Source organism: Nesoenas mayeri (genome assembly GCF_963082525.1).
Source record: "Nesoenas mayeri genome assembly, chromosome: 3".
Taxonomy (NCBI): domain Eukaryota; kingdom Metazoa; phylum Chordata; class Aves; order Columbiformes; family Columbidae; genus Nesoenas; species Nesoenas mayeri.
The window spans coordinates 4,009,499-4,081,274 of record NC_137544.1 but is presented as its reverse complement, the minus strand read 5'-3'; the positions used below and the strand labels follow the sequence as shown (position 1 = coordinate 4,081,274).

The window sequence follows — 71,776 nt, the reverse complement described above, 5'->3', positions numbered from 1 at the left end:
CTGGAGATGGGAGGTGAGCGGTGTCGGGTTTCATGGATGTTAATTGAAATGGTGATGTTAGGCTGGAACAGGAGTACCCAGGGACTGTCTGATTATGGTTTCTTTATGTAAAGGAAAAGCTAGATTTGCCTTAAAAGATGCTGGGACCATTCCTGATATAGGCAACCCAGTACCACAGTGACCCAAACCTTGCATGAGTTGTTGCTGTTCTTGAACTGGGCCATGTGTGTAAAAAGTGCTTAATACCTCCTTGGACTAAAGGAATAGGTGAGACTTAAAACTTTTGTGAAGTTCTAGAGTCCTGAATTTGGCCTTTGCAACAACTGTGTGTATAATACGATGTGCCACTGTAAATAAAACCAAACATGCAACAGAATAGATGTTACTAGCAGTGTTGCCAGCTTCCCCTGGTGACTGCTGCAAAGCTTTATAGACCCTTCTGGACCAGGTAACCGGGAGGACCAGAAACCTTCCTGCCCAGGAGGGATGTCACACTTGAGTGAGAACGGGGATGAGAACAGGCTGTTTCACCAGGACTCTATGTGGATAATTTTAAGAAATCTCAGTGCTGGCAATATCTTCTTCAAGATCAGCTAACAGCTTTATGATGAAAGATTGAACATGAGCCAGCAATGTGTACTTGCAGCCCAGAAAGTCAATTGAATCTTAGGCTGCATCACAAGGAGCATGAGCAGCAGGTTGAGGTTGGTGATTCTGCCCCTCTGCTCCGCTCTGGTGAGACCCCCTTGCAGTGCTGGTCCAGCTCTGGGTCCTCAGCACAGGACACACATGGACCTACTGGAGAGGGGCCAGAGATGATCCAAGGCTGGAACAGCTCTGCTGGAGGGCAGGCTGAGAGAGTTGGGGTGTTCAGCTGGAGAAGAGGAGCTCCGGGGAGACCTTGGTGCAGCCTTTCTGTACTTAAAAGGGGCCGATAAGAAAGATGGGGATGGACTTCTGAGCAGGGCTTGTTGTGATAGGACAAGGGGTGATGGTTTTAAACTAAAGGAGGGAGATTGAGGCCAGACATGAGGAAGAAATTGTTTACACTGAGGGTGGTGAGAGCCTGGCCCAGGTTGGCCAGAGAGGTGGTGGATGAACCATCCCTGGAGACATCCCAGGCCAGGCTGGACGGGGCTCTGAGCAACCTGAGCTGGTGAAGATGTCCCTGCTCATGACAGGGGTGGCACTGGATGAGCTGGGAAGGTCCCTTCTGAGCCAAACAATTCTATGATTCTAGCTTTGTGTGATTTGTAGTTTCTTTAGTGCCCAGAATGGAAAGGCATCTCAGACGTATACCTTCACTTAATCTAAATCTATGTTTTGGTCCTAGCTGCATTAATTCTCCATGTATGACTTTGCCATACAATTGGCGAAGCACAAAAAAATATTATTACTGCTGCTCTTTAGAGGTAAAGTTGAATTCCTGCTCTCTGATTTGCTGAGCAGCACATTTACCTTTATATTTCAAAGGCTTTAGAGGAAACTGGCAAGTCTTCTGTTTGCTTGTGTGTTCTCTGAGCTTGGGGGTGTCCACAATTGGGAGGCTGCAGCACAGCCAGCATGCCCAGAGGGAGCAAGGGGCAGCTCACTCTGCACAAAACACCAGGCAGCAGCCGTGGCTTCCAGGCAGGTTTTGTCCCACTCATCTCTGGGCAGGTTTCCACAGGGCTGGCCAAGGCCACCCAATGGACAGCAGGGCTGTTCACCAGCTGGATTTCATGTTTGTTGCCAATTGTGGACGTGCCGCAAGGACAAGCGTTGAGCAATTGTACCAAAGGTCTGTCATCCCTTCCTGTCATTTGCACAGAGGACACTGGAATAAGAGGATGGCAGAGGGGAGGTGAAAGTTCTTTGTGGCTTCAAGCTGGCTGAGGACGTCCCATCATCAGAGGTAAGCTGCATCATTATGGAAGCAATATATAGACAGAGGGTTTAACCCAGCTGCCTTCACAAAGACGATTAGGGACCTAGAACAACTTTCTTATGAAGTGTGACCGAGAGAGATGGGGATGTTCAGCTGGAGAAGCTGAGATGGGATTTTATCAATGTTTCTAAATATCTCAAGGTGAGTGTCAAGAGGATGGACCAGACTCTTCTGAGTGGTGCCCAATGACAGGATGAGGGGCAACAGGCACAGACTGAAACACAGGAGGTTCCATCTAAACATGAAGAGAAACTTCTTTACTCTGAGGTGCCAGAGCCCTGGCCCAGGCTGCCCAGGGAGGCTGTGGAGTCTCCTTCTCTGAGACATTCAAACCCACCTGGACACGTTCCTGTGCAATCTACTCTAGGTGTACCTGAGCTAGCAGGTAGGTTGGAGTAGATGATCTCCAGAGGTCCCTTCAACCCCAGCCAGACTGCGATTCACACCAGCATGGAGAGCAATTTATGATGCTCTGAGCTGTTGGAGATCTGCAGCTGGGGAGACCAAACCTTGCTGGAGCAGCCAGGGTGGACAAGGGGGACACAGGGGCATCTCAGGTGACACATGGCAAAATAACTGAGACCTGGATATTCACAGAGGATAGGAGGCTGTGGAATGCTGAATGATAAAATGCCACCTGGGATTTAGAAGAGTCCTTCCACATGTCCATATTAACAACACTATATATATATATATTATATATAATGTGGATTTGCTAGGAGGACTGTGGAGAAACATGAGAGTAAGAAATGCCATCATTATGGAATAAATGTAAATTTCAATAAACTATTACTTAAATTAATCGTGACTATTCTCGAGTAAATCACATATTAGAATATCTGGATTATTCTTCTTTATTGCTATCTTCTTCAGCTAAGATAAAATATAAAGCAGTTTAGAAAATTCAGCTTTTATTTCTCTCAGAATATTTATATATGATGAATATATACATACATATACACAGGCATAAATATATATATATACACATTTATATAAGTGTTTGCATATATTCTCTGTACAAAATAACATGATTTTTAGGGCTCCACACAGTATCCCTTTTATGAGCTTTGGTAGCCAAAACAATATTTAGAGTCAATAATAGTGTACTGTAATTAAAATAACAGATAGTTTAATTACCATATTTAAGAAATTTAAGGTAACTTTACCAACAGGTGTAACAACAGGTACAATTCATTGATTGATTATCATATTCCAGTCTTGATTTATATTTGAGCTTTGATCTGTTTTGTACCCCATTGGGGAGCTAACACAGGCACAAAGTGGGCAACAGGAGGAAATACTCATTTTATCCTATTTTAAGATCCTTTTCAGGATGTGACTTGTCTGTCTTCTGTTTGTCTGAATTTACTGAGGTGAAACAGACCCTAAAAGCTCAGTTCAGAGCTCTATGTTCCTGGAAACACATTTATGGATTTAATGTTCATGGTGTTTATTTCTGTCTTTTTACATTTCATCATTTAATAAATCAATTTCATTATTTAAATTTTTTTTTTTTAAGGAAAAAAAAAAAGCCCAATCATAGAAACAAATGCTGCTGCCTACTGTAAAACACATACACATTCCATCAGTTAAATTATACAGGAATGGGATTTAGTAAAATAACTATATCTGTGCAATTAAAGCGCTTATTTGGATTTTTCTTATCATATCACTTGGGCCCAAGTAAATAGGTTTGCTGGCTCCTGATGATTTTCAAAGGAAACAAATGTCTCCCACCTCCCCGAACACTCATTGTTGCCTGTGTCCAGCTGCCAAGGCAAAGGAAATCCCACACTCCTCCTCCCTGGACCTGCCTCTGTTTATGTGATTTATTTTTCAGAGCGAGGACCAGCATCTTGTCCATTGCTGGTGGCCACAGCAGATTGAAAAACACTGAGGACTTTGAGGTTGGACTGTCAGAAACCATAATTCACTAACATGTCAGTGCTGGGAATCAGAAGACATCAAGATAATTAAGAAGAAAATCCATAAAACCCTGCTGTCAGAACAATTTATGTCCTGTTGACCGAAGAAGGCTGTTGGAGAGAAATTTCAGTCTTAGCTCTTCATTGCCCTCTTCTGGGAGGCAGGTGACCCGGGTAGATGGATGCTGTTTGGATGGCTGTATTACAAGAATGTTGGGTTATTTTCTAGACTCTTAGTAGCATGACAATCAAAACACAACATCTTTTTCTGGGCTCCCCTGGGTGACTTCAAGATCAAAGCAATAATGGTACTGCCACCAGTCATTCTGGTCTAAACCCTCTGGGAGCATGGAGGAGCAGTTTGCCCAAAACGTTTTATAGAAGTTGTTTCTTTTGGCAACCTAGCAAATGGGTGCCTCCCTGAAACTTTAATTATTCAAACAACAGTTATTTCCTCTACAATGAGTAGAATACAGATGTGGTAAATGCAAGAAAATTAAAATATTCTTGGTGCACAGATAAGCATGCTCTTAGAATCATAGAATCATGTTGGTTGGAAGAGGCCCTTAAGATCAAGTCCAAACATTAACCCAACACTGGCACTAACCCACGTCCCTAAGAACCTCATCTCCATCTGTTCAACCCCTCCAGGGATAGTGACTCCAGCACTGCCCTGAACAGTCTGATCCAATGCCTGACAGCCCTTTCTGGGAATAAATTTTTCCCAATATGCAATCTGAACCTCCCCTGGACCAACTTGAGGATGTTTCCTCTTGTCCTATCGCTTGTTACTTGGCAGAAGAGACTGATGCCGTCTTGCTCCAACCTCCTTTCAGATAGCTGTAAAGAGCAAGAAGGTCTCCCCTCAGCCTCCTTTGCTCAGTCTAGACTGTGCAAAAACTGTGCAAAACTTGTGCAAAAACTGAGCTTCTCTAATGTAATGGTTTAGGTGCTGTGGTAGGTACCTCCAGGCTTCAGAGATGACCTGCCTGCAGTCAACACCAGGCACCGTGGCCTTGGGACAGTTCTGTAGGATTAGGTCCACGCTGGAGCCAAACCACCGATTTTCAGTGTATGTCCCAGGATGCTTTTTTCACAGCCCACAATGGATCAATATGTTGTACACAAACCAGGGTGGTGTGAGGTGCTTTTCGGAAGAACCAGCTCATGAGCCAGCGAAAGGGGAAGGAGTTCATGAGTGGTCACCATTTGTCATCAGCTGCTGGGAAGGACATTTCAGCTGCTGGGAATGGCTGTGGCAGCTCTGTTATCAATAGGAATACATATATACCATTTTTGGGGGGCAAGGCATCACTCTGTGAGGTTCCCTATTGAGAGGAGCCAAGTAGGACAGACTGGACACTGTGACCCCTCTCCTGAAGTCCTCTAGGGTGAGTTGAAGGTTTAGTTTCCACATCAGCTGCAGCAGATAAGGAGAAAAATACGTCTTGTTGGTAATCTTTGCTTCTCTAGAAAGCAATTCATCACTCCGAGACATAGAATTTTGCAGCTTAATTAAATCCTCATAAACAACTAAAATGTACAATGCTTGGTATTTCGGTAAGGCTGACTGCTACAGTCAATAATGGTGATTCTGAAGGATTATAGTATTACGTATCATTTTCAAAAATTAATTAGAATCTGCAGGAAGAAATGATGGTGGAGAGATGCTTTGAGGCTTTCAGCTGGCACATATCATAGAGATGTTATGGAGAGAAGGGATAGATGACTCCTTAGCTTCTTCTGTAAAGATGTTTTCGAGGACTTACTACTGCTTTGTATGCTACAAAAGTGGCTAATATTCAAATAAAGTTTCTGAGTGTTTATTATCCAGAGACCCTAGAATAGTTGAAGTCATTATCCACACATATCTGAAGCAAAATATGTGATAATTAAATAAAATGGACATTTTAGTCATTAAGTTAATTGCTACAAAATACAAAGCATGGCACCATATGGGCTGCCATGAAGAAAGTTAACTCCGACCCAGCCAAATCCATTATGGTTACTCAAATAAAAATGGATAAATCTGTCAATGGAAGCATCGATGATTTTGTGCATGTAGCAGCATTATCCATAAGTTATAAAATGGATCTAAGAAAAGTTTGTTTATATTATAATACTTGGATAAATTTAGAGGAAATTAATTCTATTTCTTGCTTTAAAAAAAAATAATATTATATCCAGGACGTATGGGATTCAAATATAGGAGTCTTCACTGGAGCTGGTGCAGGCTTTCTTTGCAGTTGACGGAAAGTCACAATATTAATCTAATTATTTAAAATCTTATAGGTACAAATACATTTTCTTGGTTTTTTTTGCAATGCGCCTTTCAAATATATCTTTCCTCAACTAGATTTGTTCAGCAGATTTATTCTAGAGCATTATTGCATAAATGACAATTTTTATTAATAAAATACATCTTAAATGTCATAAACAGCTTTTGGATTAGGTGATGGCAACTGCAGGACAAATGCATGACCTCTTTCTGTTTTCTTTGTCTTAGTAGCTGTTGTGTTTGGTGACACTGAATTTGGACATGAAGATCCTTTTCCTTTTCTTTCCTGTTCTTCTCTTAGTGCTCCAAGGCACTTTAGGTAAGAGCTACATACAACCAAAAGAAATGCAGAGGAAAGACCATGAGCATGGAGAATGTAAAATAGAACCAAAAATAAGATGAGTTTTACGCCCTTTTCCTCCAAGCCAACTGGTGCTACCAGAGTCCTGGTCACGCCTTAGCAGTGAACAGACACCAAATGGGTCCATTGGACACACTGAACCCTCCCACTTTGGAAAATAAGATAATGTAATGGTATGGATGGGGTCAGCCCAAAGACTGGGCTGTTGCTGCTGCTCTATAACCCCAATTGGTTCTTAGTCTTTTTTGGGAATTAAAATCTGTTTTATTTGTTTGTTAATTTTTGTTTGTTTTTCACAGGTTTCATGCGTGCACCGAATAACAATGAGCAATGCAAACAGGCTGGAGGTACCTGTTCCGCTGACCGCTGTCCTCTACCCAACACAAGACCCTTTGGACGTTGCCAGCAAGCGGTCCCTTGCTGTCGGACAGTGGTGAGTTATGGATTTGGTGAAGATGAAGTGTTTCTTGGGTCAATGGGCTTATTACTCACTTTTACACATCCAGATTGCTCTTTAAATGTGAAATTCCTCTAGTGCAAGCTGGGAAATGAGCAGAGACTCCATATAGTCCAATGTAGGGTTTCCTGAGGATTTCTTCACTAGTTCCCCATGCACCATTAATGACATGAGTGCCTCATGAGAAAGATCACAGTCAAATATCTTTGGCAGAGGTAAGTCATTAGCTAGAAACGAACTCTTTGCTCTGCTGTTCCCATTAGCTGTTTCAGACTGGTCTTGATGAGTAACACTGGCTTCAAAAGATGAGATGAAATAGTCTCAAGTTGTGCTAGGGGAGGTTTAGTTTGGATATTAGGAACTATTTCTTCATGGAAAGGGTTGTCAGGCATTGAAACAGGCTGCCCAGGGGAGTGGTGGAGTCAGCATCCCTGGAGGGGTTTAAAAGATGCGTAGATGAGATTATTAGAGACATGGGTTAGTGACAGTGTTGAGTTAATGGTTGGACTCAATGATCTTGAGGGTTTCTTCTAACCAAAATGATTCTGTGATTCTATGTGCATTGAGCATCGAATCAAACATCTGTACTTCTCCAGGTGGAGGTTGCTATTCAGTGCTTTCTGTGCTTCTTATGCAAATCTTTTCCTGATTACAAGTACAAAATCTGAAAGTTTATTTCCTTTTTTGCAGTACAATTAGTGACTGTTGACATCTCAGCCTGTCTAAAGAAGAGCTTCTGGCAGTTTAGGAGACACATTATCCCATTGGAAAATCTGGAATTTTGAGCTGGAAATATGCAGTTTTCATACACATGCACACACCAAAACATGAACAACATCAGAAAGAAAACAAACTCCTCCACAAACAAAGTTAACAACTTGAAGAAATTCCAAAGCAATTCTTGAACCACCCAGAAAAATAGCAATATTTATCTTTCTTCTCAAGTGTTTTTCTGTTGAATCTATATTGTGGCCAACAACATCTATCCCAAAGAGCAGATCACCACGATGCAGAGACCTATCTCCATGAAAAGATACAGAGCAGGTTCTTCCTTTGGCCTTCAGAACAGATGTTCATGATTTTATTTTCTTTTTGGAGTTAGTAACAATGTGAATAATTCTAGAAGACGAACTCTCCAGGAGATACTGAATGCTCAGCTGGGGTGTTCACATTTCATAGTCTATGTACCTCAATAAATTTTAATAAACTTGCTTTAGAATACTTGTGTTTGATCCTTAGATCTGTGAGGAGTTTTCTTGGTGTTTGTTTTTACTGGAGGTTCTGTCTTGTCTCACCTGGGGTCAGCATGAGATGTGACTTGTAATAAAATTCTCCAAGAAGAGGAGAAGAAACCAAACCCGTGTATCATCAGGAATATGTCCTGGTTCTATTATTATTAGGATGACCAGTAACAGTAATAAATATCTTCTCCAAATGGACTGTGATTAGCCTAGTAGCAATCTGCCACAAACTGGCCGTGTTCAGGGCCCATGGCTGCGTTAAAACCATCCATAGCAGCTCGTGTCATGGAGAACATGGACACTTTTAGTCATCCCTTATTTCAAATCCTTTTGGGCTTTGCATTAGCTCTCTGGGATGTTAGAGATGGGGAATGGAAAAGAAGGGGGGGATGTATCTAGACCTTGTAATAGCAGGTGCAGGGACTCCGGGTTGATGGATGTTCAACCAACTACCTCCAGACATCATGATGTAGTGATAAATACTGATAGTTTGAGTAGTTTAGGATCCAGAGAAGTAAAATCCCATTGACGTGATGCTGGTCCAGACTAAATAAAGGCATCAGGAGTAGAATGATAGAAGTGTGATGAGATGGGTTCAAGACTTAAGAAGTTGCCATTCTGCCACTCCAGGTTTCTTTACATTACCATTCCCAGCACTTCATGCTGGGTTAGAAGATGAAACCCTGTAGAGGAGCGGAGGAGTGATCCCGTCTCCCAAACCCCAGCCTGGTGCCCTAGACTAGGATGGCAGAGAGACTGAGTTCTAGGGCTTTTTCATTTATTAATAAATATGTTGCCACACAAATCACTGCAATGCAGACACTCTTCAGGGCGATTTAACAGGACTCAATGACACATGCACTTAAATTAATTTAGTTAAATAAACTTCACTTACAGGTTGATTTTTACAGACAATAAAAAATAGCAAAAAAAACATATATATAAGCAAATGTCAGTAATGTGGTTTCTCAGTGACTTGCTTTTATTATAATTGAAGCTGCAAATCTCTTTATAGGGGTGCAAGAACTCCTCCTCTTGATCTTCTCGTGCTCCTAAGAGTCTTTACCCCCATGGGAAGGCTCCCCAGGTTTGCACCGAGGCTGGGATCCATCGATGTGAAAAATGGGAGATGTCTCAGATGCCCAGAGCTCTCATTTGTGTGATCAGTGAGGTATCAGTTTTAGGAAGTAGGTGTCCTGCAAAGAAAAATCAGGTGCTTAGATAGTCCACTTATCTCCATCCAAACAGGTAAATTATACCTGGCCATCTCAGATTACCATAGACATAAGATGACAAATAGGCCATGGGAGGTTTAGATTGGATATCAGGGAAAATCTCGTCCCAGAAAGGGTTGTTGGGCATTGGAACAGGCTGCCCAGGGCAGTGGTGGAGTCACCATCCCTGGAGGGGTTTAAAAGACACATAATTGAGGTTCTCAGAGACACGAGTTAGTGCCATTTTGAGGTTACTTGTTGGACTCAATGATCTTGAGGATCTTTTCCAACCAGAATGATTCTGTGATTTTATGATTCTAGGAAAGATCACCAGAGATCCTTTTCATCTGGATCACTGACCTGTGTTTCTGGCTGTAAGACAACCCAGATACAACACAGGATGTGAATGCACACACCACAGCTATCCAGCTACAACTGCTGATGACCCAGAGTACTTGACAGGGTAGAATTCAAGAATAAGACTTTTTTAGAAATAAGGAGCTGCACTGGACAAAGTGGCTGATCCTCTCACTTACCTCCATGCTTTTTTTCTATGAAAAAGGGTGACAAGGTTTCTCACTTCTTTTTTTGTATCCTTCATCATGTTTCATAGAAACCCAATTAGATTAAGTATAACAATAATAATAATAATAATAATAATAATAATAATAATAATAATAACAACAACTTAATGAGGTCCCAAAAGCATAGTTCTGTTATAGCTCCTTTGGTATGAAATGACACCAACCACAGAGCTGGACCACAGCATATTGCAGAATCACTCTGCATGGGATATCTCCTACCTGTGTGGGTTGAGTGGGAGACATCAGGGGTGACTGTCTCATGTCACTTGTGTCTACCCTGCTTTGTACAGGGAGAGTTTGACCATGATCTAGTTCTGCCCTGGTACCAGACTCGTGTTGGAAGAAGTTATCAGTGATAATTAGTGATTAGTGTTCAGACTGGAGAAGAGAAGGCTTCGTTGATACTATATTGCAGCCTTCTGTACTTAAAAGAGGCCTGCAAGAAAGATGGGGACAGACTTTTGAGCAGGGTCTGTTGTGATAGGACACGGGGTGATGGTTTTAAACTAAAGGAGGGAGATTCAGGCCGAACATGAGGAAGAAATTGTTTACAGTGAGGGTGATGAGAGCCTATCCCAGGTTGGCCAGAGAGGTGGTGGATGAACCATCCTTGGAGACATCCCAGGCCAGGCTGGACGGGGCTCTGAGCAACCTGAGCTGGTGAAGATGTCCCTGATCATGGCAGGGGTGGCACCAGGGGAGCTTTGGAGGTCCCTTCCAACCCAAACTATTGTATAATTCTATGATATATGGTATGTTATTAGCAATATTAGATGTGCAAAGTCCATGTTCCTCCTTGCTCATCATCAGCTTCTCCTTGCGGTTTTTCAGAGAAGGCAGACTGGTATTTTTGACACCACAAGGCCCAGCAATTAAAGGGTTTTTCTGGGGGGATATAGGAGGCTGGAGGAGGTGACCTGTTTCATCCCAAAAGGGGGAAAAGCCCAGTGAGCCTACTTGATGCAGTGACACGTTTCAGGACAAATTAATCTTACCATTTGCAACACCTCAGTTTCCCAGCGCGGCAGGTGCCAATGTTAACAGTGGGACCAGAGCATGCGACATAGGAGCAGGAACCCCGGTTCTGCCGGCATGCGATGGTGTCGGCATCTTCTTGGCTGTAAGCTGAAAGAAGAACCCGACGGAAAAATTCATATTCGTTTGTGAAGGGACAGGATTGGAGAGTTATAGCATCAGATTTAGCTCCTGTGGTGTGTGGTTTCCTGCCACAGTGTCTATTTTGTGATTGGGGTAACCTGGTCACACCTTCTTAAGGTCTCTTCATCCATAAGAAATGCAAACTAGGCAGAAAAACAGGTTGTAATGCTAGATAACTGCCGGCTTCCTTAGCATTCCTCCTGGAGACACGTGCTTGTCATTCCAGTTATGCACAGACACACTATGTTATATGAAAAAGCCATAGGAGACACAGAAAAATTGTATTTTAAAAATTAATCTCACATTAATCTCAGGAAAAAAAAAAAAAAAGTGGTGATATTAAAATTAAAATGTCCTGAGTTTCTTCAAACTTTCAGTTCAATTTCAGCAAATGTGAAGCACATTTATGACTCATAACCATTATCTACTACTTTAAGTATCTTTCTTGCAGGAAGTATTGAGCATTGTGATAATGAGCAGCATGCTCACAGGAAACCTGTGCCCTGTGTTACCATGTAAAATATTGTACAGTTAACACAGATGGCATAAAGCTTTACAAAACCCAACTTTTAATCACAGTCGAACCATTGGAACTGACATTTGCTTGACTAAAGTACATTATACACTTAAATATACACTGTAAAATAAAGTCAGTGACTTGTTGCTGGTGCTGCATATGGTTTAGTGAGATGCTATGCTGGTTCTACTGTGTTGGTATGTTCAGAACTGAAGAGCCAAATGTTCTGGTGGTGGCAAAGGCTGCAGCTGCATCATCATCAGGCAACTGCCTGGGCTTATTCCAGCTGAAAAAATAGCCCTAAGTCTTAGAATTTCTTGTTCATTACCATCAAACATTACTTGTTCCTACTGGGATGTTCAGCCCGAGATTCAAATTGTGTTATTTTTGCGTGGTTTAAATCTGGTTTTTATATCACCCAGAGCCTTGTATATCTATGCCCTTATCAGCTGCCCCAACTTCTTGCCAACCTTCTGTGCCAACCTCAATTCGCAGCTACCATTGTACTGGACTCTATCGATAATTTGAAAGGCATGCAAATTGATCTACCTCATTTCAACCAATTCGTCCTGGTGGTTCTCAAGTCTTTTATCTTAATCACATCTTATTCAAGCATTTTGTGTTGCTGATTTAACTCAGCTGGTTTTAAAGAAATCATTAGACATTTGTTTTCCTTGTCTCCCCAGTTAAAAAGCTCTAAAGTGTTATGGGTCTTTTCTGTGTATAGGTCTTTATGAAGAGATATTAAATAACTTATTGTCTTTTCCCAGAATCTCTGCTGGAATTACACCAGCCCTGCAGCCACCCCAGGGGCCACAGTTTGCTTTGAAATCAAGAATTATTTCTGGGATGTATAAAACAAAACAAGCAAAGAAAGCATCCCAGAAGCACGCAGTGCAGACTTTATCTAAAGCTCCTACCAGCACTTGCTTTTGGCTTAAGTGGTTCTACATTTCTGCATTAAGTAGAAAGACATTTGCTTGTCTAGGAGATTAAGTAATTTGAGTGTATTGCAAACCAAATCAGGGATGGAGATAGTTGAAACTTCTGTGAAGTCCCCCAAATGGCCTGGAATTATACAGGTAATCCAAACTCTCTTAATGCAAATGGACAGTATAGAGTCCAGGCAAAGCCTCACCATCACAACTACATTTTTTTCCAAAAATACAGGAAGTCTACTGATCTAGAAAACATAGTAAGGAGGTGGGGGTGTGAATGTGAGAAGACAAAGCTTTCACGTTGCAGGATGGTGTCCTAATTATCAGCCTAAGAATTGCATGAGTACGCAGGAGCATCTTTTTTCCACCACATCATCATGTGATGGGAATGCAAGATTTTAGAAAGAGACCATCAAGAAGACTGCCAAGGAACTCAACTCATTAGATTAGAGATTAGGACTATGACTAGGAAAGAGGACTTCTAATATGAAAGTCATGGAGTCCAATAGCACAAGGGTTATCTGAACCTCAGCACTGGGCTTTAATGGGCTGCTCTGGGCATGCACCTTTTTAGTCTTCATCTCATCTATTTTCAGTCGTTACCTGGAGCAGCCTGGAAGAGGAAGAAGAGAACAGCAATGAAGAAGAAAAGGATCCTCATGACTGCCAGCTGTCAGTGGTGTGAAGACACTCGAAGATGGACAGAAGCTGATGCTTGAGGCAGAAGATGCCCAGTCTCTGTATTTATAAAGGCTTTGGGATGGAGCAGTGCAGAGAACTAGGGGGGTGGAGGAGTTATTGTCTGAAAAATAGCGAGTTCATTGCCCTATTACTATAGAGACCAATGATGTAAAAAGATGTTGCAACCCAACACATTTGAAGATTCCTGGAGCTACGCAATGACCAAATTGCACTGGCTGACCTGAGCAGCCAAATCCCTCCGTGTTTGCACATCCTGTGCCAGCTGGTGGGCTGCACCCGGGGAGGACACGGGATTGGAGGACAATGGAGGTGGGTTCCTGTGATCTGCAATACTGTCAACTGTGCAGATCTGCTGATGCCCTGTGGCTCTTCGCCATGGCCTTGTGTCAGCCAGTCCTCTTGCCATCCGCCAGGCACGGTGAGCGTAGTTTTTTGCATTTGATGATCTTAAAGGTCTTTTCCAACCAAAATGATTCTGTGATTCTATGATTCTAAAGGCACGGCAGCTGATCTGCAAGGCTGCGTGAAACAAGGAGGCAACAAACCCTCCTCCTTGAATGCAGAAAGGGATCAGAGCTTTAGTCCTTGCTCTTCAGTCTTCTTGCTCTTCAGTCTTGGAGTTATAGGGCTGCAACTGAAGAAGGCAGGGTAGGAGTGAAAGTGTGTATATTCCCCATCCTGCCTATGAAATCTGCAGACATGGTAGTAGCTCCAGTCTCCCAGATGTTCCTCTAGAATGACTCAGAGCTCCATTGCTCTCCACATCTTACGTTTGTGACTTTAGCCATGGAATTGTACCAAAACTTGCAGAAGAAGTCATTAGACAGAAAAGACTGGAAGGGACAGTAGTGTGTGCTGTGCTACACTGTCATAGGAGACTACATCCCAATTCCCTTTTGGCAATCAACTAAGCTCTGTCCTGAAATGGTGAGGTTGTGTGGCTCCCTGCTGCTACAGTCACTGAATTCCCATACCCTACTCTGGTGGTCTGAACCTTCTTCCAAAGTCTAGCTTTTGTGGAGAGTCTAAATCTCCTCATTCTTTGCCCAAAAGGATTTCGACTTAATAACATTTTTCATCTCTGCTAGTCACCTTCCTGACCTGGTTATGAAGATACTCACATCTCTTTCTGATTTCGTAGATTCAACGTACTAAGTCTAGTTGTGTGTGGTGTCTCCACATCTCTTATCACCTTGTAATCTTTTCAGTATCTGAAAAAAAGGAAAAAAATTAGATTTTTTTTTTCGTGCCTGTGAAGGACCAGATGTATATAAGATGGATCAGAGAAAGTGTCACCAGAGTTCCACTCCTGAGACATGCGAGAACTGCAAGAGTGTGTTAGTGTGTTGATTTGGTGTTTTTCCAGACAAACCGTATAAGCCAAGAATAGTTAATGAAATCAAGTCATGAGGGTGCTTAATTTTTTACCACTTCAGTGAGGGCAGCAGATTGAAACAACGGAGAATAACGGCAGGAGGTGAGCATAGTCTGTGCACAGAGGGCAGAGAGGTCTCTGTCTGGCAAATCAACCACAACAAATTGGGTGTAGGGCATGAAATGGGTGCTTCAGTCTCTGAAAAAACACATTAGTTCATTCTGTCACAACTTGGATTTAGAAAGAAGCAAACATTTTCTTTACAGCAAAGGGCAGGTGAGGAGGTTGAGGAGGGTCAAGAGGATGCAGGTGGAAAGGAGGTGAATTCTCCTCCATGCTTCATAAGCATTTATCCCTGCTTAGCAGGTTGGGCGACTATGTAATACTGGTAGAACAGACAGAATGGGCACCATGGCCCCTGAGGTCCAAAGGAAGGAGGGGGAGCCTCAGATCCATCTGTCTCGTGTGATGGGCACAACACCCAGAAGATGTCTGGGGGTCTCAAGGACACATCTCCCTCCCTTTGTACCTCCCAGATTGCCAGGCGGCGGTTGCTGTGATGAAGTTCTTGGGGAACATGATGAGAAAATGAAGCTTCAGAGCTCTGCCAGGGAGCTGTGAGAACTGGGGTGGGCAGTGGTGGGCTGTTGCCTTTACAGTTGGCATCTTTACCAACCCCATACATGCAGATGAGGGGTACAGGAGATGGAATAATGTGCACCTCATACTCTGTACTGTGTTGCCTGCAGCTTTTGCTTCAGACAGGCAATAGGGAAGGAATTCTATATCATCTCTCCTCTGTTTTCTTTCTGAACATGGGAAAATAAGTTTTGAGGAGTCAGTCTTTGATGTTAAAATGTTCTATGTCTGTGTGTGTGCTGGGAATTAATTTTAAGCAGGACAAAAGGAACATTGACGAGCTCTCTGATTTCTGATCTGTGATCTAGGGCATAGACACAACCCCACAACCCAAGACACCTGCTCAAGGTTTCAGATAGGCACCTCATCCACATGCACCCTCAGTATCACTTTTGAAAACAGAGCATAGCCAGAAAAAGGGAAAGAAATGGGCTGTCCATGATCATGAAACATGGCCAGCCACACAGAAACCATCAAGGGTGAAGCTTGCTTGCAAAAATAATAGGATTTAGTGGAGAAGGAAAATGCACCTGTCTACTCCTTGCATAATTCTCCTCCTGTCTGTCCCAGGTGGCATGAAGGGCAGGGTTGTTTGTTTTGAGGAGTGAAACTGCTGATCTTAACCTGCTGGGGCTGGCTCATGCCATCAGACATTGTTTAATGTTATTTGGAAGCAAACAATATCAGGGAGATGGAAAGAAAGGGGGAACATCTCCATCCTCATCACCTCCTTCCCCCAGCTCTGGCTGGAGAGCAGCAGCGTCAGTGCTTGTCCTGGGTCCAGGTTCCCTCCAAGGAAAGGTAAATACACCCAGGGCCATGACAGCCCCCTTGAAGACTGCTTGATACCGGGGAATGGGAGCCTGAGCAAGGTGCCCCATTCTGCACTGGTGTGGCCTCACCTGGAGCACTATGGGCAGTTTTGGGCCCCATGGTATAAAAAAAATATATAAAGCTACTGGAGAGTGTCCAGAAGAGACTATGAAGTTGGTGAAGGGTTTGTAGGGGAAGCCGTGTGAGGAGCGGTTGAAGTCACTTGGCTTGTTCAGTCTGGAGAAGAGGAGACTGAGGGGAGAGCTCGTGGTGGCTGCAGCTTCATCACAAGGGGAGCAGGAGGAGCAGGGCTGAGCTCTTCTCTTTGGTGACCAGTGACAGAACCCCAGGGAATGGCAGGAAGATGTGCCAGGGAAGGGTCAGTTGGACATGAGGAAAAGGTTCTTCACCCAGAGGTGCTGGACACTGAACAGGCTCCCCAGGGAGGTGTCACGGCACCAAGCCTGACAGTGTTCAAGAAGACTGGACAACGTCCTCAGACACACGGTGTGACCTGTGGGGTTGTCCTGTGCAGGGACAGGAGTTGGACTCCATGATCCTTGTGGGTCCTGTCCAACTCAGGACATCCTATGGTTCTATGAGTCTATGATTCCATAATTCTTCTGTCTCCTTGAGCAGTAGGAGAAGATGCTGGCAAAGAGTCATCAGCATGCAGAGAAAGCAGTAGGGCTGTTATTGATGGGAAGGTCTTGGCATGTCTGTTGGAGTTAATATTTGACCTAGTAGCAAAGGAGTGGGTGTGGGATTTCGTATGGGATCTGTCCTTGTGAAAAAATGGCAATTTGTCACCCAGAAAGAGTAAATTCATCACTTTGTCTCACTGTTCGTTCAGGAGGTTGTTGGCTTGCTGTTTGCCTTTTCAATTTGGGAAATCACCATTCGTGGTCTGTTATCTGGGTTGCAGGGCATCAAGTGCAAATGTCACTGGACTTGAAGGAGAGTCACTGATTTTAATTGCAACTGATGGGCAACTAATCTGCCAGAACAGATGGGGAGAATTAATTCAGTGAAAATTTCCTATGGTCCAGGAGTAAACAAAAAGGTGGAAAGATCAGTGGTGTTGAACTCCCCTGTCCCAAAGTTAAATACAAGTAAAAAAATGATGGTGAGAGGCACAGATGTTTACAGACAGTGGGTGGAAGGTACATGATGTTCGTTCCCCTTGATGAAGCACTTGACAGAGGCTGCTCATGCATGAAACTGGGTTTCAGTGGGAGAACTTCAGAATTAGTGACTGAAAGGTCATGAGAACCTCTCCAATCTGACTCCCTGCTGTGGAAGAGAGCTGTGAGAGGAAGAATCCACTGATCAGTAAATGTTTGGAAGGTCTTCATCCCAACCACCATTTTGAAAACAATTCTATTCTTCAGGTGCTCAATTAGGAGGTTTTCTGAGGTCCTGCATTAGCTTTGGAAGGTGTACGTCAATCAAGAGATCTCTTTTCTGCCATATGTTGAGCCGCACTATCAAACAGTTTGGGATCACTCACCTTTCTGTCAGCTCTCCAAGGGAAAAAAACACAATTATGTCCTAGGGGGGAAGTTCTCAGTAAACGCAAAATGAAGAGCTTATTGGGAAGAACTCTCAGTGTTCAGTGCATGAGAGAGAAAAGCCAGCAAACTAGGGCAGGAGAAGCAGTTCTCTGTAGGGTAAGTGACACAGGAGAGCTGTGTGATCCATCCTGCATGAGACCAACCCCAGGCTCCACTCAGGGGACTTGGGAAGTGCAGGAGTGAGAAAGAGACTCCATAGGTTCCATGGAACTTGGGCAGAAAGAGGAAAGTGAGCCTGAAATTACCCATGTATGGCAATGAGAATGGTTGCTGAGGTGAAACAAAGACCTTGATGGACATGAGGTGAAACATCTAGAGACAGAAGTGGAGACTACCTCATTTGGATTAACACCTTTATGACTTAAGCACTAGAGATGTGTTTTGTTGGGACAGTAAGGAAATATGAGGCTCAGTCCATCCTAAATTCATCCAGAAATTATTTTCAGGAGTAACTCGAGGGATGGAGAACAGATCATCTATATTTGTAGTAGTAAGTGAACAGGTCCAGGTTATGGGCAGTGAGATGTGCTTGCTAAATGGTTAGCAATGGTTGTTTAAATGTTATCAGGAAATTTGTTTGGGTTAGCCAAACATCTTTGTGGACAAATCTTGGGCATGGTTCAGGGATTAGCATAGACCAAGAACAGCTTTTGGTGCACATCTTGAATACAGCTGTCCTATTTTGGGGGCAAGAAACATAGTGAGTGGTTTTACATTTCACCAGAAAACTGTTTCTGGACTTTATAGTTGCTGATACAAATGTAAGGTTACTCTAGTCAGGCAGATTACTCGAGGCAGCTTCAAGAATGGATTCCTGCTACATCCTCAGACCTTCTCTGTCAAAGAACCCTCAGAAGTAGGTGGAATATGTGGCCCTTCGGTGCCATTTAACACAGAATATGGTATTGTTGTAGGTATTGGTTCAGAAGAAAGTTATCTAACCTCATTTGACAGATCCAAAGCTATGAAGTCAAGAGATTTGTTTTTTCCTTGCACAAATATAGTTTATAGAAACCTGGTACAGGTTATTTCCAACAGCGAAAATTTGAACATGTTATCCTCTTCAGACTAACTGGACAGAAGCATTGTCAAGCTTTCAATAAGGAAGTTAAAACAAGAAGAAGTAAATAAAATGCTGCACAACCTCTGTGGTAATTTGACTTTTTTGTTTTCTCATTACCTTTCTGGGTTTGGTTTGGGTTCTTTTTAGACTCTTCAGATACAAAAAATAAAGAGGCTACCGTTGTGGGGAATGAGCATCTCTTTCTTTGGCTTGATAGAGCTCCAAATTCAGAAACATGGAGATGAATTAAATTTCTTAAAAGTAGGCTACAATGCAGTGGTAAAGTTCCAAGCTTTTTTCTAATGATGACAAAATCAGACGTGTGTTGCCCTAACTTCTTTTCAACATAGATGTAGGAAATGAACTCCAAAAAACGGTCTTGTGGCCTCCATGGCTAGCTGTGATGGGAGAAAAGAAGTTGATTGTGCATCTGTAACTGTTAGATGAAACAATGACAAACATCTTGATTTTGCATTTTTAGCACTATCGGGCTCATGGCTATATCTGTACTACTGAATAAAACACACCATTTAATTTCCTTTTATGACTGCTGCTGAACACAGGTTTGATGTTTTCAAAAACAGCCTATATATCGCCCCAGATCTTGTTTCTGGATGGAGATAGTTCAGCCCCCGTCACTGTGTTTATGAAGTCAGGAATATATGTATACATATGTAAGGTTTGCAATACTGGAGGTGTTTCTTGATTACCGTTTTGTCATCCACTTACTACCAAGAGTTGCTTGTACAGTTCTTCACACTAATTTTTCAGCTTGGTCATCTTGATTATTTTAATATCATCATTAAACCTCATTGCTGTTCTACCCATCCTCTTTTCCAAATCGCTTGGGAATATGGGAGGCTGCATGGACTTATCTGTTTGCAAAGATTACATGACCCAACAAGAGTTAAAACCCCGGAGAAAATTCCTGTTAGTGACAGTAAGAGACAACAGTTCTTGGTTTAAGAAGACATTTATTTTTGTGTGTGAGTAAAATAATAATATATATATTGCTTCACACCCTCCAAGAGCGGCATGAACCGGAACTGATTGAACATCTCTGTGAGGTAGGCTGGAAGAGGTGGCCAAGGTGCCAAAGTGGCTTGTATATTAAAAGCAGAAAAGGGAGTGACTTCAGTGAAGGAAAAACTGGATCTCCAGAAGCAGTGTGCCAACAGGAGTGACCTCTGGAAGCTTCTTTCAATGCTCAATTACAGGAGGGTTTAGATAAGGGAGGAATCCATCAAAATCACCTCTCCAAGGCAAAGGAAATGCTGCTTGTGCAAGAGCACTGACCCAGGAAAGCCTTCTCTTCTTACTTTACCAAAATCCTGTAAGGATACAAAGGATCTTGTTATTTTGCTGAAATGTAGTCTAAGCTCAGTCTGTAAAAGCCTCAATACCCATTAAATAACTTTCAGAATAAATTAACAGGTTGAGTTCAGCCTGCAGGTTTAAAAACCTATATTTAGATGCCAACATGTGTGCTGGGTATCTAGGTCTGCAGATATCCTGTCCATGGGAGCTATGGTCACTGGCAAAGTAGTTGCATTTCCACTAGTAATAAAATTCTGATTCAGATCACCCAAAAATAAAGATCGGAGATTTGATCTAGTTACTTATTCACACAAGTCCAGGGCCATTTGAAGAGCTCTGGGGTATGTGCTTGGACTCCAGACACCTTTTCCGAAAAGCGATGTTTTCCCATGGATCATGAGCTATGTCAGCCAGATTGTGTATATGATTTAAATACTCCAAGGCACCTCAGATGTCACTGAGCATCTCAGTGTAGCTTACTGTATGGAACACTTTGTGTCTAATTTCAAATATTTCTTTTCAGTAGGTTGAACCCTCAGTTGGAAAAAAAAAAATATATATTTTACTTTAGAATACATTGTTGGTTTCAACTTCTACTGCTGTATTGATCAAGTCAGGTATAAATCTAACAGCCCAACGGGAAGAGTTTTAATCCTGAATATTAACATCCATCAATGTCACCTGTGGGTACATTCTTCTAAGAAAGAGTGTTTCTGCAGAAAAATTAACACCTGGAACCAAACCCGAGAGTCATTGTTCCTTTCCCAGCCCCAGTTCTCTTCAGATGATGCCCAACAGATGTTGTTACAGAAGTTTGATGTTGGAGATCTGCCACCTGCTCCTACCCGTCTATTTGCCATCAGTAGAAACTGCTTCTTAAAGAGAAAGTTTGTTCACAGAAAGAGGGATAGAGTCATTCTCTTATGAAACCATCTAATACCAGGCTGGTTCTGTACCATTTACTTTCCTGAGTTCCTAAGTGGATGCTTCCTTAGCATCTTCATCTGCTGGCAACAAACATGTCTTGTTATTGGTTTGATTTGTGTTTCCTGAAACCATTGCTTGGCTCAGAATCCTCATGTGCTGGACAAATGCTACAAAACCTCTTCCCTAGAACAGTCTCATTGCATTTGCTTCAGTTTCTGGGAATATTTAAACCCTGGAAATTTTATAAATAACAGAATAAGGAATTCTGGAAAATTCAGGAATTACGTGTCTGAGTCTTTCCTTTATTTTGAACCAGGCTCTGTCCAGTCACATCAGTGTCTGAGGATCTGCCTGAACGTCTCTTATTATGTCATCACACCTGTCATTTTCACCAAAAGACAGAGAAACCTCTTCTAATTTGCCACTCAATTCAGTGTATGTGATAGTCACTGCAGCTGGCAATGCTTGTCAAGTGGCTATAAGTGGGACAAAATTATTAAGAATTAAATCCTTGAGAAATATGTTTAATTCTAAGCTAAATACATTTGTCAAAATCGCATTCAAAACCTTAAGGAAATAAAAAATCTTTCTACCAGGGAAACTCCACACATCATTAGAAAGTGGCCTCCGAAATCAAAAGTGAAATGCACACCCAGTTTTCTCCAGTCACTAACAAATTCACTCTTCCTCACCTTTCTAGAAGCTGCACAGTGGTGGATGGGAGGAACAAGAGATGAGAGGAGAACAAGAAACAGGGTTTTGTGAACATTATTTCTCCTTTAAAATTTAATTTTCTAGGTAATTTTAGAAATGAAAAGAACAGAGAGAAGGAGGTGACATAGTTTCCATTCATGGGTGAAAATACTGTGAGATATTTTCCTTGCAATTTCTTGGGGGGAAAAAAAAATCCGTATCAGAATTTAAAATAAAGGGAAAAATAAGGAATTCTGGGAAATTTTGACCCTCCTGAACTTCGTATCTCATGCATAACTTCCATCAGAATGAATTGTCTCCTTAAATATTCATCTGTGATGTATACCTGTTCATCCTCCATCTGGACTTGCTCACAAACGGCTGTCCTACACGCTCCACAGAGTTGTGCGTATTATTCAAATAATATGATGAATTGTATCTAGAAACAGTAGATAAAACAGCAGAACAAAAATGCCCTCTGATGCCTTTTGGTCCTGCAGCACTTACTTTGAACAGCAGACCAGCAACCCCCCGTGGCACGACCCTGATACGGTGAAGGTGGGTGGGCATGCTCCAGCACGGCAGAAACTCCCCTGACTCCTGCACGCTGCGGTATCAGGAAAAATAGGATCTGCAGAACCTGTGGGATGGGAAAAACGTCAAAATATTCATTTTCAGCCTAAACTTATAATGGATAAATATGCAATAAATCATGTGTTGCGTTTTAGGAAGACATCCCCCATGAGCACGGATGTTCTTGGTCCCATCGCTGCGTAGCACCATCCCAACACCATCATATTTTGTCTGCTGGGTGGTGAGTGCTTTCTTCCTCCTATGCTCATACTTATGCTTATAAAGCCCTTTCATTCTTTGTAGAATTTATTTTCTTCTCACCTGGAGCAGCCTGGAAGAGGAGGAAAACAGCGAAGAGCAGGTAGAGGATCCTCATGGCTACCAGTTGTTTGTGGACTGCCTTCTCCTGCAAAGCACCTGAAAAACCGATGGAGGATGAAATTTGCTTGTGGAAGAGGTTAGGAAAGGCACTTGGTATTTATAGGGTCTGTGTGATCATGTAAAGTTGATGGCTGAGTGGTTTGTCAATCAGTAACTATGATCAACCTTCCAGAAAGCAGAATGGTGATCCCCCTGATCGCAGGTTGCAATAAAATGTGTGGCGAACATGTTGCAACCCCCAAGGGTGAATTTCCACTGGCCATGCTGGTTACATAACGTGACCATCAGCCAAGCCCCAACGAGCTGCACTTGTTCGCATGGATCTTGCAGACCGGTTCCCAACACAGACATGGGGATGGGTGAAGGAGGGGGCATGGGAGCCAGCCAAGGTTGGAGTCTAGTCCCAGTGTTGACCCTGGATCTGTCACTTGCTGACAAGTCACATAACATTTTGTCTTTTTCTCCCCATTTCTGTCACCGGGCAGATGATGTCAAAGGCAGAGGAAAGCATTGGGAAACATTTCAGATGATGTAACTTTGCTTTGTCACTTTTTAAACAGGTTTCAGGACATCCTCCCCCACTGCAGAGGGCTGACACAGAGTCAGACACCAAGCTGGGAGGAGTGGCTGACACTGAAAGCTGTGCCGCCATCAGAGACCTGGACAGGCTGGAGAGCTGGGCAGGGAAAAATTTAATGAAATATAAGAAGGGAAAGTGTAGAGTCTTGTATATAGACAGGAACAACCCCAGGTTCCAGTATAAGTTGGGGAATGACCTATTAGAGAGCGATGTAGGGGAAAGGGACCTGGGGATCCTGGTGAACAGCAGGATGACCATGAACCAGCACTGGGCCTTTGTGGCCAGGAAGGCCAATGGTACCTGGGGTGGATTAGAAGGGGGGTGGTCAGTAGGTCAGAGAGGTTCTCCTGCCCCTCTACTCTGCCCTGGGGAGACCACACCTGGAATCTTGTGTCCAGTTGTGGCCCCTCAGTTCCAGCAGGACAGGGAACTGCTGGAGAGAGTCCAGCGCAGCCACCAAGATGCTGAAGGGAGTGGAGCATCTCCCGTGTGAGGAAAGGCTGAGGGAGCTGGGGCTCTGGAGCTGGACAAGAGGAGACTGAGGGGTGACTCATTCATGGGGATCAATATGGAAAAGGTGAGTGTCAGGAAGATGGAGCCAGGCTCTGCCTGATGACAACCAGTGGTAGGACAGGGGCTAATGGGTACAAACTGGAACACAAGAGGTTCCACTTAAATCTGAGAAGAAACTTCTTCCCAGTGAGGGTGTCAGAGCCTGGCCCAGGCTGCCCAGGGGGATTGTGGAGTCTCCTTCTCTGCAGACGTTCCAACCCGCCTGGACACCTTCCTGTGTAACCTCATCTGGGTGTTCCTGCTCCATGGGGGGATTGCACTGGATGAGCTTTCCAGGTCCCTTCCAATCCCTGACATTCTGAGATTCTGTGATTCTGTCCCTCCTTTAATTCTCACTTACATCCAACCTTGAGTGCTTTGCTTTTTTTCCAGCCTTTGACATCTTCTTTTGTTTCCCCACTTATTGCCCCAAAAGGTTGGGAGAAAGAGCTGATTCCATAAGAATCTAGTCAGACATAATGCCTCGAAGTGCAATATCTTCTTTTTCTTCACTTCAGAGCTGTAAATTTTCTGAGAAGCATTGGTTAGGAGATCATTGTACTGAAGGATTTTCTTCACAAAATCCTGGGCTTGTAGATGTCAAATGACTGCAACAGCTGTGCACCCTTGAGAATCCTCCCTTTGCACATAATAAACAGGTTAATCTCTGTCAAAGCCCAAATGTTTCTTCAGTTCCTAGCTCTGGTATTCTGGTTGAGCGGTTTGCTTCCTTATTACCTCATTTATTATATTTAACTGGAAGTTAATGGTATTTTTGTTCTGAGAATTATTTGTAGGATTAAAACATTACTGTTGTTTATGTTTAATCTGCAAAATAACAAGCAGGCTTAAGCAGCTGAGAAAATACTAACAAGGTGAGTTACCTAAGTGTTCATGCAGCGAATAACAGTAAGATAAACACCGATTTCCCTCTTCCACCCATAAAATCTAAATATCAGAAAAAAATACCAAGCACTCCAGAATGTCCTTTTTTTGTGTGTGTCCTTGCTTAGAAAGAGATTTTTTTTTTCCTGCCAGCAACTCTCCCGCTTTCCCCATTTCTAACAGAGACTTGATTTATCTCTCTTCTGTTTTCTCTTTCAGCAAGGTGTGGGATGCCCTGACAGAGAGACCTGGAAAATGAACATGAAGAAACCAGGAAACAAAACCCTTTGTTTTTTTATGGAGGAAGATCCATGGAAATGTGATTTTCTACCCATCTGCTTTTCATATAGATGGGACAACAGTGTTATGATGTTTTGCAAACAGAAGTGTGTTTTTTGAGTGGTCATTGTCACTCCAGTCTTCAAAAAGGGCAGGAAGGAGGACCTGGATAACTATAGACCAGTCAGCCTCACCTCCATCCCTGGGAAAGTGATGGAATGACTTATCTTTGGTGCCATTTCAAGCCATATCAAGCATAAGAGGGTCATTAGGTACGGTCAACATGGCTTCACCAAGGGGAAGTTGTGCTTGACCAGCCTCATTGACTTTTATGAGGACATAACAAGGTGGATAAATGATGGCAGAGCAGTGGATGTGGTCTAACTTGACTTCAGTAAGGTATTTGACACAGTCTCCCACAGCATCCTCACAGCTAAACTGAGGGAGTCCAGGCTGGATGATCGAGTAGTGAGGTGGACTGTGAACTGGCTGAATGGAAGAGGCCAGAGAGTTGTGGTCAATGGGGCAGAGTCCAGTTGGAGGCCTGGATCCACTGGAGTGCCTCAGGGGTCAGTACTGAGGCCTGTATTATTCAATGTATTCATCAATGATTTGGACGAGGGAATAGAGTGACTGTCAGCAAGTTTGCTGGTGACACCAAGCTGGGAGGAGTGGTGACACTGGAAGCTGTGCTGCCATCAGAGACCTGGACAGGCTGGGGAGTTGGGCAGAGAAAAATTTAATGAAATATAACATGGGAAAGTGTAGAGTCTTGTATATGAGCAGGAACAACCCCAGGTTCCAGTGTAAGTTGGGGAATGACCTATTAGAGAACAGTGTAGGGGAAAGGGACCTGGGGGTCCTGGGGACAGCAGGGTGACCATGAGCCAGCACTGGGCCCTTGTGCCCAGGAAGCCAATGGTACCTGGGGTGGGTTAGAAGGGGGTGGTCAGTAGGTCAGAGAGGTTCTCCTGCCCCTCTACTCTGCCCTGGGGAGACCACACCTGGAATCTTGTGTCCAGTTGTGGCCCCTCAGTTCCAGCAGGACAGGGAACTGCTGCAGAGAGTCCAGCGCAGCCACCAAGATGCTGAAGGGAGTGGAGCATCTCCCGTGTGAGGAAGGGCTGAGGGAGCTGGGGCTCTGGAGCTGGACAAGAGGAGACTGAGGGGGGACTCATTCATGGTGATCAATACGGAAAGGGGGAGCGTCAGAATGATGCAGCCAGGCTCTTCTCAGTGACAACCAATGGTAGGACAAGGGGTAACGGATACAAACTGGAAGACAAGAGGTTCCACTTAAATTTGAGAAGAAACTTCTTCTCAGTGAGGGTGGCAGAGCCTGGCCCAGGCTGCCCAGGGAGGTTGTGGAGTCTCCTTCTCTGCAGACATTCCAACCCGCCTGGACAGCTTCCTGTGTAACCTCATCTGGGTGTTCCTGCTCCATGGGGGGATTGCACTGGATGAGCTTTCCAGGGCCCTTCCAACCCCTCACATTCTGGGATTCTGGGATTCTGTGATTGCTCCCTAAAGAAGCTCATGTTGAGCACAAGTTGTGGTTTCCCCAAATAAAATCAGAATATGGCATTGGGCAAGGTGGTGACCACTCTGCTGTCATGGGCATTATTTGAACAATCTCTGCTTGTTTTCAGGGCTATACTGTTTCCGGTGTGGAACATAACAAAACTATCATCAGAGTTAAATAGTTTAAATTTCGGTGATGCAAATCACCATAGCATTCATGTATCTTGTAAACAACCTTATTTCTTGCAGTTCATTAGGAAAGTGAGGAATACTTTAAACCCTCCTAACTTGTAGTATTCTGAAAATGTCATTCAGAGCTATAGGAAAATTCCATGTCCTTGGGTTGTAGTAAAAATAAAGACAGGTGCAAGCTGTTTGCCACTAAATGGCAATGTGTGCACGGAGCTGTGTCCCACAGTTGTAGGTACCTACCCCCAAAAAATCAAGCTGAGTAAACAGGTGTTTGTGGGACGATACTTAAAACCTTATGTAAGAATACTGCAATGCAAATAAGACATAAAAGATTCCTTGAGTGTATTGGTAGCAAACAAAAGAAAGGGAAGACACACCTGACAGTCAAAAGACATTTAATTTTGCTTTTAAGTTCAGGATGAGAGGGGCATCTTATAATAGCAGAAGCTCCCTTGTCCGTGTTCCAACAGCTGAGTGCAAAGGAGGACTTGGTAGATCAGCAGATCTCTGGATGATCATGAAGGACACAACATCTCAGAATGGTGCTCCCTTCGTTTCTCTCCATTTACTAAGAGGCAAATTTGTAAATCTGTGAAGTGTGAAGAGATATTTATGTTTTGACATTTGCAATCCACTTTTGCTGAATTTTGCCCTAGCAGCACAGCTTTCTGAAGGTGATATTGCAAAGAAGTCTGTAACGTTGAGTGTGACCAGCCCTTGCAAACATCACCTCATCCTGATAAAAGTACATACAATGCCTGAGGAGGTTTCTTGGTCTTCTGCAAGGCAGGCGTTCTTCTTCTCCTCCTCCTTTCTTGGTTGACAACCTCCCATAATAGTTCATAACGAGCACCATACATGGTGTTGATTGCTTTTTGCCTCAACATTTTCTCAAATATATTCTCTAAAGTACAACTTAACAGCTAGTGGCTGACAAAACTTCTTTTTTTCTTTAGAGTCTAAGAACTATTGTACTTTTGAGAACAGTTATTTTTATTGGGGTACATGTATTTGATCACTAGTAGGACCTGATTTTGCCATTTTCACTCCAAGTATGCCTTTAAAACTGCATAGGCACATGGCTATTTAGGAAAGCATATGCTTACATCCCATTAAAACAAAGTTCATGTCAGCACATACTTCAGTATTCTCCTGTTTTTCCTAATTATGGCACAAATCCTTACAACACATGAAGTGTGATTTATGTTTGCAGTGCTTCGTCTTCCATTACTCATGAATAAGTTACTTAATTTAGATAGTACTATGTTCTTCAATTCTGCCCTTTTTTCTGGTGCTTCCAAGAATTAGCAAACAAAATAAAAGAACACAGACTGAAATTTTACATTTGTTTTATCATTATCGCCATGTGCATACAGGGCAATTGTAGTGGGAACACCAGGGCTGTTGTTGCTTCATCCATGGAGTTGACGTAGTGGAAATCTTCTAACAGATACACTTTGCTCTTGTGCAAAATATTCCGACACGTGAGTTGTCAGTAGAGTGTTTTATGCCATTTCACATGGGCTAAATGGGTGCACAAGGCTCAAAGCAAAGACCACCAGGCACATTTAACCCCTCTTCTTCCATCAGTCCTCACTGTGCTTGTGATAGCTCCTCTATTAAACTCCTTACACCTTTTAGAGGAAGAAAAGTACAGCAAAGAGCAGTTAAAGGATCCTGATGTCCAAGAGACTTGCTAGCACCACTGGAAAGGCAAAAAACTGAGGTGGGTAGGAGAGGAGGCTGCAGAGCCTCCGTGAACGTCAGGTTCAGGGATGCTGCAATGCTGAGGTCTGGGAACCAAGGTCAATTACCCTTGGTTGCTTTGATCACAGTTGCATGTGGCCTCATGTTGCAATCTGTACAGTGAGCCAACATTGACTAGGTCTGTACAGGACAATGCTGAAGATCATCGTAATGTAATATCCTCTGTGCCCCTAAAACCTGTGCAAAAGGAAGATTCCTCTGTAAAGATGAGCAGTGAGAAAGAATAATTATCAGTGTTTGAGAGGAAGGCTGGGAGGGAGGATCTCCTGGGTGTTATGGAGAAAAGACCAGTATTTCTCCGGGCTTACACGATGACTTTCCTGATCTGTCACATGGCGCTATTGTTGCTGCAGTGATGCTATTCCTGTAAGGTTCTGAGGCTTCTGCGTGGATGGTATAGGAAATAGCACAGAAGTGTTCATTTTTAGGAATTACTTACTGTGCAGTTGGCTATGATCTAAGAAACCCGAAGTGTTTTCATTAGATGATGAACAGCATCTACATCCTTCTGTCTGTGCAACACCAAAATATCTATTCCTGTGGCGTGTTGGGTGGATTTCTGTTGATTCTAGTACTGTCATCATCAAAACTGAAATCACTGGGGCTCCTTTGTCTCTTGTTGGGTATGAAGCTGCTAATACTGCAGCCACAAGAATTGGAGTCATATATATATATTACAGGTCAGCGTGGCATTGACCATCACCTACATATGAATGCTTGTTTTCATGTGTAATAAAGAAGCCTGTTGTATCTGCTACATCGAAAATCTCCTTATAACCTGTTGAGTTGTACCTAATACAGTTAGCAGAGTCTGAACAGTGATTCAGCTGATCTCTCTGTGTCTGTACAAATAGATTAAAAAGTGCCAGGACAGGAAAGTGCCAGGATCAGTGAAACTTGATCATCCATAAATATTTAATTATTAGAACAGTCCTGGCAGTTTTAGCCTCTGCTAGCTCTGCCAAAAATTCCTGGGCTGTTTCAGTTATTCACCATGGCTAGGAACTGTTCCAGTAGGCAGCCTGATATAGTCACCTTGTTTTGGAGGCTGAGACAGTTGCACCATATGGGCATGGTCACATGCCACAAGATCTCAGGATCTAAAGAAAGGCACTGTTACTAGTAGAGAAACACAGCTTTCCAGTCTGTATTTGCAATTAATCATATTACAGGTATTCATATTTGTCTGGTTTTGTACCAACTTCAAATAAGTTTTTAATAAGGTGTTCCAGCAATCGCCTGCCTTCCCTCTCCCCATAGCTCAGCTGTCTGGAACACCTCTTTGTCTTCGTACTAGCAATATTTCATGTGCTATAAACACTTTGGGATCAAGACAATTTACTCCTACAAAGATTGGTGTCCTGATTAAGGTTTGGAGTGCCACGGGGTTTCCTCCCTGTGCCTGCCACAGTGATGAGGTGTTTGTGAGAGACATCTAAATCCCACATTGGAAGTCAACCATTGCAGATATCTACTTGGACAGATGACACACAGTGAGGGTTAAAGCTAAAAGAAAATGTGTCACTAATCTAACAAACAACATATGTCCATGGAGCTATAAAAGATTACTTCAAATATAATCCTTTAAAGAACGAAGAAAACAAGACACCTGGAGAACTCTTAGTTACTTCATTTCCAGCCCTCTGGAAAGCAGCTCACATCTTCTGAGGTCAATATCACAGGCAAAAAACAGTTGTAGGATCATAGAAAAACAGAATGGTTTGGGTTGAAGGGACCTTCAAAGCTCCCCCAGTGCCACCCCTGCCATGAGCAGGGACATCTTCACCAGCTCAGGTTGCTCAGAGCCCCGTCCAGCCTGGCCTGGGATGTCTCCAGGGATGGGGCATCCACCACCTCTCTGGCCAATCTGGGACAGGCTCTCACCACCCTCATTATAAAATATTTCTTCCTCATGTCTGGCCTGAATCTCCCTCCTTTATTTTATGTAAACCATAATGTAATCAAGTACATAATCAATTTTCAATGAACTAATTAGTGTATTTTGTGATGCACACAAGGGCTGGGGGTGTATGTGGTATTTACTTTCTACCACCTGCTGGGCTACATCTGCTGGGGATGGGAAGAGAAGGGGCAGCACCAGGCTGGGGACCACAAGCACTTTTCTTGTGCCTTCACCACCAATAAGTTTGCTTTCAAATTCCTAGTTTAAGACAATTTTCAGTTAATTTTCTTGCTGCAACTGTGCCCTCAGTGGGTTGAAAACACCTATATATATAGCTATGCCATCTATTAGAGGTCAGAGACAAGACCCTAAGTGTCTCCTTGATATCTGCTGTCTCTGTCTCCTGTATATCTCTATGAGGATAAGGGTAGATAAGCCTCTGGGAGCACCATGTAAATCTGCTCTCTGCCTCTCTCTTTATTCCATTCACCCATCCACGGATGGTGTTTCCCCACCACTTTGGCTCCCATGCTTGGACTGATACTGCAGCATCTGCAGAGGCCAGACTGAAAGAATCCCTCAAAAGGAAAATGAAGCCATTGAGTTGTTCATTTTTGAACTCCCTTGTTCACAGACAACCCTATAGGACATAAGCCAGTCTGATTTTCATCTGCTGAAGCTGACAAAATGCTCAAGGCTGTTTACAGGGACCTAAACCCACCACAACTAAGAAGGTCACTTCCAGCCTTCTGCATAAACGCCTCCACACAGCCACCCACGGCTAATAGCTCCCGCTCCCTTGTGCATGACTTTGCTGGGAAACCATGGCTAGGATGGAATTCCTCCTGGGTAATGAGCCAGACACTGCCAGGCAAATGACCTTTGGAAAGGCCAAGACTTGCTAGCGGCATTACGGGCTGCGTTTCTCAATAGTCCTCTGTACAGTTTTCACGCCCACGTCTTTGCTGGGGGTGTAAAACACAGCTTCACCCACCCTTCAACTTCCTCTCCAGCCCTTCACAGGGGCACTGTGTATGGTATTGTGGGTGTTGGTACAAAGAGCACGTCTAAAGCTTTGGCAAAGAGCCTAACTCCTTATCAGTGCAAAAATATGTCACCCCATGGATCACTGGTCTTTAGGCGGGACCTATGAGGCAGAGTCCTCTGGGCTGCCAAGTCAGACCAGGGCCCACCTGAAGTTCTGTGTCCAGCTCTGGGGTCCTCAGCACAGGACACACATGGAGCTGCTGGAGAGGGGCCAGAGGAGCCCCAGAAATGATCCGAGGCTGGAACAGCTCTGCTGGAGGACAGGCTGAGAGAGTTGGGGTGTTCAGCTGGAGAAGAGAAGCTCCGGGGAGACCTTAGTGTGGCGTTTCTGTACTTAAAAGGGTCAATAAGAAAGATGGGGACAGACTTTTGAGCAGGGCCTGTTGTGATAGGACAAGGGGGGATGGTTTTAAATTAAAAGAGCAGAGATTCAGGGCAGAGATGAGGATGAAATCTTTTACAATGAGTTGCCCAGAGTGGTGGTAGAAGTCCCATCCTGGCCCAGGAGTAGCAGCCTGGACCTGTTTGTGGGAGGACGCACACCTGATGTGGTTACAGCTGGAGAAACTACATTCCTTTTTCCCCTCTACTCATTTCTTGCCTTTCTCATCGTTCCATTGCCTCTTTGCATTATGCCTCCTGTTTATCTCTTTTAAAGTTCACCTTTAAAGTGCCCTTAGAAGAGTTCAGCTACTTTTAATGAAATATAGCCCATATAAAGTCATTCCCATAGCTTTGAGTAGCTTTTTTTTTCTTTTCTTTTTCTTTTTTTTTTTTTTTTTCCAGCCCTCCATCCCCTCTGTCCATCTCACCAAGAAATACGTGTGGAACCAGAAACAGAGTAGGTACAGAGTTAAAGATCCTTATGACTTGTCCCGACGGCTCGTTTTCACTTCCTCACAGCCAGGTGTTTCAACAGAATCAACAAAAAGACACTGAAGTAGTGAAGTAAGTCCAGTGAGTGACACCGAGGTAGTGGGGGGCTTGGGTACTTGAGATATGAGGAGAGGTGAAAACAGTTGATTCCATTCAGAGCAGGGAAGAATACGCAAAAGGATCCTATCCCAACCTTCAACCACCCAACAGCAGTGTATGTAGCAGATGGACCTAGACTTTTCTCAAAGTGCCCAGTGGTAAGATGGAGGGCAAGAAAACACAAATGTCAACAAGATAACATGTTGTCACGGAGTAATGAGCTCACAAAGGCCAGTGCTGCAATGGGTAATGTGCCCTGCTATGGATCAGCAGACTGCAGGTTGGGCTTTTTGTAGAAATCCTCTTTTGGAGTCAGATGCCCTTGCCTTTCTGGAGGGGGATCAGGAGAAGTGGTACCCATATGTGGAGCCATAGCTGAGGTGTCCACTAATCCTGTCTGCTTTGCAGACATAGCATGAGGGATGGCTGAAGCTATCCAGATACTTCCCAACAGTGGTCCAGCAAGGAAAGACCACTCTGCCATGGCTCATTTACTGCCCTTCATCAGGGCTGTGAAGTACAGAGTGGGAGGGCAAAAAGCATTGCCCATGAGATGTCCACCTCACAATGCTACTCCAGGGAGATGGGACATCCTGACCCCGGTGTGATTTGAACACACAGCCTTCTGATCTGGAGTCAGACGCGCTACCATTGCGCCACGAGGTCATGGCTGTGAGATGCTTTGTCCAAATATCATCCTGGACTTTATGGCCATAGCATCTTCATTGAGGGGACTTTCAGTTAATCTGATATGGGAGTGGGAGCATCTCCTTCAGTTGCCTTTCTAAGCCTGCAAGGAGGGCTCACAATGAGGTACTGCAGAGGAGGAAGGCCAGAAAATGCAATTTCCCAAAGCAACCCTGCAGGGTTCCTCCCAGGAGAAAAAGAGACCTGAGCGTGGTGTCTCCAGAGGACCAGTAGAGATGGCAGCCCACCACCTTCTTGGACAGAGAGGCCCCATTGACCTGGCAGATGCACAGAATCCATCTCAACCCTGTGGCAGGATGGACTCTCACAACTTTTGCACAACGTGGCTGGGATCAGCTTCCACCTAACAGGAGGATGGAGTGTGGTTTGAGTTCAGCTGCCTGCACATATCCTGGACACATGCCATTCACTCTGTGCCTCTGCCCCATCCATCCCTGGCCTTTCTCCCCCACAGCCAGGTCACCTGTCTTCTCTACCTCCCATAGCACTTCCTGGGTCTCTTCAGTTTGGAGAAGAAGAAATGGAGGGGTCACCTCATTCATGTTTACAAATATATAAAGGGTGAATGTCAGGAGGATAGAGCCAGGCTTTTCTTAGTGACAACCAATGGTAGGACAAGGTTTAATGGGTTCAAACTGGAAAACAGGAGGTTCCACTTAAATTTGAGAAGAAACTTCTTCCCAGTGAGGGTGTCAGAGCCTGGCCCAGGCTGCCCAGGGAGGTTGTGGAGTCTCCTTCTGTGCAGACATTCCAACCCACCTGGACACCTTCCTGTGTAACCTCATCTGGGTGTTCCCGCTCCATGGGGGGATTGCACTGTATGAGCTTTCCAGGTCCCTTCCAATCCCTGACATTCTGGGATTCTGTGATTCTCTTGTGGTCCCTGGACACCCTGGGATGCTCCTCATGGAGAAGACATCTCCACCACCCAGGCCAGGCTCCATATTGGAGAGTTTTATCCTCCCACCCTGACCTCGTGGCGCAAGGGCAGCGCGTCTGACTCCAGATCAGAAGGTTGTGTGTTCAAATCACACCGGAGTCAGCCTTGGGCCACCACTGCCCACCCCCTCAATTGCCTCTGTTTTTCTGGGGGCCTCCTCTGGACCAGGGCCAGGGTTCTGCAAGGCTTTGGCCAACTCTAGTAGGGCATCTCAGGTGGGCAACATGATGCCCAGAGCATTGCTTTGAGCCTGGCGGTATGTTTCTTGTTGAGAGGTTATGGGTCATGAGCAGAGTGGAGGCCAACACAGGGAGGTATTGTGATGGGTGTCTGCCACAGTTTCATAGAATCATTTTGGTTGAAAAAGACCTTTAAGATCACAGAGTGCAATCATCAGCAGTTTGCCTCATTGAGAAGATGAAGGAAGTGAAGTTTCCTCAAGAAAGTGCAAGAAGCTCCATAACTGCATGCTCAGTCACTCCTAGGGGACCTGGAAGTATCCCTGTGCGATATTTGCCTAAGGGGGTAACATAAGGTTGTAGAGTCAGACCAGGGGTCTTCTGGAGGGAGTCAAGGGCAATTACCCAATGAAAGATCACAGTAATAGGGAGAGGTTTCTGATGAATGATGTGAGATGTTTATTCAATAATATTAGGGAGGATCTGGGGATCTCTAGTCTGGTCGGAGATTAGAAATCTTGCCTCAAAGCCCACATTAAGACTATGGAAGAAATACTCCTGAAAGCCTTACCCAAATGAAGGAAGCACGTGATGATGGCTGGAAACAGTGACCATGGATTTGACAAGGGCAGACCACTCTTGGCCAGTGTGATAGGTTTCTTTGAAGAGATGACTTCCACAGTGGCCAAGAGGAGTTCAGGGAACATCACTGATCTTGACTTTGGTTTGACCTCTGCCGGCTTCTCCCAGACTTATCACTGTAGCAGGACACAGAGACGAGTCGCCTCAGTTGAATTACAAGGCAAAGCGAAGTGGCTGGACCAGGGGTCTGAGGGGGTTGTGGTCAGTGGTTGGCAGTCCAGCTGGTGTTCCTCACCATTTGATATTGCATTGGATGTTCTTTGATGTCTAAGTGGTGTTTGCAGATGTTCTACAGAATGAGGACATGGGCCGCCAGTCAGGGCCATGGGGCAAGTGAGGGGACAGGGCCAGTGGCGCAATGGATAACGCGCCTGACTACGGATCAGGAGATTGCAGGTTCGACTCCTGCCTTGCTCGACACTTTTAGCCTGGCAGCTGTTCCTCCTGCTCCCTAGGGGAGCACCTTCCTTCTCCTGCCCATCATACATCCTCCCAGACCTTCTGCAGGGCAAAAGTGCTGGCTTGTCCTCTTGCCCTGTGAGAAGGAAAGGGTTTCTCCAGACCTTACAGTGGAGCTGAGACCCATGCCACAGCCAGGGACAGCACAGCAAATTTCACAGCACAACTAAGAAGCCTCCTGAGCTACAGCCCTGTAGGCTGGACAGACTCAGCACCCTCAGGCTCTCATGGCACATCATGACCTTTTTCCACCCACCCTTTACTCACAGTTACTAATGGGGTTTAGGTATCTTTCATTCAGTGGTGCTCAGGATGCCAAAGACATCTGCATGGGTTTTATGAAGAAAACACACACTAAGAGACCTCAGGAGCAATCTCTCTGCTCAGCAGCTTAGAAATTCAGCAGGTGAGGCCAAAAAGGACTTGAGCAGTGGTGGCTTTTCAAGCAGGTGGCACACTCACAGCTTTGATGCAGCCTGCCCCAGAATGATGCTCCTGTAATGCTGATGCCAGGCAGATGGACAGAAAGTCTGAAAGGGTAAGGATCTCATGAAGACAACTGTCCCTTGTCACCTCCACAGCATTCAGACAGCCTCAGGATGAGCCAGGCAGGAGTTGAACCTGCAATGTCCTGATCCATAGTCAGATGCTGATCCATAGTCAGGCGCATTGTCCATTGTGCCACTGTCCCCAGCCCCTGGTCCCACCTGGTGCCCCCCCTCTGTGCTCTCTGTACCACCTGGGTGTGCTGGTGTTCAAAAGGAGGTAGTGAGTTCTCACCTGGCTCCATCCTGCCCCATCCATGACAGCCTTGACCTACTCGCCTATGGGGGGAGGTCAGTACAAGTCCCACTGGTCCCATCTACCAGGAGAAGTGGTGCCTGTGCTGAGTCAACCCCACAACAAGAGCACATCATAGAATCATAGACTCATTTTGTTTGGAAGAGACCCTCAAGATCATGGAGTCCAACTATTAACCTAACTCTAGCACTAAATCACATCCCTAAGAACATCATCTATGCATCTTTTAAATCCCTCCAAGGATGGTGACTCCACACTGCACTGGGCAGCTTGTTCCAACAACCGACAGCCCTTTCTGGGAAGAAATTTTTCCCAATATCCAATCTAAACCTCTCCTGGTGCAACCTGAGGCCATTTGCTTTTGATGTATTGTTTGCTACCTGGAAGAAGAGAACAACCTTCATGATACAACCTCCTTTCAAGTAGTGGTCTTCAGCCCCTCAGCTGCTCTGGTTGGTTGGAGGAGACATCTTGTTTGCCTCATGGGAAGTGTGGCTACAATTCCCAGCCCACCCAAGGCTTGGAGCAGCCCAGGGCTCTCTGTAGCTGTGGGGTCCAGCTGAGGGTTGAGTTCAACCCAAAGCCACCAATTTTGCCCTCTACTTCCTCCTGCCTGATGACAGATGGCAGGGCAGGTGAGTTGTGGGTCATGAGATCTTGCTTGATGGTCAGCTGGTTTGGGCTAACCTGTACATGGCCAACTTTGACCTTCCTTCTGCAAGCCACCTGCAGGGTGAAGGTACCACAGAGGTTAGTGACAAGCCCATGAGCCTGTCAATGTGGAATGGAGCAACAGAAGAAGATGGAAGCAGGAACATCCTATCAAATAATAGAGTGATTCAGGTGGGAAATTACATGTGGAGGTCTCTAGTCCAAATTTCTACTCAACTTGGGACATGGAGGTCAAGGCCTTGTCTGCTTGAACTCTGAATAGCTCCAGGGATGGAGAGTTCACAGCCTCCCAGGTCCCTCTCTCAGTGATTTACCACCCTCACAGTGAATGCTTTTGCCAATATATGCAGTCAGAGAATCCCCTGATGTGATGGAAGTTTTATTGTGCAAGAAGCCCAGCAAGAAGGGAGAAACATCAGTCAAAGGCAGGCCACCATGGAGGAAGAGGTCCCTTGTCAGCATGGCCGGGCTGTGGGCACGAAAATGCCAAGCCAGGCAGGAGTCGAACCTGCAATCTCCTGATCCGTAGTCAGGTGCGTTGTCCATTGCGCCACTGGCCCTGGTCCTCCTGGAGCTCTGGGGGCTTCCCATCGCTGGATGGGCTTTGTGAGCAGAGCAGGAGATGGTGCAAGAGGATTTAGATCAGTATAGAAAACATTACATTTTACAAGATCCTTGGAAGAGCTCTTCCCCAGGCCAAATAAATACAGTTCCGATGGCTTCTCTTCATTTGGCGAGTGCTCCAACACCACCCCATTTTGGTGGCCTTCTGCTGGTCTTATTCCAGTTACAGAATCACAGCATGCTTAGGGTTGGAAGGAACCTCTGGAGACCATCCAGTCCAACCCACCTGCTAACGCAGGGTCCCCACAGCAGATCACACAGGGTCACGTTCAGGTGGGTTTGAATGTCTCAGAGAAGGAGACTCCACACCCACTCTGGGCAGCCTGGGCCAGGCTCTGGCAACCTCAAAGTAAAGAAGTTTCTTCTCAGTTGATCAGTGTCCTTATAGCATGGGCAACCAAGCTGGGTGCAGTATTCCCAGTCTGGAACATGAGTGAGGAGCAGGAATGGAGGGATGTCAGCGATGACTGGAGGACAGTGATGAGATAAGGTGCCCAGCTCCACTGTAAGGTCTGGAGGAACCCTTTCCTTCCCACAGGGCAAGAGGACAAGCCAGCACTTTTGCCCTGCAGAAGGTCTGGGAGGATGTATGATGGGCAGGAGAAGGAAGGTGCTCCCCTAGGGAGCAGGAGGAACGGCTGCCAGGCTAAAAGTGTCGAGCCAGGCAGGAGTCGAACCTGCAATCTCCTGATCCGTAGTCAGGCGCGTTATCCATTGCGCCACTGGCCCTGTCCCCTCACCTGCCCCATGGCCCTGACCGGCGGCCCATGTCCTCATTCTGTAGAACATCTGCAAACACCACTTAGACATCAAAGAACATCCAATGCAATATCAAATGGTGAGGAACACCAGCTGGACTGCCAATCACTGACCACAACCCCCTCAGACCCCTGGTCCAGCCACTTTGTATTGCCTTATGATTAAACTGAGGTGACTCGTCTCTGCGTCCTGCTACAGTGATAAGTCTGGGAGAAGCCGACAGAGATCAAACCAAAGTCAAGATCAGTGATGTTTCCTGAACTCCTCTTGGCCACTGTGGAAGTCATCTCTTCAAAGAAACCTATCACATCGGCCAAGAGTGGTCTGCCCTTGTCAAATCCATGGTCACCATTTCCAGCCATCATCACATGCTTCCTTCATTTGTGTAAGGCTTTCAGAGATATTTCTTCTGTAGTCTTCATGTGGGCTCTGAGGTGAGGCTGACTAGAGCTCCCTAAATCTTTCTTTTTCCTCTTCTTGAGAACAATCCTCATGTTGTTCATCAGAAAGCTGTCCCTATTTCCATACTCCTACACTGAATAGTTGTCCTTGATCCCTTCCAGAAATCCCTAGGAATGACTGTACCACCCCATGTTACCATCCCAGGCAAATATTGCAGTGGCCAAGAAGTCCGGGTCCTCCAGGAGTGACTGAGTGACTGTACTCATGAAAGTTCTTGTACTTTCCTGAGGAAGCCTTCCATTGCTTCAGTTTTGTCATGAGATCACATGCTGCAGATGCCCATCACAATGTGCCCTTGCAATGGTGTCTACTTTGATCGTGATCTAAAACCTCCACCCAGCACAGCACTGGGCTAAAAGAAAGGTTCTTGGCACCATGTTTCCCCCATAGCCCATTCCTGTGGTGCCTCCCTTGAGCTGGCCAAAGCCTTGCAGAACCCTGCCCCTGACCTAGTCCAGCCCTCCAGAAAAGCAGAGGCAATACAGTGGGTGGACATGGTAGCTCAAAAGGCTGACCCTGGTGTGATTTGAACACACAACCTTCTGATCTGGAGTCAGACGCGCTGCCCTTGCGCCACAAGGTCAAGGTGAAAAGCTAGAGCTCCCTGACATAGAACCCCGATCTGGGTGGTGGGGATGTCTTCTCCATGGAGAGCATCCCAGGGGTGTCCAGGGACTACAGAATCATGGAATCACAGAATGTTGCCAAAATGTCACAGAATGTCATCCAGTGCAATCCCCACGCCGGAGCAGGAACACCCAGGTGAGGTTACACAGGAAGGTGTCCAGGCGGGTTGGAATGTCTGCACAGAAGGAGACTCCACAACCTCCCTGGGCAGCCTGGGCCAGGCTCTGACACCCTCACCAGGAAGAAGTTTCTTCTCAAATTTAAATGGAACCTTCTGTGTTCCAGTTTGCACCCATTGCCCCCTGTCCTACCACTGGTTGTCACCAGAAGAGCCTGGCTCCATCCTCCTGACACTCCCCCTTTCCATATTGATCCACATGAATGAGTCACCCCTCAGTCTCCTCCTCTCCAAGCTCAAGAGCCCCAGCTCCCTCAGCCTTTCCTTATAGAGGAGATTCTCCACACCATCATCTTTGTTGCCCTGCGCTGGTCTCTCTCCATCAGTTCCCTGTCCTTCTGGAACTAAGGGCCCCTGACCCCTCAGCTGCAGATGTGGACGAGAAGAACAGACGAGGCCTGGCTGCACTGAGGAGTCTGGGCTGGAGGATGAACGTGCAGGGTGTGATGGGGTGATCTGCAGGGTCAATGTGGGTAGAAACTGGGCTGCAGGGGAGGACAATGGCCCAGGGTAGAACACAGGGAAGGGCGCAGGTCCCCTCCTGCAGCACAGCCCAAGGTGGGCTCTAAGTATGTTCCCAGAAACTGTGGTGGACAGTGTTAAGAGCAGACTCCCCATAGGCTTAGTCCAGTCACAGATGGACACCACAGTTCTTTTTGTAAGTAGTTAAACCCTATTTTGGCTAAGAATGGCAGCTGGACCTTCTGCAAGGAAGGCAAGATGCCCCACCAGTGCAAGCAAGGTCTCCCAACAGTGCAGGCAAGGTTCACTGTCAATGGTGACTGCCCAGTCCTTTTCCCAAGAGTGGTTAGTCTGAGGTTGTCATGAACAAAGGTGTCAGAGAGGACATGAAGCTTTCCTTCTTCCTCTCCAACTCCATGCCCACCTCAGCATGTTGGAAGAAGTCTTCTGGGAACTAGGATGGCTGGGCAGGAACATGGTGGTGGCACCATACATACAGGAGGTTGGGGACACTTTGCTTGAACTGCATAGCCAGTGAGATACTTGCCCACCATCTGTACATACTGTATGTAAATACGTGAGATACACAATACTTGTTTGGAGGGAAAGACCATGGCTGAATGACATTATATTTTTATTTGTGGGTGATTTTCTGGGAGCAAGTCACAACATTCTCACCTGAACTAGCACTAGAGTACACTTCTACATGGAAAAGTTATTATCTTGCAAAAGCAGAAATCTCAGCAGAAGCTTTTATGAAATTCTGTGTTTTCTGGCTTTTTAAAATGAGTTTTATTTTTAAAATAAATAACTGGCATCATATGGTTACTGCTTTCTGACTGTATCAGGTAACACTGATTAATGAGGCATGAGGGTCTCCTGGGGTGAGATGTTACTTTAGCTACCTGAATGTTTAATGAAGTTTTATAAAGTCATATGGTACATGAAATTCTATGAAGTTATAAAAAACTTACCTTTACAGTTATATGCTTATCTTGAATGTGGGTACTCACTCCAGTCCCTAAAATGTAGTGTCTGCAACCAAAAGCTATCCCTGCTCTCCAAACACAATAATCCTCATGTATTTAATCTGTGGGTTGTCAGTGCTGAAGATGGAGTAAAGAGGCAAATGCTGACCTGTCCATCTGAGCAAATCCTGCCCAAAAGAACTTCTCTGTCCCTCCCAGCATCATCCCCCACGAGAGGGAGCCCTGAACCAGCCCATGGGCAGGATGCAGAGCTTTCCCCATGTGTAAGTATTTGTTCTGTGATTCGTATAAAGTGTCTCTTGCCTGGAATAACCTGAGAGAGGAGGAGAATAAACCAAAGCAAATGAAATGCAGAGGCACGAAGGTAGAATGAGGTGGAGATTCTTTGCTAGGTGGTGAGAGTTCCAGTGTTCATAGGACTTTTGGGAGCAAGAAGGACTGGAAATAGGGATTTTGCTTCAAGGTATATAGTGTAACCCTTGGCCAAAATTGCTGGCTAACACCCCTTTGCATCACAATCACAGGGTCACCTCTGAGTCAGGAGAGCTGATCCCACCTGCTCCAAGCAACAGGAACTCTGGAGAGAAACCCTTTACTAAAGCCAATTTCACTCCAAATCTAAAGGTTTGTTTTGTTTCTTTTTTTTTTCCTGACATAATTTTTAAATCATGATTTGAAGGGAAACATGTTCATATAAATGCTTATCCTGACAGTGAGAAAGTTGTGCAATAGCTGGAAATGATGGGGAAGGATTTTGAATGTAGTATTATTGGACAAGCACTCTTCCTCTACCAGGTCATTAACACACTCGAGATGTTGCATTTGTCCTCCACTTCCACTAAAAAAAGAACAACAAACAAACATTTGCAGTCCATCATGAGGTCCACTTTTTGTAAATTTAAAATTAGCTTTGCAGAATTGGAAAACTGGGTTCATGCTCCATTCTAAGTAGAATTTTGGGTCCTATCTGAGAACTGAGATATTCCCCTTGGTTTCAGCGGGAACCTGAGCTCACCAAAGTTTTCTTGTCAAGGTCTTTGATTCATTTATTGCCCTGGAGTGCCTGAAAATGGACATAAGCAGCTTTTCTGCTGCTTGGCTGCCCAGGACACTCAAAGGTAGCTGCAAATTTGAAATGAAAAACTAACAAAGAAACCAGGAAGGCAGAGAACAATGCACATTGACTAAGAGGAAGGTTTATGTTGTTGATATCAAGACCACTGGGTCAGAACAACATCAGTAAATAATCAGGTGCAGAAACAGGCTCAAATAAGTGGTTTCTTCTGCTCTGAAGGAGGACCTGTGCTGTCAGCTACCATTTCAGTGTGACTATAGCATAATTCAAATACTGTACGGATGAATTCTTATGAAAACTGTATCACAAATCTCACTTTTCCTCTCCTTTTTGTACCTCTGCAAAACAGAGGGTGCTGCTCACGACATCTGCACACTCTGACAATCTGCACCTCGTATCACCCTGCTGTATGTCTTGTGATCCAAACACCGGTTCCCATAAACCAAATAATTTCATTTTGCTTTGTGAAAGGTGTCAAACTATCCTTTGGAAAGCCATAAAAGTGACAAAGCACTTCTTCAGGACTTCCCGGAGCAGAGAGGAGACAAATACTTGTGTCTAGTTTGTGGAAAGCATTTGATGCTGTTTAAGAGAAGAACATAAGCACTCAGGGGTTGAGCGGTGGCTTCAGTCGATAGGTACAGCAACTCACAGTGCTGGTCACTTCTAAGGTGGCAAGATCTTACTTTTTAAGTAGAAAAACAGTGGTTTTAATAATACGCTGTGTTTCATGGAAATACAGTTCTAGCAGCCCGAGTACAATCCAAGACAGTTAGCTCCAGACTCTGAAACACCTTGTTCTCGGGGTAGAGCACCAGCATTTGAGGAATTGAGGCATGGGAAAACAGTGGAACATGCTGACTGGGGAGGCCTTCTGACAATTTTCTCATGCTTTTATTTTAAAACTTTTATTTAAATGCATTATGAAACCAAACAACCTCTCTGTGGAAGTGCAGGTTGATGCATTCTGACTAGCACATGTGTTTTCCATAAGATAACAATGCATTGAAACTGAAACCATGTGAGAAGACCCTTAATTGATCTGCACAGCTTTCCTTAATAACCTGTTAGAATACTTCATATCTGAGGTATAAGTTCTTCTTGGTTCTTTAATATTCAAATGCTTGCTCTGCGTGACGTAAGAGTGGAGATGGGAAATGGCCTGTGGTCTGTGCTGGCTTGATTTGAATGGGTTAATTAACCATCTGGATGTTTTCCAAGGTGTTAGAAAGCAAAATAAGCAAGGGCGGCATCCTGGAAATGTAGTTGCTTTGCCACTCATGAGATCTGTACTTTCAGCTGCAGCCTGAAGATCAGGGTCTGGGACAGATTTGACTTGCAAGGTAGGAAGAATGTGGCATGGTAGGTGGGGAGAGAGGTGGGTAGAGCAGGTACAGGGCACAGGATTTGGCTTGTGTTTCTGGTAGTGTTGGGGATGAGTTAGGAGGATAGTAGGTTTGGGTTTGGAAGGTCAAGACTGTAGAAAAAAAGAGAAGAGCTGAAGGAAAGCAAAGCCAAGACCCCAGGAGAAGAGTTGGATGGTGAAAACCCTTTTTCCTTGCTCCCATACATCCAAGGTTGTGCATGCAGTTGCCATCAATATCCCCATATGTCTCTATAAGATGACGCTCTGTGACACCCCTGCCAGCCCATCATGTACATGACCCTTTGTACCTGTGTATTGCCCTCATAGTCTGCTGCTAAGAGGGGAAGATGGTTCTCATAGTCCCTGATCTGGCAGGGTCCTTAGTGGCAATTAACAGGAACCCTAAAGCAATGGCATGGCAAGGTGGACCTCTCCTCCACCAGTGCAGGTAGATGGATTTTTACAAGGCTGATCCACTGCATAGACTTCTCCTGCAAAAGAGAGGCTTTTCCTTCCCCCTCTTCCACCACCTTCTCATCTGATACTACAAAGCTGCCCTGTCCTGTGACAGACACCTTTATTCCCTTGGAAACAAGATAAGACATTTTCCACACATACACAGTATTGGCGTGGAAAAGCACTTCTAGAGATGTTTCTACCCTACCCTTGATTTAGGAGTCCTTTTTCCCCTTTCACTGCGTACACCACATCCTATAACTGGGATTTTCAAAGTTTCATCAAGAGTCCCTTGCTGTCATGGAATAGAAGTGAAACTTGAGCTCACAGGTTATGGCAGCTTTATGAGGCTATGGATTTCACAGAGCTATTCTGAGATTTTTCATTTGCCTGCTTATACAAACACAGAGACGCCTCATCTCACTCTGTGTATGAAAGCCTCTTTAACTCTGTGCCTTCCCCGAGCCATGGGGACCTCCTCATACCTTTTGATTGCTTTTTTCACCTTAATTTTCCAGCATTTTCAAAGTAAACCTGGGATGGTATTAGAGAACCAATCCTGTCACTACAAGGAAGGTGTCCAAAAGTATCTAGACTACTTAGGAGACTGGTAGGAGCAGGTCTTCAATTGTGCAGAATATAACAGCACCTCTGGCTCCATGGGAAATGAAGTTCAAATGGTATTATGGAATGATTAAGACAGCACCAGGCATCTTTGAAGATCACTGTAAGCAGGCAGTGCATCAAATTAGGAGCACTATTGTGCCCTGTAAGCTTTCTTGCTGAAGACCAACCCATAGCTGTGGCACACTGTGGCATTAAACATTACTTTAGAGTTATCCCATTTCCCCAGGTTGTTACTGGTTTGGGTGCAGATCCTACCAGGAAGTGTTTTCCAGGTTTCAGGAGAACTCCCACTGAATGCTGAGCAGAGGAGAAAGTGCTTCTGGACTACATGGTCCCTCCATGCTTAGAGAACCCACCTGCAAAGTGAAAGAGCTGGAGTAGGATTATGGCTTCCAGAGATCAACAGCTTGACATAAGCACCTGTGTGCGTTGCGATGCCCCAGTGTACCTGAGATATCATCTCATGGGGGTAGATGGGACACAGACCCTGTGGGACAACTGAGACCTTCTAGATGGGCAGCTGGAGTTACCCTGGCCCATCTTGAGCAGTCCTGTACTCCCATATGCAGATACCTCAGTGGATCCCACAGGTTGTACAGCCCATGGTGTCTAGAGACCTACTCAGGAGCTGACGTGTACATCACAGTAAAAGCTGAGCTGAATTGACTCTGCTGACTGCTCTGCCTCAGTCTTCCCAGCAGACTTCATATTCAGGCTTCATGAGGGGAGACCTCATCATGGCCTACAGCTTCCTCACAAGGGCAGGAGTAGGGGCAGGCGCTGATCTTTTCTCTCTGTCAACAAGTGACAGAACCCGAGGGAACGGCAGGAAGACGTGCCAGGGGAGGTTTAGGTTGGACATTAGGAAAAGGTTCTTCACCCAGAGGTGCTGGACACTGAACAGGCTCCTCAGGGAGGTGTCACGGCCCCAACCTGACAGTGTTCAAGAAGAGACTGGACAACGTCCTCAGACACACGGTGTGAACTGTGGGGTGTCCTGTGCAGGGACAGGAGTTGGACTCGATCATCCTTGTGGGTCCTTCCAACTCAGGACATTCTATGGTTCTATGATCTGTGTAAACATAGGCACTTGATGCTGTTAGTGAACCTTCAGCTATCTGGGGTACTCGATACACTTGCACAGAGTGAAGAGATAGAGTATTGGTCAAGTCTTATGCCCAAGGGTGCCCAAACCATCACTAGATGACTGCCACATGGCCACAGAAACTCAGAAATCTAGCTTAACTGGAGATATACCAACAACTACATGGTTGAAGCCCACCCCTGTTTTCTGAGCTGTTCCCTGCAGTTCTTTGATGCAGAAGGAACAGTAGGAGACATCACGAGAGGCTTGCTTCAGAAGAGCCTGTTGGCTAAGGTAATGTCAAAAACTATCAGGAGGGAGTTTTTAACCTAGGTCTGCCATGTTCCTGGGGACTACCTTAGGCCATTAGCCAGCCCAGGGCTGACCCAGGATCCTTTCTTAGTTAAGAAATAGTAAAACCATAGAATCATTTTTGTTGGAAGAGACCCTCAAGATCATCAACCGCTAGCCTAATGCTGTCACTAAGCCACGACACTAAGAAACTCATCTACAATAGTTTGATGCTTGCATGAAGTTTGCAACAATTTGGCCCTGAAGTTGTGAGTTCTTCAAACTGTTTGCAGGTACTAGTTATGTTTATTAAACAATTCTGGAAATAAAACAGCATGGGTGATATTTCAGTTGGAAGTGCTGTTTGTCAGCTGTTTTCTACATGCAGAAGAGAAGCTGGAGTTTGGTTCTTTCTGCTGTTAAAATCAGGCATAAAACTAAGGCAGCACCACTTTATGGGAGGTTTTCTAAAGACAAAACTCTTATTTCTGTGTCTTACGCAACATAGAAAGTTTCATTTCAGTATGAATGGGAATTTTTATGTGAAAGGAAATTATGATTATTTTTTTTTTCAATGGCAATCCCACAGCAGTAATTTGGAGAAGTCCCAGTTCACCCCAGTCCAAATCAAACCCTTTTCTGTTTTCCAGCCTGATGCATCATTCAGAAGCTCAGCTGTGCGTGTGACACAGGCTGTAGATTGCTCACAGGCAACCTAACCACAAACCCATTGATCTGATAACGTTTTGTGCCTGTCCCTTCTCATCAGAGTACAAAATGTTTTCTACGTGCAGGCAGCAGGACTTGGGATGTCTTGGTCTCTTTCTGGTGTGGTCTGAGAGGAGCTGCAGACATTACTGCCACGTAAATGAGTATCTGATTGGAAGCTGCTTCTAGAAAAAATACATATACTGTAATAAATACACAGGAATATCCTATGTTCTCAAAGAATAAAGAAAAAGGAGGCGTGCTTTTAGCTTCAAAAATATATCTGCTCTTTAGCATTCATGATTCTTCAACAAAATTATATTTCTTCTCTTTTAGATGTTGAGTATATGCTTTCCTTGTTTTCCTTCTGGAGTTAACTTTTCACTCTGACAGATGCAATAACTTGGTTTAAAGGGAAAAATTCCAATTTTATCCACTACAGATGTAACAAATTAAGATGCTGTTCTGACAAAGTGCCAGATTTCTGTATTTCACACAAAGGAGGATTCATGTTTTATTAAGATTATGTTTTATTTTGTTAACTAACAGTTTATTGAGTGTCTGTTGTAACTCACGTTCGTCATAATGACTGATGAAAAAATATATAGGTATCATTCATGTAATATTCTCAGTTTGACGAAAGACAATGATGTGCATGATTTAATAATTTTGATTAATGCATAAGATGAATAGTTTGGAAATAGTATCTTATACATTTCACCTTACCAGAAGTTTCAAAGTAATTTCTCAGGTAAGTCCCTTGGAAGAGAAAAAAGCTAAATCAGTTGGATATCTAAATCCGTACATGTTCAGGTATCTGAAACTAGATACCAAACATGAAAATTAGGAGTAGTCGTGCTCTTTACAATTAAATTTGAATTTTGTCACACCAAGGCAGCTGTCGATGCAGCTTGAATTCACTGCAACAATTCATATGGAAGAAAGATTTTCAAGGCTGTTTCATATAATACTGCTGGATAAGACGATGTTATTACTCTTTTGTCTGACAGCTCTGTAGCTATGAGACGTGAGACCTAGCTCCAGTTCTGTTTTATCCTGGGGTACTAAAATCTACTAATGATCCTTTTCAGACTACCAAGAACTAGAGAAAAATGTTCATTTTACTTTCTTGACCGTGTTGTATGTCGTATAAAAACATCCTGTATCTGCTGGAGTAGTAACAGGACCCCAGGTCTCCTGGCTTGCATGGTGGGGTTTGGGACAGGATTCCTCACTATCAGAGGTGCTTTATTTTGTATTAAACTTTTTGATCATTGCATTGCAAAGCAGGGCCTTACAAATTATTCTATAACCTTTTCGTTTGTTTGTTTGTTTTTTTGTTTGTTTTTTCCTATAAAATGACCACAACCAGAAGGTGAAGATTAAGAAAAACATTCAGGAGTTGACCCAGTTGCACGCACATAGAGACTACAGCCATCTGAGAGGTCCCATGACATTAGAAATGTCAATGTCCTCCTGGGGCTGGCAGGTATCATGTAGGAGCTATGGGGGATCTGCACCTTCATGAAGCAGCAGCTGGAGGCAAGGTAGGATCCCTGAGGCATCTTTAATGACAATAGATGCCCCCAGTTCTGGACTTGGCTGGAGAAGTACAAGTATCTATGTGCACATTTCTGCATATATGTTGGCTCCTAAGGTCCCACTGTAGCTAAATAGGTGATTTGAGTCCTAGAACCACTAATTAAACACCTCATGCCTATGCAACCACATTGCAGATGCTTACATTTTAGTACCTGAGTCCAGTTCTGACCACCACTGTTGACCTTCAGTCAGTTGACCACACGAGTGTCTAGTGCCATTTTAAATAAGTTAGGTCATACACATGGCCATCCATTTTCCCCTCTGATCACATACAGATTGTCTCAGAGGTCCTGTGTCTTACTGGGTAGTCCCATGAGATTCTTAGGATACCCTAGGGCAGCCCACAGGAATTAGACCTATATATGTGGGCAACTGAATTGATTCCATAATATCAGCCAATTAATAATTACAGAAAGAAAATGTATTGTTTAGTTGGTTCAATTTTTTTTCTTCAGTTATGGAAATGATGCAAAAAATCATTTATTTCCATTGATGAATGGAGACTGCAAACACTGCAGCAGCACCTTGGACCTCCTGCTACACTCATCATCATTGACAGTCTTCTGGCATTTCCAGGTGCCTTCTCTCCCACCAAAACAATGGCTAATATTCTCTGGGTGGTCCATTATCAACCACCTTGAGCTTTGAAGTAATGATGCCCTCCGGGTGGGTTGGTATTGAGGGGCAGCCTTCCCAGTGGCTGGGCAGGGAGGTATAGTTATATCTCTGCTTGCTTTTGTGATCCTCTGCCATTGTTCAGGTTCAGCCGCGTGCAGCGGTCAAGCTGAACTCTTTACCAAGGTGCCTTGGATAGACAGATCTGTTCCTACAACCCTATAAATGCAAGAGTGCTCACTCTACTCAAAAGATTCTGGTGTTTTGGCCCTGTGTCCACATTGCAACTGAGACCTTCCACCATGAAGCTCTTTTCCTGCCTCATGGCTCTCCTCCTCCTCCAGGCTGTTCCAGGTAAGGGGTAAGACCCATGCTGGCATCTGCACATGTAGGAGGTACAACTAGCTTGTGCAGTGGTGCAGACTGTACTTCTCCGTGCTCTTCAGCTTTTTTCATTAGAGCTGTTCCCTATTTCTCAGTCTAGACATCGAAGTGAAAAATGGACCTGTGGTGATCAGATGTCAAATCAGAACCTGCCCACAGAAACCACTGCCAGGTGTTGGCTCCTTATGACTCTCTGAAGTCTCTTTATGCCACTTTGTGTCACTGTTGGAAGATGGTACCATGGAAATCGTCTACCTCTTCTTATCTCAGGGTCATAAATTGTCTCCTTTTTGTACAGTAAGAGAGAAGCAGAGGCATTCCCTTGCATTACTCAAGTTGAACTACACCAGTGAAGTTTACATTAGCTCTCTGAATATGCTGGTTTTTCTTCCTCATCCCTTCTGCTGCACTGACGCATTCAGTGATTATGCTTTTAGCCTGGCTTTTCTTCATGCTTATTGAAATTCCCTGTCTTGGAGTAAGGCTTCAGAGAAGGAAGGAGCTGGGCAAACCTCTTGTCCCTGTTAATAGGGCCAGATCCCAGCTTTTGGTTGTTTTGAAGTCATAGGGACATCTCAGAGCATACGAACATGATGCTGTTCCTTGCATGACTAGACTGGAGCAGTCCCAGAACTAGAAGCATCCAAGGTCTGAGCTGTCCCTACCCGCAACAACATGCATGCCTAGGATATGTTCAGAAAATTGTTGTCAACAGCTACTTTTTTCTCTAGTTGTACAAAGACCTCACTTGGAGTCCTGTGAGGTCCCATATGGATTCTCAAAACTTTTGGAAAGGTTGTCTTGGGTTTTGGGGGCATTTCTATCAGACCTTTAATTGGGATTCATGGGGTTTCAGCAGGAGGAAGACTATGAGAAATGGACTGATCCTGCAGCATAGCTGGGAATCCCATTCTTCCTGTAGGTCTCGGCTTGCCCAAAGACACCTTACGTTGTCTCCGATACCACGGCTTCTGCTTCCGGTCCAAATCCTGCCCAGAGCCATTTGCTGCGTTTGGAACTTGCTCTTGGCATCAGAAAACCTGCTGCATAGGTATGTGTGAAAACCCTGCCCAGGCAGGCAATGTTTGGAGAGGAGGTTACTAAAGCCAGCAAAACACGCTCTTGATGTGTCTCCAAATGGCCTAGGTCACCTTCTCCTATCTACAAAGATAGACCTGACTGTTCTTCCTTTAATGGCAGCATGGAGACCTTATTGTGGCCTTTTAGTACTTAAAAGGAGTTGATAAGAAAGATGGGGACAGACTTTTTAGCAGGGCCTCTTGTGATAGGACAAGGCATGATGGTTTTAAACTAAAGGAGGGGAAATTCAGGCCAGACACGAGGAAGAAATTTTTTACCCTGAGCATGTTAAGGGCCTGTCTCAGGTTGGCCAGAGAGGTGGTGGATGCCCCATCCCTGGAGACATCCCAGGCCAGGCTGGACGGGGCTCTGAGCAACCTGAGCTGGTGAAGATGTCCCTGCTCATGGCAGGATGGACTGGATGAGCTTTGAAGGTCCCTTCCTACCCAAACTGTTCTATGATTCTGTAGAGCACAGGAACAGCATCACTATTTTGGGCTGGCCAAATACCATGTAGCCCAATGTCTTGTCTCCAAAAGAACAGATACCTAGGGAAAGAAAACAAGAATCGTGGCCCACATAGATTCCTTATTCCTTGATATATCTCCCTATAATCACCTTTTGGGGAGCTGCTGACTGCACCCATGCTGCTGTGTTTAATAGGGGCCAGCTGACCTCTTCCCTGTAAATTTGTCTAATCCTTCCTGGACTTACTTAATTTTTGGAGAACCTCAATAGTTGACATGTATGATTGGGTCAATACATGACTTATAGCTAGCTGTGCTAATCTGATCCAGCGTCACGTATCTGTCTGTGGCCAGAAGTGGATGTTTCTATACAGTTACTGTGTGTGAGTAAAATTACTTAGTGAATGCCACAACCAAATAATTCCACTTCCTTATAAATTCTGCTGGCTTTCATGAATTTGCAGCTCAGGACTTTTAGATTTAAGCATCTTTGTGTTTAAAAGTCCTTACTGGATTTTTCCTCTTTACATTAAGAATTACTTCTGTTTGTTTTGAAATCTCTTCCCTCATAGTTTTATCCAGTATCCCCTATTTCTGTACTGCAGGTGAAAAGTAGTCATTTTGCATTCACCTTCTTCATACCTTTACAATATCCCTCCTTCAATTGTTTCTTTTCCAAGTTTGTGGATCACAAATTCCTCTTTTTACAGAACCCCCATAGTCCTTCTTTGTGTCTTTGCTTTTGGAGACAGAATAACCAGAACTTCATGACACTTCCACGCATGAGTCAGTTCAGATGGTGATGTAATGTTTTCTGTTTTGACTTAAAATCATTTTCGTTCCAGACACGACATCAAACTTCCATACTTGTCAAGATGAGGGAGGTCATTGTGTGCCTCCAGAAATCAAATGTCTGCAAGAACAAGTGGGACTTTGCCCTCATGGAAAATGGAAGTGCTGCACAGAATTGTAATAAAGACCTCACAGAATTGAAGAAAACCACAGAAGTGCATGGACAGGCAAACAAACAAGTTCTCTTCCTAGTGTTGTAGGGAAGACATCTGTTTTTCTCAACATGAGAAGCATATAATTAACTAGAGAAGATATGTTTCTTTATATAAGGTAATAAATACTAAATAAACATGTAAAACCCTTGCATATGTATGGAAAAAGCCAGAATGTCTCTCTAGTATACCTACACACTGAAATCCACAGAAACTTCACTGTAATATCCTTGGAAACCACATCCCCTTGTAATCCAAACTTCACCTCCCTCCATTTTGTCTTTCATTATTCCTTCCTTCATTTCCTTCCCAACAGAAGGAAAGACAATGTCTTTTCCTTCCATTAAAGTGATGGAAATAAGGACTGTTCATTTGTCGTGGTCAGGTCATATCTATACTACTCAAATCCCATTTTCCAGAGCAGGATACCAGTCAAGTCTTCCTCCTCTTCTCCCTATTCCTACCAACAAGTTGCACATCTATGCAAAATCTTTCTGAGCAGCTAGACAAAGCTATCGAAAACAATTTGTTTAAAAGCATTCAGGGCTGAAGTCTTCCTGTGTCTTACGTGTGGAGTCTCACCATTGAGTCTTAGTTTCTTCTTCTTTCTTCTCTTCACTTCTTTTTCCACTATTTTAAGGTGATTTGTGTTGGGTGGTGGCAGTTCATAGTTGTTCACTAATTGATGCAAAATCTCAGCTTCCTTGAATCATGAAGGAGGGTGACATTCAGCTTCAGTACATGGGGAAGACATGCTACAACTAGCAAGTTAATGGCTTGCAGTGAAGATTTCACTGAGGTGCCATCAGATGTAAATCAGCAAAGTATAAAGAACCTGATATTAGCCCCAAATCAGGGCTTGTGTGCAGATAAAGCACACAGGAAAGAATACATAGAATCATATAATAATCTTCACCCAGATCAGGTTGCTCAGAGCCCCGTCCAGCCTGGCCTGGAATGTCTCCAGGGATGGTTCATCCACCAGCTCTCTGCCCAACCTGGGACAGGCTCTCACCACCCTCAGTGTAAAGCATTCCCTCCTCATGTCCAGCCTGAATCTCCTTCCATTAGTTTAAAACCATCACCTCTTGTCCTGTGGCAAGAGGCCCTGCTGAAAAGTCTGTCCCCATCTTCCTTATCAGCCTTTTTTAAGTACTAAAAGGCCACAATAAGGCCTCCCTGGAGCCTTCTGTGCTCCAGGCTGAACACCCCCAACTCTCTCAGCCTTTCCTCATAAGAGAGGTCTCAAAAAATATGTGGTCTGCACAATTCACAAGGAAACCCACAGAGAGACTCACCAAAGTCACCATAACCATGGATGAAAACCCTGTCATGAAAATTATTCACCCACCCACAACGGCACATCGCAAACCGAAAACATGTAGTGACTTGGGGGTGTGACAGAGCCCCATGGCCCAGCAGCTACGTGGGCTGGTGCAGGACAAGGTCCCAGCAGCTGCAGCTGTCCAGCCGAGCATTTATCATTTCTCAGAAGATGCTGGGTCAATGCCAGATGAAAAGGGCTGTGCTCAGAGTTGCAGATGGTGTGCATCCAGTGACTGCTATGTCATCAGGTGGTTTTAAAGCCAGCACCACGTTCCTCCAGCCTTCCTAAGACAGATAGGCATCACTGGCTATTCTCAATGGACCACGGTTATCTGAAGGCAGGGGGAAGGGCTCATTGACGTGTATACCTCAACTCTGCCAAAGAGGTGGAAAGGATCTTGCTTATCCACATAAGTAAAGACTTACTGCCCTCAAAACTCTGTCACTGAGTATCTTGCCTTTGCTATTCCTGTTTTCATAAATAAATGTTTCTCCCTGATCCAGCTACAAAATTTAGCTTCAGTAACCTATGGAATTAACACAAAGGTGCATCTGTGCTAATATGTTGGTCCACCCTTTGCTTTGCATGGAGATATTGGGCACTGGATTGTCTGTACTGCACACAGGACCATTTATACCTCATTTCCACTCTGTAGTGAACCAACTGTGTGCCTGCATGTGGAAAGTCACACACAGAATCGCACATTACGGGCAGGAGCCACGGTGGCCACACTTTAAGCAGGGGGATGGACTGTAGAAGTCATTTCAAACCAGATTTTTAACTGATGATAACAAACCGCAGGTATGTGTGTGCTGTCAGTGGGACAAATCCCTTTTGGGAAGTGCTGTCTCAAAAAGCCAATAATTATCTCACAGAGGCAAAAAGAAAAGAGGTGAGGGGTTCATTTTTGGCAAGACTGCAATGTATCCTGCCCCTTCCATGTTGTCCCATCATAGAGTGTTAGAATCATTGAGTGGTTTGGGCTGGGAAAGACCTATAAGGTCCTTGAGTCCAATGTTAATCTCACACTGCCAAGTCCACCACTAAACCATGTCCCTAAGAACTCCATCTATGTGTCTGTTCAACCCTCCAGGGATGGTGACTCCAGCACTGCCCTGGGCAGCCTGTTCCTATGGCCAACAACACTTTCTGGGAAGAATTTTTTCCTAATATCCAATCTAAACCTCCCCTGGTGCAACTTGAGTCTGTTGCCTCTTGTCCTATTACGTGTTATTCGGGAGAAGAGACCAACACCCCCTCTGGCTCCAAGCTCCTTTCAGGCAGATCAGAGATCAGAAGGTCTCCCCTCAGCTCCTGTTCTCCAGCTGAACCCCCCAGGTCCCTCAGCCGCTCCCATCACACTTGTGCTCCAGCCCCTCACCAGCTCCGTTCCCTTCTCTCCACTCGCTCCAGCACCTCAAGGCCTTTCTCGTCATGAGGGGTGCAAAACATTCAGCCACAAAATATGTCTACATGCCCACCCTCTTTTGCCACGCTAGATCTTAGAAGACTCTCCAAAGACACACTCTCATGGCCCAGGGGCAAGAAAGTTTCTCTTCCAACTCTGGAGTTGTTTAGCTTCCCTGCATCCTTGCTGAGTGGTCCAGCATCTGGGACAGCATGAGAAGGGTCCTGGCCTACCACACACCTTCCAGTCTCAGAGGCAGCAAGGAACAGCAAGAAGTTCTACAAGTCTTTCAAGAGAGGGTACATCTCACTCTCACACAGCAATGAGAAAATGAAGAGAATGTTGCTTGGGGAAAAATCAAGTCCACATCCCTTTCTTGGAGTGGAAATGCACTGAAAAAAGCAATACATCAAAGAATGGCCAGGGGAGAGGAGGTAGAAAAATTCAGTCCTTTGCAAAACCTGAGCAGGCTCATCTGGAAATTGTTATCAGAGTCCGCTGACTTTGCTGTTCCTGTGAGATCAGTATCTGCCTGGCACAAAACGGTCTGTAGCTGCAGTTCATTTGCCAGACTTACCTTGCAGGTTTGCTCACCACCCAGAGGGGCAAGTCCAAACACCATGATGTGCAAACAGTTGGTCTCAAACCAGCTCCTTGCTTTAGACCAGGGGTGTCAAACTTATTTTCACCAGGGGCAACATCAGCCTCACGGTTGCCTTCAAAGGGCTGAATGATATTTTAGGACTGTATAAATATAGAAGTTTTTACATTTATACAGCCTTAAAATTACATTTGTCCCTTTGAAGGCAACTGCAAGGCTGATGTGGCCACCAGTGAAAATGAGTTTGACATCCTTGCTCTAGACCAAAGGGAACAATCTCACTCCTAAGGGATTAGTTCTTGCTCCAAGAGGGTGGCTGGACCTATTTCTGGTCCAGCAGGTGATCGTGGAGTAATCAGAACATTAAGTGGACAAGGAAAATTAAAGGTTTGCCAGCACTACCTTAGATCAGGACTGCTTGCCTTCAAACGACATGCTTTATTCCATCTTAGCCTAGAGACAGACAAAATCTGTCTTTTACCCTTCTTGACTTCAGGGCCAGACTCAGTTGCCCACAGGTGGACATTGGTGTCACTTGGGATGATCGAGGGTATCAGGCTGGGCTTCCAGAGCTTCTTGTCTGCCACTGTCACTCAAACAGAAATCCTGCATACCTACATATCTCAAGTGACATAAATCAAGTTTTTCATGCCTGCTGATCCAGGACAGCAGACTTTGACTCTATTATCTGAACTATGTTTTTTGAGACACAATGGAATTTTTAACCTCTGTCTTTCAACCATCCACTTTAGGATGAATTCACAGACACTGTTATATTAACACAGCTGAAGGGCCAGTAAACAGCAAGACCAGGCAAGGAGCAGCAACCCGGCAAGGGTGGCTGGAATATCACAAGCTGATTTTACAGCAAGAGCTGCACGTCTATCACATAATTACCACCAAGTGGTGCATTACTGAGCTACCTCCTCCACCAGTGCTCTGCGCTCATCACGCTCAGGAATGAAGCCTCCCAGATTCCTTAGGAGCCAAGGCCAGAGTAGCCATTTTGGCAGGAAAAAAATCACACCCAGGTTTCAGCTGGAGAAAATATTCATGTGAGCTCAGATGAGAAATGAGTCACTCCTTGCCTGTGTGGTTCTTCTCCTTGCAGCTCCTCAGGTTTCTTTTTTGCAGGTTGGCACCCTCCCACCCATCAGCATCCTTTGGACTTTGCTGGCTGCAGGTGAAGAGAAGAGGATCCCCTTGAGCCTCTTTTTCCATTGCAGCTGGCACTCTACCAGTACAAAACGCCAATTTCTTGGGAGAGGAATGGAGGAAACCAATAACTGGTGAATGTGAAGGAAGTCAACATTGTTTAGAGCCACAGCACCGGGTCGGAACGACACCGAGGGTTTCTCAGCAACAAATGTTACTCCCAAGACTGGAATATAATTAACTCCTGCCTGCTCTCCCCAGATGCCATCCAGCATGCCAGGCTTCTGCAAAATCTCACGCTCAGCCCTGCGGTTTTCCAGCAGAACCAAAGCAATGGGGATCTTTTGGTTCATTTTCATCTTCATCTCCTTGATTTGTCACGGTAAGATCAGGGAAGCCAAGAGGGGTATACAGAGGAAGGAATAATCTTTCCTCACTGCGTAATCAATCAAAATAATATAGGTAGTGAGGGGGAAAGGTGTCCTCAGGTTTCTGAATGAGATACTGGGTCAGACACTTTGGAAAAAATGCATGATTTAATCCCTTGGGATAACAGAAATATAAGCAGGGAAGATGCTGTAGAAATGAGGCACCTCACTGCCTTTCTAGCAGCAGATGGGTTGGAGAAGCCCTAGAGGAGATGTCCTGCACTCTGAGAAAACGTTTCTGCCTTTTCTCAGGCTGCAGCTGCCTCCTTGGTAGGGTGAGGACAACCACTGTGACCTCCTGATGTCTTTGCCAATGTCCTGAAAAAACAACCGCGTGATAAAATGTTCCTTGAGTGAGGTTGGCTCTGGACCTTGGGTTTTATAACACAGGTGTTTGAAGTTCTCCCTTGGGACAGGGATCCTGGGTGTGTTTTTTGCAGCCGTGCATGCTCAAGCTCTGTGCACACTTGCAGTGCTGGGTTGGGTCACCGGTACCAGAAGAAACCTCATACATTTTACCCACCAATATTCTTCTTCTTTATACAGGAGATGCTCATGGACCAGACAGCTGTAACCATGCAGGGGGCTTGTGCCGAGTTGGAAACTGCGTTTCTGGTGAATATCTGACTGGTTACTGCTTTGAACCCATCATCCTCTGTTGTAGATGGTTATTACCCACTGCCACAAAGAGCTGAAGGTTCTGAAGGAGCAAAATGCAGCTGCAGGCTCCACTAACAAGGAACAAGCTGCTGTTGGGAAGTAAATATCGTGCCTTTCTGTGACTTTTGGGAGAATGCAGCTATGGATTCACTCATGAACTTCTGAACACGTTGCTTTTTGCTTTCCCTGTGACTTTCCAGGAAACACTGTGACAAGGATAAACTGTGGCCATCCGGACTGTGTTTTACCCCTTCTGGCATCTGGTTGTTGCAACAACATCTGGTATCACCTGTCAAACACAGGTGAGAAATTGCTGTTCTCCTTACCTGAAAGCAATAAACCTGAAGTTTAACAGATCAGACAGTGCCTGTCTGTGACTCCTGCTGACACCCAGCAAAGCTGTCAGTGGTGGGGTGCACCAGGAGTGAATAGAGCAGCCCACACCTTCCTAGCAGAGCAGGTAGCTCTGTCCCTTCCCCTTGCCAGGGAAAGCAGCCTTTTTTCCCATCACTTTTGATGCAAAAGCTACGCAGTTTGACATAAAAGTCTGTGTTTCTTGGCAAGCTCCGTGCTATTCTTCATTTCCAGTTTCTTACAGGCACTGGGAATGGCTGGCCAGAGAAATACGGCACAGAAAAGGAGCAGGGAATCCCTGCAAGAATACAGACCCCATTGGCCATGGGGTTCATAGCAGGAATGTACTGTACATAGAATCACAGAATTGTTTGGGTTGAAGGGGTGTCCAAAGCTCCCCCAGTGCCACCCTTGCCATGAGCAGGGACATCTTCACCAGCTCAGGTTGCTCAGAGCCCCGTCTAGCCTGGCCTGGGATGTCTCCAGGGATGGTTCATCCACCACCCCTCTGGCCAACCTGGGACAGGCTCTCACGACCTTCACTGTAAACAATTTCTTCCTCACGTCTGGCCTGAATGTCCCCTCCTTTAGTTTAAAACCATCACCCTTTGTCCTATTGCAACACACCCTGATAAAAAGCCTGTCCCCATCTTTCTTATCAGCCCCTTTTAAGTATGGAAAGGCTCCACTAAGGTCTCCCTGAAGCCTTCTCTTCTGCATCAGCCACCAACTAGACCAGAAAATGCAAAAGCAGGGCTGTCTCAGGTTTATCCCTCTTCCACAATGCAGCAAGACCATGGAATAGCCCAGGCCATGTTTGTTTTAAACACAGGGAGGAAGGGATATGAAAGGTGTGTGCCATTGCCCCGACTGGCTGCTCTCCTCATCCACGGGCTGCATTTCTGGTGCTCCTCCTTGTTTTCTGTAATCACCCAGTAATAATTGCAAATCAAGTAGCATGTTTGCACCTCGCAGCTCTCTGCCTGTGAGCAGCATCAGCCTAAATCCATTAACTGTCCATGTCCACCCTCAGGTTTTTTCAGTATGAAATTTTGACACTGCCCCTGCCTTTGCAGTTAGTTCTTATTCTCCCTTTCCAGGTAAAATATTTCTCTCTGGGTCAATCATTTCTGTGAAAGCAAGAAAACAATGATGTAATGAGAGAGCTATGCCGAGTAGCCGAGGCGTTGGTCAGAGCCAGGGAAAAGTCCTCCCTGGGAGATGAAATTCTTGCTGTGATGAATCAAACAGGAAAATTCCCATTGACCTCACCAGGGTCAGGACTCGTTGCCAGAGATACAACAATTAACTCACCCCAGTAATTCCATTCTCCTGTGGGCAGCCTAGCTCTTCTCCTGGGGTCATCATAACAGTCTGGGACACCAACACATGCAGGGAGATGCCAGTCCATCCTTGGAGATCCCCTGCGGTTGGATGAACCATCAAGAAAGTTTGATTACCCAGAGCTGGCTGTTAGCTTGGGAACCGCCACTGAAAACAGAGATGGGGCTGAATCTGGAGCCAAATTCCTCCCCAGCTCCATCCCGTCTCTCCAAGACACACTGATATATGAGTACAGCATGGGCAGGCTTATAAATCAAGGCACCTTTCCAAATCAAACAGTTTATTTCTCACATTCATCCACAAAGTTTGTGATTCACGCCTCTTATCTAGGGGATGCTCAGCCACCATATTTATAGCCTGGTTTCCTAAGAAAGTGAAACATATGGGCTCATCCAGCTCAACTTGTAAATCTCCCTGTCAGCTCTCGAGTCTATATGCTTTGGAGCTGTTGTCCAGCCAAATTTCAATCAGGGGAGGTGGAAATGCTCAGCCAGTTTATAGGCAACGTTGTCCCTCTGGCAATAATGCAAATGCAAGCTGCTGTTAAATCAGATGGTGCCACTCTCCCCTGGCTGTGTGTTCCCATGATCACTGATCTGGTTGGAAATAACTCTGAAAAAAATCCCCAAAACACAAACTAACAAGAACAACAACAACAACAAAAAACCAACAAAAATCCATCATCCTTTCTGCCTGATGAATAAGATGAAGTGACTTTCCTTCCATTTACCTGGTCTGACATGCAGGGAGGAGGGAGAAAGCAACAAGGACATGGTAGAGGGTGGAGAATGGCGGCCTCCAGTCTATCAACCCTACACAACTGTTTTTTGATGTGGTTTCTTGACCCATTAACTCACCTGGGGCACAGCACCCAGCCAGCAGCACAGCTCATGAGGAGCTGTTTAAACAGCACTATCACAGAAACATAGAATCACAGAACAGTTTGGGTGAGAAGGAACCTTCAAAGTGCATCTAGTCCAACCCTTGCCATGAGCAGGGACATCTTCACCAGCTCAGGTTGCTCAGAGCCCCGTCCAGCCTGGCCTTGGTGGTATGCTTTGGTGTAAGTGCATGATAGGGAATGCTGCTCAGATTAATCACCCCCAGGCTGGTGCATCCCGTAACCCCAGGGAGGAGGAAGCACTGAACTCCTCTGCCTCAGTGACCGTGTTCATCCATTCAACCCAGAGCCGTTCACCTGTGTGTTTTCATTCACCATGAGACCACACTCCTACAGGCTCTCAAACACCACTTTCCAACCCTTTATATCCAAAAGAGAAAAAAATACCCCTTGTTTGAGGCACTCAGTAAAAGTCAACCCCAGTGAGACCTCCCAGAGGCTCTCTACCCATGACCAACAGTCCTGCCCAACTAGGACCTTTTCCAAGTGTGTAGACTGGCATGTGGTCAGTGGAGTTCAACTGAATCCAAGCTTTTACTTGAAGGATTGTGTGTACAAGTAGAGAGGGAAGTCAGAATAGCAGAAGAAATGAGAAGGTGAAGTCTACCATCTCCTAAGAGAATCACAGAATGACAGAATCCCAGAATGTCAGGGATTGGAAGGGACCTGCAAAGCTCATCCAGTGCAATCCCCCCATGGAGCAGGAACACCCAGATGAGGTTACACAGGAAGGTGTCCAGGCGGGTTGGAATGTCTGCACAGAAGGAGACTTCACAACCTCCCTGGGCAGCCTGGGCCAGGCTCTGACACCCTTACCATGAAGAAGTTTCTTCTCAAATTTAAGTGGAACTTCCCATGTTCCAGTTTGAACCCATTACCACTTGTCCTACCATTGGTTGTCACTGAGAAGAGCCTGGCTCCATCCTCCTGACACTCATCCTTTATATATTTGCAAACATTAATGAGGTCACCCCTCAGTCTCCTGTTCTCCAGCTCCAGAGCCCCAGCTCCCTCAGCCTTTCCTTACACGGGAGATGCTCCACTCCCTGCAGCATCTTGGTGGCTGCGCTGGACTCTCTCCAGCAGTTCCCTGTCCTGCTGGGACTGAGGGCCCACAACTTGACACGATATTCCATGTGTGGTCTCCCCAGGGCAGAGCAGAGGGGCAGGAGAACCTCTCTGACCTACTGACCACCCCCTTCTAACCCACTCCAGGTACCATTGGCCTTTCTGGCCACAAGGGCCCGGTGCTGGCTCATGGTCATCCTGCTGTCCCTTGGACCCCCAGGTCCCTTTCACAGAATCACAGAATCAAAAGGCTGGTGAGAATTTAAATCAGATTAGTCGTCAACTCTGAAAAGACATCAAGATTTTGCTTGCACAGGAAAAAGCCAAATGAGGAGGAGAATTTTTATGGTAAAGGCTTGGTTGAGCAATTAAGTCCAGCTACCTGTAACAGACAGACCTCTGATGGCTACAAAAATATGAGTTCTTTGGTACTACCCCAGCAGATCTGTAACATCTCCTAAGGGAGACACAGAAACTTTCCAGATATCTTGGGAGGTAAGAACCCCATGGCAGGGGGTTGGAACTAGATGATCTTTAAGGTCCTTTCCAACCAAACAATTGCATGATTCCATGATATTTTGTGTCTTTGGAGGTACACTTTGCGTCTTTGCAGCCCTAGAGAAAGCCAGAGTAGAGCCCTACCCTCATGCCTCTGTTGACCAGCACAAGCCTCATGAATAACAGGAGACGTTAGTTCATCAAAGCCTGACATAAACATCCCCCTCACTGTAATTTATTTACTGTTCCCAGGCAACAGGCCAGTGTTTGTTTGTCAGAGAGAGACAGATGGAGACTAAATCCTCTGCTTCTGCCCTAAAAACACCATTGTAAAGGGAGCTGTGTAATCAGGAGCAGAATGGTGGTCAGAAGGGTTCCTGCTTGGGGAAGCTGAGATCTCGTAGCCTTGGCCAAGCCCCTTAGATCCAGGTTGCCCCTTATGTCCCCATCAATCCCATGCAAATCAGTTCAACCTCTTGCATGCCAGGCTCTCTCTTTGCCCCTGTGCAAGAGAAAGGGGTTGTATTCGTCCTCCTCACATGGCTGCTCCTCCACCTCCTGTGGAGTTAAAGATGCTACCACCTTGCCACAGCCCATCTCCAAGGGTGTGCTCAGAAGCTAAAATGGGTCTGAATTCAGAGATCTATGGGAGTAAATCAAATTGCATGATGCTCAGATACTAGCAGATACCAACCCATGGTACCAGCAAACTAGCACTTTCCCAAACTATTCCTCAGCACACTTCGGAGGTGGGTACATGTCATGGACCATTTGTAGCAAGCACATGGATGTGGCCATGAAGCTGGCAGGGAGAGTTTAGATGACCAGACGCAATGTATGCTGTGTCTGTTTGCCATGAGGAAAAGAACAGCATTTTGAAAAGGAAAAATAGGGAGAAATTAGGGATTTACAAATTCAGACAACATAAAATGAGATATTTTTTCTGCTCAGAGAGGAAATAACCTGCTGCAGGCTGTGAGACCAGGAGCATAACAAGTTTCACAGGTGGAGAAGAGCATGGTGCAGGACAAGCCCAGCACGTAATGAGATGTGGTTCTCACACCAGGTACCTAGACACATTTGAGATGGATCAGGAAAGTCTGCTGAAATGTGCTGAGGGTGAATGAGGTCTGATTGTTCACACTCTAGTCATGCACAAGAACTATGGGGAAACTGGTGGGAGCCACACTTAAAAGAAACAAACAAAAATGTTCCTTTATATAACCAGTTGCAGACCTATGGAAGTCCTTGTTGAAGGACGTTGCCGTGTAAAACTTCTCTCCCCAGACCACAAAATAGCCTGAAAGTGGGAGCAAACTTGAGATAAATACCACAGACATGCTCTGCTTATTTAAATTCAGACCTCCCCATCAGGCTGCTGTTATATGCAGGAGGTGAATGATCCTATGGGCTGGGCATTGATGGTTGTATTGAAGTCTGTAATGAAAGTCTAACCATGGCTATGAAGGGTTCCTAGATCAGAGCTCAGCCCATAGATGAGCCAATGGTCACTTCTTCCCGGACAGAACTGCAGGGCTGTATCTGCACTTGCATGGTTTTGGTGTTGGCAAAATTCACCAGTGAGACTGGGAGGCAGAGGTGGCATCACAAATTGGCAAGAGTTTAATTGCCATAGGATTTACTCCTGTTGGCATAAATTTATCCCAGGCTGCAGTTTAAAAATTGGGCTGTAGATCCTGGACTGAAGGCAAATGGAGGCAGTGGAGACATCTCTCCCTTTTGGGGCCATGGGGTAGATGTGAGTTGACTTGACTCCTCCTTAGCCTCAAAACCTCTGAGGGGTTGGGGCCTAATTTCTACGTGACATGTTGCTGAGCACAGATCAGCCTTTGTGCATGGTGGGCTCTGAAAATAAACATCTGGTGACAGACTGGGGAGCAGAGCAGGGCGGGAGGCTGATGGACCAGCCCCAGTAGGCTCACCAGAGGCTGATGCCAAAACGGTGTAGGGACCACGTTGGACAGAGCAAGCCCAGCTGTTGTCCAAGCAATCACCCAGGGGACAAAGTCTTCCTGCCCCTAATTTCTTGGGGAAATCTGGTTTATGTTGGTATTGTCTGGTTTTGGATCTGTTTCCCAAGGCACGTTCTGCAACTCAACCCATGCACTGCAGCTGCAGAGCAGGGATTTGTGGTGGTGTGGAGGACACATCCTGGCCACCTTTGTGCCCGCCCCTGTGGAGCCTGCAGCTCCAAGCACATCCTCTGAGATGATGCTGTTACTACCAAGGGAGAGCAGCTGAGCTGGAGATAAAACATGGCATTTTGCCATCTACCATTGGGAACTTCATGGCCAGGTGGTACTTTGGCTCTGGAGTGCATCAAGCCACTTGCACACACATGTTCAGACACATCGGTCACATACTCACAGAAGGACACTCATATGAGCATCTACATGCTCCTCCCTGCTTGGGTCCTAGCTCAAAAGCTGCAATCTCATTTCTGCTAAATAAACTCTGTCTCAGGCCCGTTGCCTCATCTCTCACTTTGAAGATGCTGATCCTCAGAGGTACGTAGTGGGTTACGGTCTTCCACCCACTGCACAAAGCAGTGCCAGCAAAGCACCAACACTTGTAGAGAGGCTCTACAAGAATCATAGACTAATTTTGGTTGGAAGAGACCCTCAAGGTCATTGAGTTCAACCATTAACCCAACACTGTCACTAAACCATGTCCCTAACAACCTCATTTATGCATCTTTCAAATATCTTCATCGATGGTGACTCCACTCCACCCTGGGCAGCCTGTTCCAATGCCTGACAACCCTTTCTGGAAAGAAATTTTTTCCCAATATCCAATCTAAACCTCCCTCGGTGCAACTTGAAGCCATTTGCTCTTGTCACTTGTTCCTTGGGAGCAGAGACCATCCGCTCCTGGCTCCAAGCTCCTTTCAGGCAGTTCAGAGATCAGAAGGTCTCCCCTCAGCTCCTGTTCTCCAGCTGAACCCCCCAGGTCCCTCAGCCGCTCTCATCACACTTGTGCTCCAGAGCCCTCGCCGGGTTTGTTGCCCTCCTTGCAACCACCCCTCCCGCCGATAGGGTTACAAATCCATTCTCTTTCCCCACGTTGTGTGTGGCAAATTTGCACGACACCCTGTTCAAATGCTCAGTGTCCTGTGATCCAAAGTCCAACTGGTGAAGGGCCCTGTACCTGCACTGTTTGATGAGGGTGATCCTTGCTCTCTTCAAGCAGCCTGAAGGCCATGGGTTTAACATTTTCCAGCACTGGCTGGTGCCCAGCCTGCAATAAAAAGCCATCAACGTGATTTATTAAGAGAAAATAGAAGACATGGTGATGTGAAAATAAATCTTCATAACATTTCTATTTTCTCTTCTTCTATTTGCTATTGGCTGGGAGAGATTTCTGCTCGTTATTTGTTTTGTGCTGTTTTCCAGAGTTGAAACTCAGGTGCCACCTCTGCTGTTTTCCTGGAATGGACCTGGAGAACTAGTACACATCAGAGAGCCTGCCGGCATTCTTGGGAAAGCTGTAATACACTATTTTTCCTAACACTCCCCGTCCCGATAATTACAGGGACCTGTCCCAGATTTCTCATTTAATAAATGCATAAATGAGTAAGATGCTAAATAGCCATTTTTCTCGACAGTTGTAAACAAAACCTTGGCAAACAATCACTTTGCAGCCTAGAAGTTGGGAAATACAAACAGAGGTTTGATTTTTAAGGATCTCATGCTTTTCAAGCCAACTTTGTGTGTTGGGGAGCGCTGAGGAGGAGACTCTGGATTTTTTCACGCTTGACTGTGTCGGTGCTAAACACAGAGACGGGGAGGTGGAAATAAAATTAAAAAAAAAAATAAAAAAAGTTGAGCCTCCAAAAACTTGGACAGGATTTTAACATCACATTCTTAAGCATATAAACACAAAAAGAGCCAGACTGAGTCAGCCCCAACATCCTGTATCCAGCAGCAACCAGTGGCAGACTCCCCAGTGCTCAGTGCAATTTGTTGGCAAAACCCTGCTTTTTTATTTCTTTCTAATTATTATTATTTATTTTTTATTCTTTTTTCTTTTTTTTCTTGGCTGCAACATGGTGTATCCAAAAGCGAGCACATCCCAATGCAACTGTTTGCTGTCGTGTTGAAATTCTTCCGAGATTGACAAAGTTCCCCGCACTCCAGGAGCATTACACAACCGCCTAGCACTATAAATCCAGCATTTCTCCCTTCTGCATGTCTTTACGGCCCTTCACTCCTCCTCGTGGTGGAACTTCCACCCACGTTCAGCCATGAGGATCCTCCAGCTGCTCTTTGAAGTCTTTGTCATTCTCCTGCTCCAGGATGTTCCCGGTAAGGACAACATACTAATAGGGGTTTCTGCAGGACTATGGAGGGAGAAAAGTTGAGCTCCTGCCCCAAGATAGACAAGGACAAGACAGGGCCCTCAAGTCAAACCAAGGCAAGCCAAGGCTGACTTGACTCTTGCTTCCAAGGAACAAATGTCTTCTGAAAAGGTCTCTGTGAAGTTCCCGTATGAAGATATCTCAGGTTCATAGATTGTACACCCCTTCCTCTCCATCCCCTCAAAACCCACCCAGAAATGCTGAGCTTGAGACAGTAGCCTGAGTTTTGCTCCTGGCCAGGATACAAGCCTCAACCTTCACAAAATAAGGAGAAACCCATGAAATCTTTCAGGGGAGAAGGTGGGAGGAAAGACTGTTAGATAATTTTTTTTTGTCTGTCTGTTTTCTTCTGGGATTTTGTTTTAATAGAAAAATCTTCCTTGGCTGCATTTTTTCACTGGTTGCTTTTATAGATAGATAGATAGATAGATAGATAGATAGATGATAGATAGATAGATAGACAGACAGACAGATAGATAGATATTAGGAATTCACGTTTTATTCAGCTGTAATGTTACTATGGTGTTACTAGGCCTATGGTGGTATAACTTCCACAGAAAACAAACCTGATAACCAAGAAGAGTAGATTTACTTGCTTAGCCTGCTTATGCTCTCATTTAGTTAATTTAAGTCCTAGGGATAGAGGGAGGAGAGAGAAGAGTTTGCCCTCTCCACTGATGATGGATACCCATCAGTGCATCCCTCCAGAAACCCCAAACTTGGTGTTCCTGCTGTGTGTAAAGAGAAGCAGGACATACCCTTTTAATCAAAACAGGATGATTTAAAACGAACAATCAAAAAAATATACCCAAGAAGCCAACAATTCCAAAAAAATACCCCCAAACAGCCAAACAAACCAATAGATAAAACATCTGTTCCAAAAAGATGCTTCTCTGACTTTTGCTGTTGCCCAACTCATCTAACCTAACTTAGCCAACCCAAAACTGGCTGCCTCATCTAGGCTGGTTAAGAGGGTCTCAGTGTTTGCTGTGGGGAGATGCTCCTCCCAAGAGCATCTGACCTTCACCACAAAGCCAGCTGGATTTCCCTGTTGCCAACAGCAAGCGTTTCATTGCTCAGCCAGTGGCACCAGCAGGGCTCCAGGTGGGTTCCCAAGTCCCCTGAGAAGATCTGCCACCCCCTTTTCCCCAGCAGCAAGAGGCCTTTCGGACAGCCAGCAGTGCAGAAGCAACCACGGCCACTGCCGGAGACTTTGCTTCCACATGGAGCGATGGGAAGGGAGCTGCAGCAACGGCCGCCTGCGCTGCTGCCGATGAGACCGGCCATGCTGGGCTGGACCCCAGCACCCCGAGGGGACCAGCCCAGCGATCCTGCAATCACAGCTGTACGTAGGATCTGTTCTTCGACACCTCCGAACCTACACCTGCAGCTCAGTTTGCCCATTGCCAATAAAACTGTTGGGTTTGTGTGTCCTTCTGGGTTCAGAGCGCAGCCGTGTTTCCCTCTGAGATGGACCATCCTGCCTCACACTTTGGGTTTGATGGTGTTTGAGATGCACTGGGGTACCTGAAACATCTGCAGAAGGCTGGAAGTTGTGGCACAGAACTGAAGGGCAGAACCTGTGCCCTTCCAGAGTGGCAGCAAAACAGGGCTCTGCTGGGCTTCTCCAAGTAGTTATGAAGCTTCTCTTCTAGCCCATACCTCTATTTCTGTCACTGTCACAGCCTTTATCAACCTCTATCTCTTGCTCCATCTGTCTACAGAAGAGACCACAGCAGGGTCTATCCTCTTCAAGGAGATAGATCCAAGTCAGAGGTATGATCTGTCCTCCAGAAGTGCCTCTTTCTCCTCCATGACAACAACAAGGTGAACAGGGGCAGATTGCTCAGGTTATCCACCCCCAAGACAAGGTAAAGGTGGGTGAGATGGAGAAATCTCACGCCCATGGGTAGAACGATTAACAAGGTGTTTGCACAGAGAGTGTGGTGGGTTCTGTATCTGCTCCACTCTGTGTGAAGTTATTCTCACATGCAATGTTGCTTGCATAGTGTGAGGTTTAAATAAAAAGATCAAGTGCTCATAAGGCTGATGATAGAAGCAAAAGGAGTTGATGCCTGCATGGAAACTGCATGGTGGGAAAAGCTTTTGGACCGTACTGTTCCCTGAGACACGACAGGGTCGTGTTTGAAAAGGGGACAGCTCGCAAAGACCAAAGGCCTGGAGACGATTTCCCTCATGCTTTATCCATGCAGAGTGTTTTGGCAGCTAAAGAGAATAAACTCTCATGTTTCAGACCATATCCCAACATCACGTGAGGGGCATCACTGTCTCATTTCCTGCACATGTTGATCTTTTGAGTGGGAATGGACCAGGGCCAAGCTCATTTGCAGACGCTCCTCACCAGGAATTAAATGGATCCGTATCAGGACCAGTGCTATTTAATATCTTCATCAATGACATAGACAGTGGGATTGAGTGCTCCCTCAGCAAGTCTGCAGATGACATCAAGCTGAGTGGTGCAGTTGACACATCTGAGGGATGGGATGCCATCCAGAGGGACCTGAACAAGCATGAGAAGTGGGGTCATGTGAACCTCATGAGGTTCAACAAGGCCAAGTGCAAGATCCTGCACCTGGGTTGGGGCAGCCCCTGGTATCAGTACAAGCTGGGGATGAAGGGATGGAGAGCAGCCCCCAGGAGAAGAACTTGGGGTGCTGGGGGATGAAAGATGGGACATGAGCCGGCAATGTGCGCTTGCAGCCCAGAGGCCAATTGTATCTTGGGCTGCATCACAAGAAGTGTGGGCAGCAGGTCTGGGAGGTGATTCTGCCCCTCTGCTCCACTCTGGTGAGACCCCCCTGCAGTGCTGGTCCAGCTCTGGGTCCTCAGCACAGGACACACATGGAGCTGCTGGAGAGGGGCCAGAGGAGCCCCAGAAATGATCCGAGGCTGGAACAGCTCTGCTGGGAGGACAGGCTGAGAGAGCTGGGCTGTTCAGCTGGAGAAGAGAAGCTCCAGGGAGACCCTAGCGCAGCCTTTCCGTACTTAAAAGGGACACATAAGACAGATGGGGACAGACTTTATAGCAGGGCCTGTTGTGATAGGACAAGGGTGATGAGTTTAAACTAAAGGAGGGGGTATTCAGGCTGGACATGAGGAAGAAATGTTTTATAATGAGGGTGGTGAGAGCCTGTCCCAGGTTGTCCAGAGAGGTGGTGGATGAACCATCCCTGGAGACATCCCAGGCCAGGCTGGACGGGGCTCTGAGCAACCTGAGCTGGTGAAGATGTCCCTGCTCATGGCAGGGGTGGCACTGGATGAGCTTTGAAGGCCCCTTCAACCCAAACTATTCTGTGATTCTATGATTCTTTGAATTAAAGCAGCAAAGAACTGGGCTCCCATGGGGTCCCAGGCTGGGGATACCTCTGTCCTTTCCCTCTCATGCAAACACGGCAGCAGTGCCTTCATGCAGTCCCCTCTCCTGGATGCTTCTCCTCTCTGCTGAGTGACAGTCCAGTCCTCAGGGACCTCAGAAAGCTCAGCCAGAGGTTAGCAGCCACTCTGGCTCGCTCGAGCCATCAGTCCCATCCAACAGATAAGGCTTTCCTTGATAACAAGACCTGTCAGAAACGAGCCTCCAGTTTTTCCACCTTTTTGAAGTCTGGACGGTGAAGTTTTGCAGAACTTTGTCTTTTTGCCAAAGTAACCAACTCGCAGCTCCAGTCTTCATCTTCCCTCCTTTATTTCGACCTCCTCCCCCTTGTCTTCCCCCTTCCTCCTCGCTCCTCCATGCACGCGCCTCTCCGTGGGGCTGATAGGGATGCTGGGGGGGGAACAGAGGGATGAAGGGGTGACGTCATCTGTTTTTGGCCACTACTGGAGAAGCCGAGGGTTAGACATGTCTGCCTTTACCCAGCCTGGCGCCGGGAACAACTGGGAGCCTTCCTTTCGCAGTCGCCTCTGCGCCTTATCAAGGGCAAGATGACATCTCGGGGTTGCAAAGGAAAAGGAGGTTGGGGAGCCCCTGAATGTGAGCCTTGTGAGCAGCATTCACGCCTGGGTGTGCACATGGATGTGTATCTGTGTGTGTCTGTGTGTCTGCGTAGAGGGAAATTGCTGCCGGCAGGATGGAGCCGGCTATCAGCCCTCAAAAGCATCTCTGTGCTACAGCCCAGCGATGCTGTCACACAGCTTTCCTCCTGCTAAAGCCTGCGAGACTTTAACCGCTCACATCCTGGTGAGGAAACCTGGAAAATCATGGGGTGAATTTTGGGGTTGTCATAGGCAGGGATAGGAGTTGGATTCAATGATCCTTGTGAGTCCCTTCCAACTGAGGACATTCTACGATTCTACGAAAATCCTGTGTGACTGTCTACAAAGGGGTAAAAGAACCCCCTGGTCATCAAAGGATGGGGCCAGGGCAGAGGGAGGGAGGTGTATCCATCTGCTCTTTACCCAAAGCTTGGGGTTGGGAGTGATCTCAGGTAGGGCTGGCTACAAATTTATCATGGAAATGGTTTTGAGATGGAGCACGAGGTACTACTCACAGAATCATAGAACCATAGAATAGTTTGGGTTGGAAGGGGCCTCTGACACTCATCCAGTGTCACCCCTGCCATGAGCAGGGACATCTTCACCAGCTCAGGTTGCTCAGAGCCCCGTCCAGCCTGGCCTGGGATGTCTCCAGGGATGGTTCATCCACCACCTCTCTGCCCAACCTGGGTCCCTGTCTCACTACCACCGTTCTAAAAGACCTAAATGTTATTTGGTAGTTTTCCCCTGAATTTGAATAATAAACCTTCATTCTCTATAAAACAGCAATAACACCTAGCACTACCCCCTCTTTCCTTGACTCCCCCAGAAACACAATTTGATCAGAAAAGAATGAAATATTTTTGGCTAAACCCAGACACGAACTATGCTTTTTGTCTCCTGCAACACAGCCCTTGGGAGGCAAAAGCCTTGTGGGACATAGGAGCTGCAGCCCAAGGAAAGAGATGGTTCCCTACAATAGTGGTCTTGTAATGTTTTTGTTTTATTTTATTTATGAATGGTACAAAGAATATTTTCTTCCCCCAACCCAATGGATTGTCCTGCTCACACCTCACTTTGGAAATCAGTGCTCTTGAGGAAAATGGAGACTTTGGGGAGAGGAACTATAGGCCCTGGGTCATGGGACAGAAGCGTAAACACTGGGTGGTTCTCTTTACAGCTGGAGAATTTACAACTTTTTCTTTTTTTGCTTGGAAAAAAAAAAAAATCTGTAAAATTCATTCTCACTTGTTGTAACTACAGTGAGAAAATAGATACTTAAGAAACTAGGAGTGCTATAAAACCAGGGTCACCTTCAGGGACTCTTTCGTACCTAAGCACTGTTTCAGAAGAGCCCCTCTCATCTCAGGCAGAACCAAACCCTTGCATCGGGTAAACGATATGAAGATCTACGGAGTGAAGGTCTCCATCTCCTTGTCCTCCACAGCTGCCTTGAGAGCCAGGCCCTGTGCAGCCAGAAATTATGTCTTACACGGGTTTTCTTATCTTTACGGATGGTGAAGGGAGCCCAGAGTAACCCGCCACTGTGGAGACACTTCTGTTGGTCAAATGAACCTCTGCCAGCAAAACCTTGGCTCATTTATAACATGAAAAAATCAATGTCCTGTTTAGATAACCCCTACCATAGGACTAAGAGAAGACGCAGCCACTAGGACTGGCTCATGCTGACCTCAGCTGTCCACGTCAGAACGACAACCTTAATGTCTCAGAGGCTGTGTAATAAAGTACATTTTTTTGCTAGGCATAAATAAATGACTTCACCCTCCTGGTGAGGTGCTCCTGGCTCTTTCGGCAGCCGCACGTGGAAGAACAGCAGCTCTGGAACAACACAGCCCTACTGTCCCCAGAGTGGGAGTGTTGGATGGTGGGGATGCTCCAAAACAAACACCACGGTGAGCAGCTGCTGGGCTGGTTCCCAGCACAACAGCAAAGCCACTTGAAGCCAAAATCTTGTGGCTCTTGGTTCGGAGACGCCCCAGGAACGAGACACGACACTGAATTTGGGGAAAGAACAAGAAAAA

The 71,776-nt window shown here is 45.4% G+C and overlaps 4 protein-coding genes across 4 annotated transcripts; 2 read left to right on the top strand and 2 right to left on the bottom strand.

Moving 5' to 3' along the window:
* Positions 1-10,978: 10,978 nt before the first annotated feature.
* LOC308038441 (gallinacin-9-like) lies at positions 10,979-13,261 on the bottom strand (the record flags this gene model as incomplete). The annotated part of the gene is made up of 2 exons (XM_080340967.1): positions 10,979-11,112; positions 13,204-13,261. The coding sequence occupies 2 exons, from the start codon at positions 13,259-13,261 to the stop codon at positions 10,979-10,981; spliced, it is 192 nt and encodes a 63-aa protein (XP_080197093.1).
* An 8,945-nt stretch (positions 13,262-22,206) lies between these two features.
* On the bottom strand, positions 22,207-22,652 carry LOC308038440 (gallinacin-10-like; the record flags this gene model as incomplete). The annotated part of the gene is made up of 2 exons (XM_080340966.1): positions 22,207-22,343; positions 22,598-22,652. The coding sequence occupies 2 exons, from the start codon at positions 22,650-22,652 to the stop codon at positions 22,207-22,209; spliced, it is 192 nt and encodes a 63-aa protein (XP_080197092.1).
* A 33,719-nt stretch (positions 22,653-56,371) lies between these two features.
* On the top strand, positions 56,372-57,233 carry LOC308039513 (gallinacin-12-like; the record flags this gene model as incomplete). Its single annotated transcript, XM_080342884.1, has 2 exons — positions 56,372-56,492; positions 57,085-57,233. 2 exons carry the CDS (start codon positions 56,372-56,374, stop codon positions 57,231-57,233), a joined length of 270 nt encoding a protein of 89 aa, XP_080199010.1.
* A 7,755-nt stretch (positions 57,234-64,988) lies between these two features.
* Positions 64,989-67,018, top strand: DEFB125 (defensin beta 125; the record flags this gene model as incomplete). The annotated part of the gene is made up of 2 exons (XM_080340968.1): positions 64,989-65,688; positions 66,897-67,018. The coding sequence occupies exons 1-2, from the start codon at positions 65,628-65,630 to the stop codon at positions 67,016-67,018; spliced, it is 183 nt and encodes a 60-aa protein (XP_080197094.1). The 5' UTR covers positions 64,989-65,627.
* Positions 67,019-71,776: the final 4,758 nt, after the last annotated feature.